Source organism: Taudactylus pleione, unplaced genomic scaffold, assembly GCF_031769625.1.
Source record: "Taudactylus pleione unplaced genomic scaffold, aTauple2 ptg000532l, whole genome shotgun sequence".
NCBI classification, from domain to species: Eukaryota; Metazoa; Chordata; class Amphibia; order Anura; family Myobatrachidae; genus Taudactylus; species Taudactylus pleione.
This window is the reverse complement of record NW_028284934.1, coordinates 1,526,302-1,591,452: the sequence shown is the minus strand read 5'-3', so window position 1 is coordinate 1,591,452 and position 65,151 is coordinate 1,526,302. Positions and strand designations below refer to the sequence as shown.

General features: G+C 46.0%; 1 protein-coding gene across 1 annotated transcript; it reads right to left on the bottom strand.

Annotated features, from left to right (window-relative positions):
* Positions 1-4,533: 4,533 nt before the first annotated feature.
* On the bottom strand, positions 4,534-54,911 carry LOC148501155 (mpv17-like protein 2). Its single transcript, XM_088450865.1, has 6 exons — positions 54,805-54,911; positions 53,879-54,135; positions 43,833-43,994; positions 43,178-43,254; positions 41,746-41,874; positions 4,534-8,684 (listed from the first exon to the last, which is right to left on the bottom strand). The coding sequence occupies exons 2-6, from the start codon at positions 54,063-54,065 to the stop codon at positions 8,574-8,576; spliced, it is 666 nt and encodes a 221-aa protein (XP_088306991.1). The 5' UTR covers positions 54,066-54,135; positions 54,805-54,911; the 3' UTR covers positions 4,534-8,573.
* Positions 54,912-65,151: the final 10,240 nt, after the last annotated feature.

Here is a 65,151-nt window from a genome sequence, read left to right as displayed (position 1 = left end):
AGACTATGAAGTCATATTATGCTAGCAGGTGGGCAAAATACGTGGGCAGCGTCTTACATCTTTGTTATGGTGCGGATCAAATGGTAGGTGGCAATCAGCTAATTAACTGAAGATATTACTTCGAGTCCTTTGAAAAGAGCAAGAGCTGTATGAAGATTAAAGTAACAGGTAAATGAACAAGATGGTAGAGTGCTTGGGACCTCTAGTGGCGACTCACAGGATAGTAATAACAGGACACTCAGATGAAAGTCACTGGTAATAAGATTAATATAGTTATTAGGTTTAACTTCCTGAGGTATTCATGTAGAATCATATGTCAGAAAAAAACCTGTTAGGAGATTCTTTAAATAAATCTTAAATTACTGTAATAAACTAGTCCGGCAGCTCGAGTATCAGCCCAGTGCTGGGAAATGATTTGTACTACAGGGGAGGAAAACTGCAACAGAACAGAGGACACTACAAACAGCTTGAAAGTGAGCAACGCAGGCAATATAGGAGCCTCTGCACTGTAGGGGCCATGGAAATGCACCACATGAACCATGCAGCCCATCTCAGGAGAGTGAGCAGGGTGCAGCAGGAGAGGTCTAGGGAAAGCAGCGCAGCTCCAATGGGGCCCGAATCTGCATGGTCACCACAGGGCCACTAATTATCGGGGGAGGCCTGTGCTCCGCAATGGGACCACCCACCCGGAATCCAGATCAGGGACCTCAGCGGTGACAGCGGACGGACATAGCAGGGAGGGATGAAGCAGCCTCTAAGCTCCAGCGCAGGGCGTCCCGCGGAGATCGCCAGCAGACACTGTACGTGCTGCCGGAAGGGGTGAGACAGCAGCACTGACAATAAGGAGGTGTGGTTGAAATGGATGGCTGGCGGTGTAAGGATCTCCGGGGTTCAGGCACGGAGAAGCTGCTCACTTACCGGAAGATGCCAGGCAGGGCTAAGAGAGGCCACTTCAGATATGTATCGCGTCTGGAGGGCTGGCTCCATGGTGTGGTGGGCACAAATCAGAGTGTCGGTCAGACAGGTGGTACAACGGGCCGAGAGAAGTTGCAGGATAGACTGGGAGTGATATAGTAGCTGGGGGAATGGTACTGCTCCAAAAGTCGTGCTCGGGGATGTTTTAAAGAGCTTATAAAAGCCACTGAAGCTGGAGCTCCACAGAAGCATGTCTCACGCCAAGACACGTCCCCCGAAACACTTTTTATATACTTTAAATCACCACAACAAATACCTGCCTCAGCAAGTGTATTAGATCCACACGCATCTCCTTCCGATAACCTCTATTACATGTGGAATCATCCTCCAATTGTTTGGCCTCCAGCATCTGCACCACTCCGGTAAACAAGGTGATGCCCAATCCTTGATGGGTTCTCCCAGGCTGCAGTGAAAAGGCCACATTAATCCAGTTACTTCCACTGTGCCACTTCACATCATTTCAGAATGAACCTTGAATCAGACTTTGTGATTCCAACGACTTGGAGACACTCACTCCGCTCTGGAGTTCATATACAGTATAATCCAGGTGCTCCCTTAGTCTTTAATTACACTATATATTTTTTTACCTATAGTTTTATTTTTATACATGACTATCTTACAGGTAATCTGTGTATATTTTTTATGTACTCTTACATGGAACTCAAACAGGTTTTTCTTAATGACGTAGCAATAGATAATTGTTAATATTTTACTACAGAATCTTCTGTAGTCAATATATATCATTGTTCAATGCGGTTTTGGTTACTGCCACAAGATTCATTAGTTCACTACACCGTGCCGTTTCTTGCCGCCATTGGTCTACTTACTTAGACAGGTGATTGGTCATCCACTGAATCGGTCCAATTTACCAAATAAAAAATGTCAACACTCTTCGTTGTTGGAATAAATTTAGGAACTCCCCTTTGCGCTTCATTACCTACTCCACTGGTAGGTAACCCGGATTTTCCCCCAGGTCTTACGGCCTCTAATTTATCTGGTTGGTCCACAGCGGGTATTACACGTCTATCCCACTTAGTTTCAACTGGTGGAATGCGATCCTTTACAGATCTCCAACAACTGTATCAACTCCCATCCCTTTCATTTTGGGTTTATCGCTAATTAAGACACTATATTACTTCTCTTAATACTAGTGGTTCTCGCTGGATCCCGACTAAGTATGAAGCTCTATGTATGACAGAAGATCCGCCAAGGCATCATATTTCTTTAATATATCAATTATGTCTTGAATGTTCCAATCCATCTATACCTCCCTATGTTTCTGCTTGGCATGATGAATTGGGAAGGGAACTAACGGAAGACCAGTGGTCACGAATATTTAGTTTTACTTTCGCTAGTTCCTCCTCACTCCAAGTTTTGGAAACTCAATACAAGATTTTGGCTAGGTTGTATAGGTGCCCTGTTCACATTCACCGGATGTTCCCAAATCTATCTAGTTTATGCTGGCGTTGTAGTCGAGCAGTAGGCACTCCTTTCCATATTTGGTGGCAATGCCCAATAATAGCTGACTTTTGGAGGAAGGTTCGACAGATATTGGAGTGTATCACTGGTCTTCCTTTGTCTGATAAACCGGAGTTTTGGTTACTAACTTTATCAGACCTTCCTGTCTCCATATACAAAAAATCCTTGTTACGTCATCTGGTGAATGCTGCAAGGGCTACTGTACCGTGTAATTGGAGATCTTCGATTTGTGCCCCTATCTCTCGATGGTTTCAGAGAATAGATCAATACATGTTTATGGAAGATCTCTCCTCTTTGAAATCATCCCCCTCAGATTTTACTACTTAGCATGATTGGCTGAACTTTAAAGAGTCTTCTGAATACAAAATATATATCTCAACGCCTCTTAGGACATAGCGACCTTCTTCTCTTTTCTTCTTCTCTTTTTTTTTTATATATAATTTTTCCTTCACAATTTTTATATATTTTACTTTATCAATTATGTTTCTTTTTATTTTATTTAGTAATGTTCGAAAATACGATTAAATACTAGTCGATCTGGGACTTTTTTCTTTCTCTTTTTTACTCCATATTTTGTGACTATATTGGTCCATTGAATTTGTATTGCTATTTGTACTTATTTGGTGTTTATGCAGGCCGTTGTAGGCCATATCTGTGCTATGCTATTTTTTTATTTCAATAAAAACAGATTATACTTGACATATTTTTTTTTTTGTATAATGAGAAATGTGGTCTCCTTTTACAAGGTTTTTAAGGGTATGCAGTCAGCATGTCAACAATTACAATGTCGATAGTCAAAAGATTGACACAAATGTTGAATGTCATGAAGTTGACATGGTTAAAATGTCGACAATAGAAAGGTTAGTGTTAGAATTGGGTGTCAACTTTTTGAACATGTCAACTTTTTGTCAGTGTCGACCCAGTGCAAGGCAACGTTATGACCAGGTCATGTAATCTGTCATCATAATGTACATACGTGCGTCTCAACCTATTCTCACCATTTCTTTTCCCTACCCCCTCATATCTCTGGTCGGGATGCCGGAGCTCGGGATCCCTGTGGTCAGAATCCCGATGCCGGCATCCCGACATGGTTAGGATACCGACACCTGTCGGTAAGTATCCTAACCCTCCCTCCCTGGTGCCTGAACCTAACCTCCTCCTCCCCACACCCTAACCCTCCCCCTTAGTGCCTAACCCTAATCCTCCCGCTACTTACCTTCAGGATTCCGGAAGTCGGGATGCCGGCATTGGGATTCTGACAGGTAATGGGATTCCAGCGCTGGGATTATGAGCGTGTGAATCCCTGCGGACAGGATATTGACCACATCCCCTCTGGTCCTAGTACTTATTTGAATCTTTCCAGTTCACGACTTATTTTATTAATTACTGAACAGAGATGATATAATCTGCCCATCCCTTCCTTCAATTTCTGCAAGATATATAGATGCATTTGACAAAGATTCTAGCAACTAGCAGCCTATGTTAGTTTCACTATATACGTTTCCCTATTTCTTTCTCAAATTACTCTGTATAATGGTCAATGTGCATCTGGTGTCCTCATTAAGAAGTATCATACACGCAAAGAGCAGTTAGCATAACAGTAACATAAGTTTGCTTTGGCTTTCTAAACTGCAGGAAAAATTAATTAATGGAGTGAAAAGGTGAGGTAGAGTTCTCAAATATCAACAAGAGATTTGTTTGCACTATCTCGCTACTTTGAGTTTTAATACTACAATTTTCAAGTTCAAGTCACTCATCATCTATTTTGAACAGTGGTTTTCATATATGAACTCCAAACACTCTAATGGCAGGCCAAGAAAGCTTGTCAGCTGTAATGTGAACAAGGTTCCTATAATTTTTAAACAAAAATCTGGGGCACCCATGAACCAAGAAATCTGCACACCTGTCTGAATATAAACACCCTTTCATCCTTATATTTAACTATAAAATCTTAGCAGTGCCTCCAATGTAACACACCTTCACTAAGTTCTACTAGTTTGAGGGCGAGATTCAGGGGGCACCCTGCCTAAGCAATGTCAACCCCCCCCACACACACACGTAGTAAATAAATGACACCAATTGGATGCAAAAGACACACTGGTATGTTTATTGTTCAGAGAAAAATTGTTTAGTAGAGAATTACATATGCCAATAATGCAAGAGCATTAAGACACTGGAGGTGAGTTATAGTGTAAACAAGCATGTCTTATATCTCAAGATAAATACGAGCATTCATAGTATAATATGACAATTCACGTATAAAATGACATAACATCCAGATATTACTATAAATGTAGCAAAATATGATAAGTATGTAATGCTGATGTTCTTGACTTGTCAACAGTGCTACAGTATACAGTCTTTGTGCCTGATTCAGAGATGGACGCAATGCCAATGTTTATGCAGTTTAATCAATCATCTGTAATCTGCGCCTGCGTTTTAGGTAATCTTAATTTTCACTGTGAGGATTTATTCAAAAGAGATTGACAGGCAGGGACCATTTGCGGACAGCGATGGGGAGGTGGCTACTCACACTCAGATGAGTCATCACCATTTTTGGGGCGTGTCTCTGCCTTCAGCTGCGATCCCATATGCAGTAAAAATGGGGCTACAGTGTCTCCATTCCCTCGTCCATTCTGAGTGACCATAAGGTGACTCAGATGTCAGATAATCGACTGGTCTGCAACCAAGCTGCATCTTTGTCACTTGGATATGCGAAGCCGCTGGTGGGTGCTTCAATACAAATCCTGGCGGCAGCAACGCTTGCATATATTTGCACGCCCACTGCATACACCTTGGTAGCTACAGCGGCATGGGTGTACATCACTGAATCAGGCCCGCAGGAAATAATGTAGTACAGTGTACTAAACATCTCTGTAAATACTCCACTTCTGCGGTCAGAATCACACACATCTGTGGAGGCAGATCATGCAGATGCGAGTTGAGTTCTGTGAGCCGCTTTCACGGCCAACTCGCACTGCGAATTACATTTGCAATCCAAATCTAAACTTGCATGTATTTTTCCAGGGGAAATTCAAGTTTTGTGCACACCCCCTGAGCAGGTAAAAAGGTCGGGACACAAAGCAGAATCTCTAGTACACCACTGCCAAAGAATAATCATACACTTGGAGGGATTTAATTGGCATAATTTGGCCAATAAAGACAAGTCAGTTCTCAGGTTCATTTCTGTCCAGTACTTTCCTTACGGCCACTAACAGCCTATATGGTCCTACTATCTCAGTTGTTACTGTAAGGCATTCCAGGGGATTGGTTCCTCACGTTTTCATGCACTTCTCCCAGGTCACATTTTTGAAGAAAAGTTGCGTAACCTCACTGCAAGTAGCGTGAATTGGCATTTCTAACTGAAGCTCGCATTTCTCGGATTCAAACGAAGTATGGAAGTATAATGATCCAAACTAGCTTTCATAAACTGGCTCCTAATTGAATTGAGCCCTATAGATTTACAGTTCCCCAGAGTAATTATGCATGTTGGAGCGCATTTGTCCTGGCAGGTGATCAGGGATGAACACGTGATGAACTGTACTGAATTGATTTCACTGTACTCAGTGACTACCTGTATGTAACTCCAGCAAATTTCTATGCTCCTGTTGGTAATAGCAGGCAGCACACCCTTTATATCAGAGGTTCCCAAACTCAGTCCTAAAAGGTACTCTAACATTGCAGGTTTTAAGAGTATCCATGCTTCACCACAAGCGACTTAATTAGTACCTCACTCAATTTGATTTAACAACCTGTGTTCAACCTTGGATATCTCTAAAACCTGTACTGTTGGGGTGCCCTGAAGACCGCATTTGGGGACCTATGCTTTATACAATTTCCAGTAACAAAAGTATCTGTAGATGTGTCTCAGCAGAGTTGTCAATCCAGATACATGCACACAGAGGATAGGTGAAAACACAATGCTAAGATAGTCCTCTTATAATGCCAGCTACAACAGTGCTATGAGGATTCACAAAAAATTGCTCCACAACAAGTAACACTGGTTATACCGATCATCCAGTAGCTTAAAACAGAAGTTCCCAAACTCAGCACCAGTCCAGGTTTTAAGGATATCCATGCTTGAGCAGAAGTGACTTAAATAATACCTCAGTCAATTTGATTTAACTGTCTGGGTTTAAAATATTACCACTTGCAAACAAGTACAAGGTTTGGTAAAACTTCTCTCAGACTCAGGTAAAGTCAGAAAGCAGAAGATGTGACCTAACTACCATGTAGGAAAGGCCTCTTAGAGTAGGGCTCGAAAAACCCGGGGGCCAGGTCGCCATGGCGACTAAGATTTCCAAGGGTCAAGTACTAATAAAGCTAGTTGAAAAGGAGGGGGAAAAAAAAACAAAAAAAAAACCTGTCCTCCAGAGGTGATTACAGTCTTGAATGGGTGGGACGTCCGACGTTTTATGTCTGTCACGAGGACGGAGGAGTGCATGGCCGCCACATTCAGTGTGGCTCCGCCTCATCCGTTCTGCGCGAAAAATGACGCGAAGTGGGTGACTTTTTGGGGTCCGGATCTTCTCGCTACAGCACTGCTAGCACAATGAAGGAGGAGAATGATCCCCAGGGGACCTGGATGTTGCAGGTGCAGGAGCAGCTTCTTGATCGGATCCCGCTGAGGGTCATCATAAAGTCATGGTGCACGGTAATAAAGTTTATCTGTTGAAATTGATATTGCAAGCTTCTCACATAGTGCTTGTTGAGTTCTCTAACAAGCTCAGAGTCTGGCTGTCTGCACCCGGTTGCTTCATTTTTTTCGTGTTGTAGGAAGCTGTACTGTGTGACGTAATATGTCCTACTATGAGGTATAATATGTATTTGGTCCTACTGTTTGGCATAATATGTATTTAGTCCAACTATGTGGCATAATATGTATTTAGTGCCTACTGTGTGGCATAATATGTATTTGGTCCCTACTCTGTGGCATAATATGTATTTGGTCCCTACTCTGTGGCATAATATGTATTTGCTCCCTGTGTGGCATAATATGTATTTGCTCCCTACTGTGTGGCATAATATGTATTTGGTCCCTACTGGTGGCATAAAATGTATTTGATCCCTACTGTGTGGCATAATGTGAATATGGGCCCTAGTGTGTATACCAATTTCAATGGGGGCCCTATTGTGTGGCATATGCTGAATTGGGGGCTGCTATGGGCATGTTGCAGAATCTGGTGACCATTAAAGAGGCATGTGTGGTGGTCTATACAAGCTTTCATATATCTTGGTAACGGACGATGGTCTTGCTCCTAAACTTTTAAGATGGCTCCTAGATTTAAAAAAATTTGTCGAGCCTTGTTTTAGAGAGAACATTACCATGACCCAAATATCTTTGTTATGCTGTCCTTGTAAATGTATACAGTATATCCTATATGAATAATTGTGTTCCATACGAGATAATGAAGGCATGTCAAACAGCAACAGTTCCATGTTCCGTCTACATTAAAAGGTGAATGGTACGAATCAACTAGCATCCCTGGGGCAAGCTAAATGGAATTTAAATGTTATTTGACCGAGCTATGTGTGTTTCCCCCAGAAGCAGAGACGTCCTCCTATGGTCCAAATATATACAGAAATGGATTATTCTACAGCTGCTAGAATAATCCCTTTGGACTACTGGTGCCTCCTACTAAAAGGACACTCGAAGGCTGCAGTAGTGCAGCTTGGAGAAAATCATTATCAGGGGGCCATATGGCAAAATAGGTAGATAGCTGGAAGTAAACAAACATGTTTGATAATGCAGATTAGCACATTACACGCCACACTGCAGTAATTTATACAGCTTTTCCACTGGAAAAATATTACATTGCAAGCTCTGGGTAGCAGCATCTATGTGCACAGACTTTTCAGCTTCTGTGTACATAAAATATATTTAATTGTATACAAAATTTACAGCAAGAATTTAAACTCTTTAAATAATTCTAAACTGAGGCACTGGCCATAATTGCACAAGTCTCTATCCTTTACCACTACCAGATCTGCTTATCATATATTCTATTATAATCATAATACCACACCATAAAAACAGTTGCTTTCCACTTATTAACAACTTGGCAATTTACTGCAGAACAGTGTAAGTAAGGCACAGATTCTTGGTCTCTTGTTTTTCGTTAAACATTTTTATCCAGTGATTTTGGTAGATGTGAGGAATTACCGGTTAGCTGGTCAGATGCACAAACCTTTCTACTATCTCTGTCTATGCCTGGAGCAGGGTCATCAGTCTGCAAGTCACAAACGGAAAATTATCAAAATTACCATTTTACAGATCTAATGTTGTTAAAACAAATTCAAATTTAAGGAACCCTGAACATCCATATCAAAGTTATTATTCTATAAAAATTGAACTCCCCAGTCCAAGCTATGTAATGTGGGTAGCTTAGGATATACATTGGGTATTACCATAAAGTTCAAAGTTTTAATGCCAACATGGTTAAAATGCTGTAACCTTTGAGAATAATTTTGACAATTGCAGTCCTGGCTTCTACTCCTGAACATAAGCAGTCTTCGAACGTTTTACTAAACCTCGATGTTGAGAAGGCTTTTGACAAGACCCTTTGGGAATATTAAATTTCATTCTTGGATTCAAGAGTTTTGTTCACCTTTATTAATATGATCAAATATCTTTACTTGAATGCCTGTACCAGGCTGCTTGTCAATGGCCTTTTTGGCAATTCCCTACAAATGTTTAGAGATACTAGGCAAGGGTTTCACCTTTGCTATTCAATCTAGCGCTGGATATGCAACTACGTACACTCCAAAACTGGTCATTATTACGTGGCGCTCTTATAGGTGTACATGAATTAAAGCTTAGCTTTTGCAGACAATCTAGTGCTTTTTATTTCAAACCCAGATATCAGTTTAGGTTCTCTATTGGCTAAATTAATTTGGTCATATTTCTGGATTCACAATACAGTTTTCTAAATCTGAGGCGTTAGCCCTAGGTAACAGGCCTTTTACACTTTGAGGACATGGTTGCAGTGGTCAAAGTCCAGTACTCCTTATTTGGGAATACAATTACTTAAAAATATTCATAACTTAGATTCCTTAAACATTACCTTTACTATAAATAAAATTCTTGCAGAAGGAGTTAACAACACTTTCAACTTTCATACCTGGGTAGGTAGGGCCAATCTAATAAAAATGGTAATCTTTCCTAAATTTTTGTACCCATTGCAGTTCCTCCTACTTCTTGCCATGACAGATGAAAAATAAAAAAAAGTTAGAGCTGCATTCCAAAAGTTAATTTAGAATAAAAAAATTAAAATAAATTAAGCTTGAAAATTCTTCAGCATACTAGAGATGAAGGGTATATTAACTTCCCGAACATTTTTCTTTATAACCATCTGCAGATACATCATAGAATGGATTCTGTGTAGAAACTTTTATGCCAATTGTACCTTGGAAAAACAATTTTTTTCTGCTTTGGATTTAGATACTTTCTTACACATGCCCAAGTGTGATATTGCCTCACCCCTGCTTGAAAACCCACTCCTGATGTCAGCATGGTCGACATGGCACTAACTGCAACACACTTCTTACTCCTTACATCTCCCTCTGCTGGGTAACAAGTTTCAACGGATCTCCTGCATACCCATTTGGAATGGGAGACTTTCAAGGTTTACACACAGTCAGAAACTATTGCTCACAAGCCCAGACGTTCGCACAGGCACAAACCCATTAGGACTTTGTCCAGACTTGTAACCTTTGCCTTCCTACAGCCACATTATACTAGTAAAGTTATATCTTTCCTGTCTCCCCTGGATTGGGACAACCAGTTGGATGATGCTTTACTGTCTGCTAGGTATTCTAGTAAAGCTATAGCAAATTTTTTTATCGTATATTGAGAATTCCTGATTTTACGGTAACATTCAATACAGGAATCACCAATTGGCAGACACATTTTCCAAATCTGATGGAGGCCGACATCACGCGCACTCAATATTCTCTCTGTACACTCCCTGTTATTATTTACAGAGATGTTTTGTAGAGGCTCTCTCTCCCCTAATCATTGTAACCTTATTGGCATAACCAACTTCTCAACATGTCCAAAATGTGCTCATCCAAGAGCATCCTTATACCATTGCCAGTGGGGTTGTTGTGTTATTAAGAAAATATGGATGACTATCAAACAATTTGCGTTAGATGTTTTATTCAATTACCTCGAATTGGGAACAATTAAATTCACCACGATGTGGAATAGCCCCAGGAAGGAGTACCCGGAGCTATTCAATTGACCACGTTAAGTCGGACTAGAGGATTTCTGCTTGCACCCTCCTGAAGTGCAAGCAGGAATCCAACTTAAGTGCCAGCCACAATGCTGTGTTCCAACTTAACACGGCGCTACCAGCCGCCACTTTAGTTAGAGAATGCCGGTTACTGTGACTAAACACCCATCTTAAGGTGCAGTAACCGGCATTCTCCGACCTAAGTGGTCCTAGTCGGACTTAATGTGGTCAATTGAACTCCTTCCTGGGACGATTCAACAAAGCGCTGAATTGAAACACCCCTATTGATCCGAAAATGGGTGATATTGGGACATCTCCCAGTAACTACTGGAGTATCTTTGGGCTGTAAAAAGTTGCTATTAATGCTTTCGGCTGCAGCTAAAAATTTATTCTTCAGCAGTGGATTCAACCGACTCCTCCTCCTCTCTCTATGTTTAAAGATAAATAATTTTAAGTCTTTAAAATGGACTGGGTTCAATCCTCCCATCATAAGACAGAAACAAAGATTCTCAATTTGAGAAAGTATTATTTACACTTTACAGGATGATCTTAAAAGACAAAATACAACGCCGCTTTTTATGAAATTTGAATACATTTACAGGACCCCCCAATCACCTACAACTGACGGATGGTGGCAGCGCAGGGCCTAGGCGTTCATGACTCAATCCTTGTCTCTCCCCTTACTCCCCCCCCTCCCTTTTTAGTCTCTCTCACTTCTCCATTTTTTCTCTTCTTTCTACATATATTGTTTTTGTTTCCAATATAAAGACTTTAAAATAAATTAACGATTTCAAAGGAAATGATATAAAAGCTAATTTTTTGTATCTGTACACATTTACTGACAGCAATTTCTGAGCGGTTTTTAGAAGAAAAAGTTTTTTTTTTTTTTATGAGTGAATTAGGTGAAGATCATCTATTTCAACTTATCCAAAATTTCATTGAAAAAAAAAAAAGTTATTTTTTTTTTAAATATTTGTAAAAAATAAAATAAAAATAGTTTTATCAAATATTGGATCACCACCATCGGAACATCGGAAACATTGCGACTTTCCATTTCATGGCGGCTTCAGGCACCAGGTAGACTTTAGGGGGTGAGGGGGGGTTAATTTACCTTTTCCCAGCGGCTGCTAATCTCTACAGCCACTTGGTGAGGGATTCTGGTGTGCTGACCGATCAGCAGTGATCGGCAGCATGGTGGACACTGGGGGAGGGTGCAGGCAAGCAGAGGGACCGGTAGGTCCCTCTGGGACCAGCAGCTGTGGGAAAATTCTATTCCTGCAGCCGCCCACACTGTTTATCTGAGTGGTCGAAATATTGAGTCCAGATCAGATAACGTATTGCCTGGTGTGGTCGGGAAAATGCGACCATGCCAGGAAAGTGGTTAAAAATGCTACATATTAAATTTGATGTAATAAAGTTAGACCTGTGTGCCTGTACATTTGATGCCATATAACACTCTGAAGGCTGACAAAGCATGGTCTGGTTTTATTTTCCTTCTACAACACATTATAATGCAAGTCTGTTCCTTTGTATGTGTGGTATTATACCGTATCCAAATTGTTTTTATTGACCAAATGTATGGCATATTTACTGTGAATTGTAATGTTTTTTTAATTTCAATAAAAACACTTTTGAAAAAAAAAAAATGCTTTAACCTGGAGGACGGCCATCATTTGAAAGAGCTTCGTCCCCTTTTTTAAACGACCAGCACAACAGAAAAAAAAAAGAAGTTTTCCAATGCTGGGGGAACAGTGCATTTCTGCCTTTTCTCCCCCATACTGGTCCGCACAAACACAAGGTGTCACCCTGCTTTGAAAAAAAAAAAAAAAAGTCCACAATTTTTTACACCCCACAGATGGGGGATCTAAAGCCCAGATCTCCCGCATCTTATGTCAAATAATAAATAACTAGGACCCCTCATTTAAATGCGGTAGGTTGTCCATTAAGAAAAAAAATAAAAAGTTAGGCCTTGGTGCGCTGCCATATTATTCCTGCACATGGTAAGAGTTTAAATTGAGACCGGAAACATTCCAGTAAAAAAAAAAAAATGTAGATTTTTCATGTTTGCTTTTGTTCACTTTGGTTAAATTTAATTTGATGTGTTGGAATAAGCAAAAAGACTAGTGGTGTTATCCGAAAATGCAAAGTTTCCTGAAATAAAACAGGTATAATGTGTGGGTAATGCGTATAACCCCTGGTCATCTTACTCAGTTGACATTATGACAGTCGGCAGAGCATTCCAAACCCGTACATTGTCCTGTGTACAGTTTTATTACCACTTTGTTACATTTTCTGCTGTCAATCTACATGTTCAATGAGATATAATTTGTGTAACTTTTTTTTTATGTTTCTGGATTTAAAAATGAGTTATGGGAAGAACCTACCTTTGTTAACTCTCTTTCTTTGAAGTCCATAGGGACCACAGGGAGACCTTGGGGTGTACGTGATGGGAACCAATCTGGGCACCACACCGTTAAAGCTTTCAGCTCCCAGGATGCACTGGGTCCACTCTCCCTATACCCCGCCCCCGACCCTGAGGTACCTCAGTTGGTAAAAAGCCAAAGGCCGGAAGAGGATAAGAGAGAAGGAAGACTGAAACACTCGAATCACACTCACAGAGAAGGAGACGGGAAACCGATGACCAGCATGATAGCCCATATGAAGCCAGGTGCGGCAGGGCGGGATGCACTTGGGTCTCCCTCCATACCCTGCCCCCAGATCAGAGGCACCTCAGTTGCGTAGCAAGCCAAAGGAGGATAAGAGAGAGAAGAAAGACCGGAACACTCAAGAATCACATTCTCACACAGAAGGAGATGGAAAACTGGCGACCAGAGCGAAGCCCAACTGAAGCACAGGTGCGTCAGGGTGGGAGGACTTCGAAGAAAGAGTTAACAAAGGTAAGTTCTTACCATAACTCATTTTCTTCAGGGTCCATTGGCTCCACAGGGAGACCTTGGGTATGTCCCAAAGCAGTCCTCCTGCGCTGAGAGGAGAATCCGGTGCCCAAAGGAAGCTTCCTGAGAGGCGAATGTATCAAATGCATAGAACCTTAGAAAGGTCTGGACACATGGCCGCCTTACAAAGCTGAACAGCCCTAGAGAGACACACAGACCAAGTAGAATGAGCCTTAAAAGAAGTCGGAACAGGCAGGCCTGTCTGCGTGTAATCTTCTGAGATAGCCAAAGCCATCTAGCCAGACGCATATGCTCCCTGACTCTGACCACTGAAGCTCTTGCAGGAGTCTACTAATCCTACGTTTGGTCACTGGGACTACTGACTGCATTATCTTACTGTGAGGGGATATCGACATCTTCGCTGCTACGTTGCAGGGACTGTGATTGCCCACCACAAAAGGAAGAGAGCCAGTGGAAAGTACCCAAAAAAATACTGTGCCACTCTGCCGGATAACAGATATATTCCTTCTGCAGGCCAACTTATATGTGTTTTTCCTTTCTTCCAGTATGTCTCCCTTCATTCCTATGAGTGGATATTGATATTATAACATATTTGGGCTTGGAGCTCCCCCGTGTGGCCACGCTTGTAACTTCACACTTCCCTATTTATAAAAGTCCCTCTACTTGATCTCACAGCAGGTGTCTATAACATCTTATATTGCCTAATATAACTATTATATTTCCTATATATCGCTGTGGAGATAGACGTTGATTTCTATGGGCTGACACGTACGCTGCGAGATGTCCATGACCCCCTGATTCCCCCGTATACTATGGGGAGGGGTACGTGGTGACCACATCCCGGGAATGTACCTCCTGAGGCTATACATGTATTAATATTTTTGTCCTACATATCTGCTGTGCTTGCTCTTTTCCCTTTCTCTATGTGTGTGTTTTCATTTTTGTCTCTCCTGTCTTTATCTCTCTGATGGGAAAAACTAAGAGGACAGTGCAGACACCTAGTGCTAAGAAGACTGCGGATACATCGTTTCAACCCAATCTATTCCGCTACCTTACCCCTGACGGTGGTGCATTTGAAGATAACGCACGGTCTGATTCTAACTCATCTACGTCGTCTGATAATACTGGACTTATGGCGTCACCAATTCATACTGGTTCCGGAGATATGTCAGATACCACTATGGCTGAGGTTCTAGCGCACTTGCGCTCTCTCCCCATGAAACAAGACTTTCTAGACCTTGATAAGAAAATTGAAGCCACAGTCAAAGCGGAAATTGCTACTCTTCAAAAATAAATTTCTCATGTTGCCCACCGGGTGTCTGACATGGAGACACACATAGAGGAAGTTAGTTCTTTTCAACAAAAAGTTCGGGACATTGTCTCTACGCATGCACAAGAGATGAGAATGATGCAGCGGAGATTAGACGATCTCGATAATAGAGGTCGTCGCAATAATTTACGTATCCGGGGAATCCCGGAGGATGTCCAAGGTCCTGGTATCATTGATGCGCTTACCAAAATGTTCAATGAACTTACGGATGCAGAACCAGATAATACAATTCTTTTTGATAGTGCTCAACGGGCCCTACGCCCAAAGGGTCTCCAATCTGAGGCTCCCAGAGACATTATTGGTCGACTCCACTACCATCATCTTAAGGAAGAGATTCTCAGCAAACACGCAAACTGGATGGTATTGAATTTAATGGCAATAAAGTTCAAATTTTCCCTGATCTCTCCTGGAATACACTCCATCAAAGACGCCTTCTTAAGCCTCTTACTGACATTCTTAAACAAAAAGGTGTCCGTTTTCATTGGGGATTTCCTCTGAGTATCAAAGTCATGCATGATGGTCGCCAACTCATCTTACAGACACCGGAAGACCTGGATAATTTTTGTGACACACTCTCTATTTCAATACTTCTCCAATAATAATAATAATTCTCCAAGATTGGATCCACTTGTTCGCACGTCTAGATCCACCCATCCCACCTGCTGCAAAAGCTCCTTGGATAACAGTGAGGGGGCAGAGACATAATTCGACTTCTCCACGAGTTGAACGGACAGCCTCTGGCACCTTATCACCTGCGATATTTAAATGTGATTTTTTGCTTTTATGTTGAGCTTAGACAGGATACATGTCCGGAATTGTATCCTTTTGATATTGTTGGGGGTCAGTTCGCTCACTGATCATTTGATGATTATAGATTCTTATAATTGTCTTTGTTCTTGCATAACAGTTTAATGCTTTATACTAGTCATTTATACGAAAGGAAATAATTTATGTTTTTTGTTCTCAACACACAGCAGATTTTGTAAGGTTGTGTATGTTTTAGTAAGTTTCTTTTTTCCGAAATTCTTCTAGAATTGTTTTATAGATACGCCTCATACATTTACGATACTGATGTAGATGGTACTATTATTCTAATTATGTAGATGATTTTTTGATATTGCCATTTACAGGATAGGTTAGTTCTTTATTCCCGGGGGGTGGTTATAGCTGCCTTAATCCAGTTGGGTCGTTCCGCATTTTTGACCTTGGAGCATGGGCCGACTATCGTCTCCTGCCTGCTCCAACAGCGGAAATCTTTTCTCATGGATATATTTTTCTGTTTATTCTAACAAGACTAATTTTTTTTTTTTTACTATTTTATTTCTTTTTTTTATTATTCTTGTTTTTATTTTAATTTTTTGTTTTTATTTTTTCCCTTTCTAGTCACTATGTCTGTACACCTTTATAAAAGAGTCATATAATGCCTTACTCTCTATATATGATTAACCTTTCCCATAGCCACTTCCATGGCCCCCCTTAAGCCAGAAAATATAAAATTATGTTCCTTTAATGTTAAAGGTCTTAATATTCCTGAGAAACGTTCCACCTTACTAAGAGAACTTCATCTAGAGAGAGTAGATGTAGCTTTTGTGCAAGAAACACACTTTAAGCAACTAGTTGCTCCTAAGCTTGGGAATTATCATTATCCTCATGTGTTTTGCAGTAATAACTCTCAGAGTAAGTCCCTGGGAGTGGCTATACTCCTTTCTCATAGGCTTGCCGTTACAGATATCTCATCATATTCTAGTGGAAGGCAGATGTCAGATATTGAAATGTAAGTTATATAATCAAGTATATACTATTGTAAATGTTTACTCTCCTAATCAGAAACAGAGGCAATTTTTTAACAAGGTCTTAAAACTTTTGGAGCCATTGAGGGAGGGGTGTGTAATAATAGGTGGGGACTTTAATTGGTCCTTAGACCCTGTGTTAGACTGTTCTTTGGGATCGCCCCGAGTCTCCTTGCGGGACCATCGTAGAGTACGCCAACTCCTTTCTGAATACCAATTGATAGATGTATGGAGGACTCAACACCCAACGGTTAGAGATTATACGTTTTACTCTAACCCGCACTCTGTATACTCATGTATTGATTACTTTCTTGTAGATCATAGAAACCTTCAATATTTTTCCCACAGTCAAATAGGTCATATTACTTGGTCTGACCATGCCCCAATCTTCGCAAATATATGTTTTCCTAACTCGACACCCAGACCATGGACATGGCGCTTTAATGAGATCTTACTTAGTGACCCTCGTACTAAAAATGACCTTCTCAAAGCCATTACTGAATATATCGATATTAATGACGCTCCAGATGTGTCTAAGATAATGGTGTGGGAGGCACACAAATGTGTGATTAGAGGACACTGTATCCAGTTAGGTTCCAGACTAAAGGGAGAGGTTGGCTCAACGGCAACAACTTCTAGCCTGTATTAAGTCCCTGGAAACATTCCATAAATCTTCTTTAGATGAAACTACATTGCGAGAACTTACTGAAGCAAGACAGGCTCTTAATAAGCTTCTGCAAGATAAAACTAAATTGGATTTACAGAAATGCAGGCATAAATTTTATCAATGGGGAAACGAGCCTGGCAAAATGCTTGCTAGAGCTCTAAAAACTCAGAGGCTAAAATCTTATGTCTCCAATGTTCGGGATTCTGGGGGGAATATTGTCCACAACTTTCCCCAGATTGCCTTTCAAAATTATTATATGAAACTTTATAATTTACGCAAGGAACAATCACCTACACATTCCTTAACGCATCGGGAAGCGATTAGAAATTCTCTCTCGGTTGATTTCCCACAACCTGATGAGAGTGATCTGACTTCTCTCGATCGCCCCTTTACTTACGAGGAACTAGATCTTGCTCTGTCAAATACCCCACTTGGGAAAAGCCCTGGTCCCAATGGTTTTCCTGTAAGTTACTATAAGACGTTTCGATCTATGCTGTTGCCACTTTTTTTGAAGGCCTGTAATGAAGTGTCCGCTAGGGTAGGTTTTTCCCCTCAGACACTTGAAGCCCATATTTCAATAATCCCTAAAGAGGGGAAAGACCCTGCCCAATGTGCAAGCTATAGGCCTATTTCTTTATTAAATAATGTCTTAAAATTATATGCTAAAATGCTGGCAAATAGGTTGAGTTCTCTTCTCCCTGGCTTGATACACGAAGACCAAGTGGGATTTGTTCGAGGTAGAGAGGCTAAGGACAATACCTCTAAGATTATTGATATAATCCATTTTGTTAAAGGTACTGAGTCCCCTGTTATCCTTCTCTCAACAGATGCAGAGAAGGCCTTTGACAGGATTGATTGGCAGTTCATGGAAGGCCTTCTTCGATATATGGGGTTAGGCTCTCACTGTCTTCATCGTATTTTAGCACTTTATAAATTTCCCACGGCCAGAGTGCGGGTCAATGGGGCCCTTTCAGAGCCTTTACCGATCAATAATGGCACATGTCAAGGATGCCCACTGTCTCCTCTTATATTTGTACTTTGCATGGAGGCATTGGCGAGGGCTATCCGGTGTTACGGGGATATTAAAGGTGTGCAGACTGGAGACCATGAGTACAAATTGGCACTATTTGCTGACGATCTCCTTGCTACCATCTCTTTGCCGGTGACCTCTCTCCCTGCCCTCATGCATGAGTTTGATAGATTCAGTGGGATCTCTAATTTTAAAATCAATTATTCCAAATCTGTTGCCATGAATATATCAGCCCCTGACAGCACTGTGACAAGTCTTAGAGGTGCTTTTCCCTTTGTTTGGACTTCTAGTCTTAAATATTTGGGTGTTCTTCTATCCCCTTCAAATAGTAATTTGTACCAACTAAATTTTCCCCCTCTTATTTAACAATTTAAGACAGATTTTCAGAGATGGTCTCTACTGAAGCCATCCTGGTTGGGTAAAATTAATACGGTTAAGATGTCTATTTTACCTAAGGTCTTATATCTGATGCAAGTGTTGCCTATTACCATACCAGTTTCCTTTTTTAGGGAATTACAAAGCTTGGTGGGTCATTTTGTTTGGGGCTCAGGTACATCCAGACTGTCACAAGCTGTATTAACACAGTCGTTTGAAAGGTGGTTTGCAACTACCCCACTTCCTTACTTATTACTATGCAGTCCACTTGTCTAGGATTGTTGAAATGTCTAGACTATCTGTAATTAAACAATGGACACGTGTAGTAAGTCACACAGTGGGTAAACCACCCCATGTTCTTCCTTGGATTGTTAAATGTCCGTCTATCTCAACCGACACTAGGTCCGACTCTCCGTTGGTGGAACAAATTTAAGAACTCCCCCTCGTTTAGCCCATGCGCTGCATTGCCTACTCCGCTGGTAGATAATCCAGATTTACCCCCAGGTCTTATGGCGTCTAATTTATCTGGTTGGTCCACAAAGGGTATTACACATATATCCCATCTAGTTACACCTAGTGGAATACGATCCTTTACAGATCTCCAGCAATTATATAATCTCCCACCCCGTTCATTTTGGGTATATCTCCAATTAAGACACTATGTTAATTCTCTAAAGGCTAGTTAGTGATCCTCGCTGGACTCCAACTAAGGGCCTGATTCAGAGCTGAACGCTCTGACCAGAGCGCTCGCTCTGAATCAGTGCCCTCCTACCTTTTTTTGGAGCGTCCTCATGGATGCTCGCATAGCTGTGGGTTACCACCTACAGCTATAGCGAGCGTCCATGATGATGGTCGCGATGGTCTCGACCATCGGGCTTGCGACGGAGACCCTGCGGTAGGGTCTCGCTGCCGCAAGCCCTGGAGTGATTTTGGCTGTATCAGAGCCAAAATCACTCCCACTGACATCACTAGTGATGTCAGTGGGGCCGGCTTGAGACGGTAGGCATTCCCATGGGAACGCCTCCGTCTGGCAGGCACACCCACCAAAGGGGGCGTGCTGTCAATCAACATCGACAGCACGCCCCCTTTGGTGTGAGACCCGGAGCGATGGTGAGCCCGTCGCTCGCCAGGTCTCGCGCATGCGCAGTGGGGAACATCGACCCGCTTGCGAGCGTCCTGCTGCTCGCGAGCGGGTCTCAATGACCCCTAAGTTTGAAGTTTTATGTATGGCAGTAGACCCACCAAGACACCTTATTTCTTCCATATATCGAATATGTCTTGAGTGCTCTAACCCATCTCTGCCTTTTTATGTCTCTGCTTGGCATAGTGAACTAGAAAGGGAACTAACTGAAGATCAGTGGTCACAAATATTTGATTTTACTTTTGCTAGTTCCTTTTCACTCCAAGTTCTAGAAACCCAATATAAGATCTTGGCTAGGTGGTATAGGTGCCCTGTTCACATTCACCGGATGTTTCCAAATTTATCTGATCTATGCTGGCGTTGTCAACAGGCGGTGGGCACTCCTTTCCATATTTGGTGCAATGCCCAATAATAGCTGACTTCTGGAGGAAGGTTCGACAATTATCGGAACTGATCACTGGTCTTCCTTTATCTGATAAACCTGAATTTTGGTTACTAAATTTATCTGACCTTCCGATATCCATATATAAAAAATCCTTGTTGCGTCATCTGGTGAATGCTGTGAGGGCTACTGTACCATGTTATTGGAGGTCTTCGACTTGTCCTCCCATCTCTCGATGGTTCCAGAGAATAGATCAGTATATGTGTATGGCCTCTCATTGTCTAAATCACCTTCCCTAGATTTTACAGACATTTGGCATTGCTGGCTGAATTTTAACGAGACTACAGAGTACAAAATAAATACTTAAATGCCTCTTAGGATATAGCGACATCCTCTCTTACTTTTCCCCATTATTTTTCTTTATTAATTTTTGTGTATCTTATTTTATTAGTTATTTTGGTTTTGCTCTTGTATTTTCTTTTATTTTATTTTAACTAGCAATGTTTGAAAGCACGTTCAAAACTAAGCGACCTAGGACTTATTTTTTCTTGCTCTTTTATTTCATGTTTTGTGATTATATTTGTCCATTGAATTTGTATTATTTGATGTTTATGTAGGCCGTTGTAGGCCATATCTGTACTGTGCTGTTTTCGTTTTCAATAAAAACAGATTACAAAAAAAAAAAAAAAAAAAAGCCATCTAGCCAATGTTTGCTTATTGGCTTGGCCATCCCTTCTTGTGAAATCCATAGAGCCAAACAAGGAGTCTGATATCTGAAGAGAACTGGTACGGTACACATAAATCCTGAGGGTGCGGACCACATCCAATGAGGCCTCATCTGCCGACACGTCTGGTAATAGAAAGGCCGGTACTTTAATTTCTTGATTAATATGGGAACTAGAAACAACTTTAGGAAGGAACTCAGGGCGAGTACAAAGCATCGCCCTGTCCTGGTGAAATATCAGGAGGACAGGAGAGCGCTCCCAATTCAGACACCCTCCTGGCAGATGCAAGATTCAATAGCCAGAAGAAAAAAAAAGTCTTAGCTGTTAGCCACTTAAAATCCACTGAATCTAGTGGTTCAAATGGAGGACCCTGGAGGGCCCGAAGAACTACTGCCAAATACCAAGGAGCCACTGGGGAGACAAAGGGAGGTTGAATCCGGAGGACACCCTGGAAGAAGGTGTGGATATCCGGAAGTGAAGTAATTCCACATTGGAACCACACTGACAGTGCAGAGACATGCACTTTCAACGAGGTCAGGCGTAGGCAGAAGTCCAATCCAGCTTGAAGGAATGCCAGGATTCTGGAAATTCGAAACACCTGAGGGTAGTACTCTAGTACGACACCACCGGAAATATGTATGCCACACTCTGTGGTAGATCCTGGAGGAGGCAGGCTTGCTCGCTCTAAGCATCGTGTTGACGACCGAGCTAGAGAATCCTTTGGACCTTAGGAGGGATGTCTCAAGAGCCACGCCGTCAAAGACAGATGATCCAGGAACGGAGTAAAGGCAAGGACCCCGAGACAACAGGTCCGGAAGTTGAGGCAGGAACCTAGTGTTGATGGAGAGACTCCGAAGATCTGAGTACCAATTAAGTCTGGGCCAAGCTGGAGCCACCAGCAGGACAGTGCCTCAGTCTTGCTTGAACTTCCCAAGAATCCGAGGAAGCAGGGAGACTGGAGGAAATAGGTACACAAACCGGAAGGTCCATTCACTGACAGAGCATCCACCAGGCTTGCTTCGGCATCTCTTGTTCTGGACCCGTACACTGATAACTTGCGTTTGTGTCGGGAGACAATGAGGGCCACTCAGGGAGACCCCATTTGTCTACTAGGAGTTGAAACACCTCTTGGTGAAAAGACCATTCCCCTGGACGCACATCGTGACTGCTGAGGAAGTGCGCTTCCCAATTGAGAACTCCCGGAATGAACACTGCCGAAATGGCAGGGAGATGAGATTCTGCCCATGTCAGAATGCGTGACACCATGTAATCCCCAGGTTCCATTGCCAGTATGATGGATCGTAAGATTTCCATCCTGAAGCTGGGCAGCCTGACAAACGTGTTCAGAGATTTGAGGTTGAAGATAGGCCGATGAGACCCATTCGTTGAGATAGTGGAACTGGTACAATTACCCCTACTTGCAGCAAGGACTGTATGGCTTTCTGGATCTGCAAGGCCTTGGTCTTATCTGAAAGAGGGCCTGTGCAGAAAAACTGGTGGGGAGGCCTTCAAAGTAATGAGTGGGCATACCCCTGAGAGACCACTTTTCTTACCCAAGCATCCTCGGTGGTAAGCACTGGGCAAACTGAAGAAGTCGGCCTTCCTCTCTGGGGTCCGTCAGGCTGCGGGTTTATTCTCCAGTTTGGAGGGTGGGCGTCTTGTGCTCCAGGCCTGTTTCTTAGGCTTGGTAATCTTCTTGGCAGTGGACTGCCTAGGAAAGGACTGTCCTTTAGGTAATTTCGTCCCCAAGGAAAATCTAAAGGATGAGCTACGAGACTTTGCAGGAGCAGATGCTGAGGGCAGAAATGCAGATTTGGATTTGGCCAATGTGTCAACAATATTGTCCAGGTCTGGACCAAATAAAATCTCCCCATTATAGGGTAAGGCCTCCAGGCTTTTCTTAGAATTGGCATCTGCGCTCCAATAGCGTAACCACAGGGAACGGCCTCAATGATATATGCAGCCGCATCCCTAATATGGCCGACCAACGACACCCGATTCTCTGGAACTTACAAAGAGTTCTCAAGTGTATCGGCCCAACTCTCTATAGCCTTAACTACCCAGGAGATAGCCATGGATGGGCGGGCAACAGCTCCTGAAAGAGTATATAGACTTTAGGCAAGTTTCCACCTTCCTATCCATAGGGTCTTTCAAGGAAGAAATGGAAGGCATAGGTAACGTTGCACTTTTAATTAACTGTGTAACATGTGAATCCACTGCAGGGGTTGATTCCCACTTCTTACAATGAAGCCTCAGGAAATGGGTAACAGGAGGTCAAACGTTTTTGAGGTTGATACCACTTACGAGGCGATTGCCAGGCATCAGCCATGTGATCCACCAGCTGATCTGACAGAGAGAACACTGCCGAGGTCACCTTCAACTGTTTAAACAGGGGGTGTTTGGATTTAGGGGCTGGTTCGTCATCCTCTATAACCAATACGGATCTGACCGCACGCACCAAGGCGGGAATATTAATCCTTGATTTAGGCTCTGCCTCTTGCCGAGGGGAGTCGGGGTTAGAGGCATCAGCCACCTCTCCGTCATCAGATGACATCTCAGATTCTGACAGCTGTGTGGATTGAGATGACAACACAGGACACTTAGCTGGTGTACAGGTTTCTCACTCTGCAATATGGTCTGTATGGCCGTAGAGGTCGCAGCCAGACTCTGTACTGAGGTAGAGAAAACATCCACTCATGGTGGAGGTCCACCCTGTAGTAATCCCACTGTGGGAATGACCGCCTGCTGTGGTACAGGAGGTGTCTGCATAATCAGTGGTAGTCCCTGTGAGGGAGGGATGGGCTGCTGTGGTACCCACACAGGAGGAAAAACAGCCGGGACCGCCAGGCGGTCCACAATGCAGGCCAGCATCTGAGAAAACAACGCCCAAGGGGGCTTCTGTACTGATGTCGGGGGGGTTCGAGGTACATGGTGGGTTATATAACCTCACACAATACCCATCCTGAACCACATCCTCCTCACTGAAAACTGCAGTACATAATCTGCAATATTGCGGCATGGGTACAGGAATGTGTTCATTACCCTTGTCCGACAAGTCTGCAGGGTGAATGACGCACAATATGGCACCGGGTACAAAGCAACCACAAATATGTATAAATATTAATAGGGAGCAATATACTGGTCCGGTCTTATGCTTAGGTAAGCTGCAGGAACCTGTTGCCTAAATATGGCACAGTGCAGCACACAACAGTATGTGACAGACCTCACAAATATTGTATTGTTCAGGTACAACACCTGTATTAGGGCAAAAAGGAAAGGGTATAGCCATAAGCTGACAGATAGAAAAAAAAAAAAAAGAGAGACAGACAGGCAGCGCTAGCACAAGTCACATACAATGCAGGAAAGACGCTGCAAAGACACAGTGTCTGGTAGGCAATAGTGCTACATACGCTGACCCTGGGGAGAGGTATGCAGGGGGACCGCAACACGCATTGTCCTGGGAGAACTGCGACTGCACCATTGAGAAAATGGCCGCCAGAGGCCTCAGAGGGGGCGTGTACAGAGGAGGAGAGAAGCTCAGGGAAGCCAGACCGCAGTGGAAAGGCGCGCTAAGCTGAGGGGAGGAGCCGCTTAAACAGGGAACCTGTCTCTCCTGGCCGATTACTAACCCCTGGGATGCTGGTTTCCAGCACCAAATTGTCCCAGGTGGTCCAGTGGAGCGCGATGGCCGGAGCTTGCATCCACACCGGAGTTATTTACTGCCATAATGCGTGGGTCACTGCGAGCGGCGACCTGCCATACCTGTATCCTGATGTCCGGGTGCAGTCTGGGTCGTCTCCGGGGGCCCTGGCCCCCCTGGAACGTCCGCAGAGATCAGTACTGGCGTCGCGGCACCAGAGGGGTGATGGAGCAGCAGCGCAGACGTCCCACAGACAGTATGCTGCTGCGCGCTCTATTCTTGTAAAGTTTTAATAAATAAAATAAGCTTATGGGGCTGCTTAAACAGCCCCCCTGCAAAATGGGCCGGGCACCAACGAAACAGATGCCTCTGGCTCGGGGGCTGAAAGCTTTAACTGCGTGGTGCCCGGATTGGTTCCCATCACCTACACCCCAAGGTCTCCCAGTGGAGCCTATGGACCCTGAAGAAGAAATAGGATTTTGGTATTTACCAATAAATCCCTTTCTGCAATTCCACAGGGGACCCTGGAGCATAGACAATGGGGTACAGAGTAGAGCCTAGCACTTTAAATAATTTAGAAGTGTGACTGGCTACTCTCCCTTTATGCCCCATAAGCCCCAGTTAAGAAACTGAGCCCAAGAGGAGACAGAGGACAACAGGAAGAGGAGAAGGAGAAGTCCACAGAACGGAACAAGACCGACTGAAGGAGAACAGAGTAAGCCACTGCAGGGACACACGTAGTCACACCACAACATAATACAGACAATAGAATTAGAATATAACTATAAACAATAAAGCAGCTAAGCTGCGCTGGGTGGGCGTCCAGTATTCCTTGTGGAATCGGAGAAAGGGATTTATCGGTAAATACCAAAATCCTATTTTCTCCTTCATCCACTAGGGGACACTTGAGCATAGACAATATGGACGTCCCAAAGCTAACCTCACAGGTGGGAAGCGCTGAGAAAACCTGCTGACTTAGAGGCCAACGGAAACAGGAACCACCATACAAACAAAATTTAAAACAAGCGCTGAAGACCAAGCACCGTATAACACAGCAGAAAACCAGAACTCCTTTCCTAGTAAACTAAGAGCACCCAGCGTGACTTGAAAGGAACTAAGTGAAGAGCCAATCCTAGTCAACCAAAGCAGACAGTTTCATCATGGCTGACCCTTGATGAAGGAGGCAACACCGAAACAGCTGTCGGGGCTACTAATATGCCTGAAACTGTACTACTATGATAAGTATTAAGATACAATTGAACACTATTGAATGCAGCTAGATGGCATTTTTTCTGTCTTGAAATCAATGTATTAACTTGTTTGTTACATGGCGGGTGTGCTGGTTTACTTATACTGTTCCTGTGGATGCAGTTAAGCAGTTTTTCTTGTATGATTAATTTTTAACCCTGCACTAATATATATATATATGTCCAGGAATGATGATGTTCTTTCTGAGTTCCGTTTTTTTGGAGGTAAAAATCCGAACTCAACGTGCAAACTCGAACCTATCCGAGCCTGCACATCCCATATATATATATATATATATATATATATATATATATAATTTTTTTTTTTTCCCTACAAGAAAGTGTTACTGGTACAAGCGCTGAGTTCTTTTCAGATATTTCTTTATATGTAAAATTGTTCCACTATAATCCTAGTATCACAGTGGCAGCTCAATGTTCTCCAAACGGACCATTGTTGTGCAGTCCCAGATGTTTATGTAATATGCCATATAGTGCGATACAGTTTGTAGTGAAACGACACACTGCACAATGAATTTACGTGTACCGAATAGACTTAATAAATAGGCATGTAGGGTTAGGTCTTGGATCCACACAATTCGCCCCCTCACTGTATACACGGCACTTTGCTCCAGGCACAATTGTCCAACTTGATCTGATGGAGGCCTGCGACAGAGGATCGCATCTACGTCAGTCTTCCCTGCAATCGGCGGGGCGCAGGTGTCCTAAGGGTGAGAGAGGCGGAAACACCGCGCTGTCACTAAGCCTAGCTATGTTATCCACCTCTCCTGTTACTCTGGAGCGGTGGTCATACTTACTGAACTGGCCGGGATGCTGGGCTAGGGGGGAAAGCGAGGAACCAGGACACAAGTCGGTGTCAGCTGTGGTGGATCCTCGATGAGTCTGATGACTCAATGTGTGGGCCTACCCCCTCAGGATCACCGGACACAGGCTGCAGTAGCCGCGGTGGTGCGGCTCCCATGTAGAGGCAGACTGCCACAGTAAAGTCTGTCCTCATTTGAAACAATAAAGAATGAATAGGTGGAATAGCACTAGTATCACATATAAAACATTGTGCAAATGCATAAAACGTTTATTGTAAATATAGCAGCACTGCGTATCAGCAAAAGTATCAACATATAAAAATACAATGAGCTACTATAAACACACTCTGCACCAGATAGTGCGTGTTGCCAATCGATGTAAGATGTTATAGCAACTACAGTCAGGTGCATAAATATTGGGACATTGACAGAATTTTCATATTTTGGCCTCTATTCACCACCACAATGGCTTTGAAATGAAACAAACAAGATGTGCTTTAACTGCAGACTTTCACATTTAATTTGAGGGTAATTACATCCAAACCAGGTGAACGGTGTAGGAATTACAACGGTTTCTATATGTGCCTCCCACTTTTTAAGGGGCCAAAAATAATGGGACAAACTAAACAATCCTAAATCTAACTTTCACTTTTTAATACTTTGTTGCAAATCCTTTGCAGGTAATTACAGCCTGAAGTCTGGAATGCATAGACATCACCAGATGCTGGGTTTCATCCCTGGTGATGCTCTGCCAGGCCTCTACTGCAAATGTCTTCAGTTCCTGCTTGTTCTTGGGGCATGTTTTATATGTGATACTAGCACCATTCCACCTATTCATTCTTTACATTTTCTGAGCACCCCGTGCTCATTGGGAGTGGTGGCATACTCCCAGGTGGTAGGCATCTGTGTCCATTTTTAGTATATGTACACACTAGTTCATGTACAATCTGTCTTGTAGCTAGTTGGCTCACAACCCCTCTTGGCGCTTGATTATTTTTCTACATTTTGCTCATTTGAAACAATGTAAAAATAAAATTAAAGATAAAAATTAACAAAAGGCTGGAGACAGCCTAATATGCACTGGCTCTCTTGGGAACATTTCTAAAATTGGGGCAGATGGGGCATAAAGGAGGGGAGGAGCCAGTTACACTTCTAAATTATTTGAAGTGTCAGGCTCTTTTCTACCACCGTCTATATGAAGAAGACATTTCCTTTACTTTCATAGATAAATCTGCAGAAATGCACAGTTCAGATGCCCAGTCCTAGTGAGAGAGCTCACATCACAACTAAGACCCCATAGGGCCCTAGGCAACATATTGGTTTTGGCCTTTCCCTCCAGGTGTTAGAAAATAATAATAAAAAAAACAAAACATTGCATAAAAATAGGTTAGGCAGTTGGAGAGTTTTACTGGAGTGATTGAAGAAGTGTAGTCTGTGCCCCAGACGTGACACTGGGTTGCAAAATGCATGGTCTGCTAGAACTACAACACAAGATAGTAAAGAACCTGCAATAACAGCAGGACCAGTTAATATGGAAGGACAGAACTGGGTTCTTACTCCACAAGGACACAGATGAAAACCAATAAAGGAACATATTCAGCTCTTCGCAGGCCTCCTATGCCAGTAGAAAAACTTGCATTGATGCATGCATATAGGCTATTCAAGGACACCAACTGCTACTATTATATTTTTGGATGTTTTGACATTGACCAGATTTCTCCACTTGATTGGCTCCTGACCTACGTTACATTATATTGTCATTCCTCATGACACATCCTATCTTGTTTTGATTCTGGCTTCATCCTCTATTCCATTTGACTGTTCCCTTACAGACTAATCAACCTAAGGCTGCATCTCAGCTCAACTCATACTCTGCAGGGGTGGTGTGATTTTATTGGAACGGGTATGAAATACCGCCGGCCGACATGAGCAGAGTTCGAAGCAGCGGAAGCCCGACAGCGCTGGAAATCCCGATCGTGGATAGGTGAGTATCTACTAACCTAACCATCCTTAAGGGTGCCTAACCCTAACTTACCCCCCAAGTGCCTAACCCTAACCACCCCCTTCCCCGCTGCCTAAACCTAAGTCCCCCGGGGGGGTGCCTAACCCTAAGTCCCCCCCCGGGGGTGCCTAACCCTAACCCTCCCTCCCCCTAGCCTAACCTTAACCTTCCCAGGGGGGGGTGCCTAACCCTAAGTCCCCCCCGGGAGCCCTAAACCTAACCCTCCCCCCCCGCGGCTGTCCGCTCGCGGCGCCCGGCATCACTACAATCGGGATGCCGGGCGCCGGTCTCCCGTCGTCGGGGAAATGCGGGCGTCTACATCTAGACGCCCGGCATTTCCCCCTTGCCGGGATATGACAGTCGGAAACCGGCTGCCGGTATTTAGGCAGTCGGCTTCCCGATTGCATACCGATTTTTTTTACCTTTTCTGCAACTTTAAAAAGGCCCAGTGTAACTAGCATTATTGTTCTAGGAATTTAAATATAGACTTCTACCCTTTACTCAGAAAAATCTTAAATAAAATGAAGGAATATATTTTGCATGAGTGAGATAGTGACACCTTTGCTTTTTGATGGTTCAATGTACACAAACTGTTTAAGGCACAAAATTATTACAGATATTGTATAAAATTACCCTCAGGCTTTGTACATAAACACGGCAAACAGCCGAAACACGTTGGAGATCCACCACACAGGAACCTCAAGAAGAATCCAAACATCCAGCATCCACTGCTTTTAACTGCTGTATTCAGGACATTAGTCACGCGACCACACCCGGAAGTGTTCCTGCCGCAGAAGGAGACTGGTCGAAGATGCAAGCAGCCGGCAAGGGGAAGGAGCGGTGAGCTGATCAAGCAGCAAGGAGGCAAGTCTCATACACAGGAGGGGGGTGAACGGTGTACGGTTCCTGGCGGAGTTGCGGCTGTATCAACCCCTTCCCAAACAGCAGCTGTCCCCTCTGGTGTGCCGTGTAGGTTGGCGCCTGTACACCAGACGCCACGGCGACATCTGCACCCTGTAAGGACGCTCAATCATGAGCACATCCTAGGCTGACAACGTACCACACCGTACTCCCTCCCCGGGGAGCAATTATTTAAAGTGGATTGCATCTGTACTGTTTGTACTTCACGTAATCTGCTCACGCAGAGGATTACCAATATAAACTTGCATTTAAAGGAATTACTATCAGAGACACCCTGATATATGCGTGGTGTCTGGTTTGCCTTCCTTAGTATATTTCCTATTGTATTTTACTTTTTCTGACACACAGATACGAGCCCCAGCATCCATTAAAGAGCAGGCTGTGTGTATAAGGTGCATATAAAACAAATTCATTCTGTGTTTAGATTTGGGTCCCATTACCAAGATCTCATTATAGTATGCAGATAATCCAAAATACTGAATATTCCGCTATCCATAATACCCCTGTTCTCAAGCATTTTGGATATGGGAGACAACCTGTATACACACACACACACACACACACACACACACACACACACACACACACAGTCTCTTGTCTAGCACTCAAACCCAACCCTGCACCAGCTGCATCGGGTGCCAGTCCTGAAGTGATTATACAAAAGCAGCGATGGACGGCACTCCGAAGTAAAACGTCATATAAAAGGGTCAGACTCTGCTGTACTAGGCAACGTTTCAGAGGGGGAACCTCTTTTATCAAGACTAATATATATATTACGAGGTCCATAGGGTGACCTTTGGGTAGAGGTGATGCATAGTCATCCGGGCACCTTACACAGTAAATTCTTCTCCCAGGATGCAAAGGGTCTCCCTCTATATCCCGGCCCGGAGGGCTCCTCCGTTACAAAGCAAGCCAAAGGTCGGAGGAGGATAAGAGAGAGAAGAAAGTCTGGAACACACTAGAATCACATTCTCACACAGGAGATGGAAAACCGGTGACCAGAGCGAAGCCCAACTGAAGCACAGGTGTATCAGGGCGGGTGCCCTGTGGACCTCGTAGAAAAAGAGATAACAAGGGTAAGTTCTTACAATATCTCTACTTTTCTACTTCAGGATCCATAGAAGGTCCACAGGGTTGACCTTGGGTATTCCCAAAGCAGTACCCTCAAGGACGGGGACGCTCCTGTGCAGACTGGAGAATCCGCTGCCCAAAGGAAGCATTCTGAGTGGCAAAAGGTATCAAAAGAGTAATACCTCAAAAAGGTCTGGATAGAAGACCACGTGGCCGCCTTGCAAAGCTGTACATCCGAGGTACATGACGAGCTGCCCACGAAGGGCCCACAGACCCGAGTAGAATGAGCAGTAACAGAGGACAGGACTGGAAGGCCCTCATGAATGCAAGCCTCAGAGATCGTCATATGAAGCCATCTAGCCAAAGTTTGTTTATTGGCTGGCCATCCTCTCTTGTTGAAACCATAAAGTACAAACAAAGTCTGATTTTCATGAGAACTGGTACGATCCACATAAATCCTGAGGGCACGTACCACATCCAATGAGGCCTCCCCTGCCGAGAGGTCTGGGGAGTTAAAGGCCGGCACAATAATTTCCTCATTAAATGTGGAAACTAGAGACCACCTTAGGAAGGAACCCAGGGCGAGTTCGAAGCACTGCCCTGTCCCTGTGAAATACTAGAAATGGGGAACTCTTCTGGCAGAAGCAATAGCCAGAAGAAAAACAGTCTTGGCAGTAAGCCATTTGAGGTCCACTGAGCCCGGTGGTTCAAAGGGAGGGCCCTAAGGACAACAGCCAAATCCCAAGGCGTTACAGGAAGGATAAGGAGGCTGCATAAGAAGAAGGACCCCCTGCAAAAAAGTACGGATTTCAGGAAGAGGAGCAATCCTTCGCTGGAACCACACTGAAAGGGCAGAGATATGGACCTTCAGTGTAGCAAGGTGGAGACCAAGGTCCAAACCCACCTGCAGGAAAGCCAACATTCTGGATATCCTAAACACCTGGGGGTCATAACTTTTTGGATGACACCATTCAAAATAGGTAATTCTAGCAGAAGCAGGTTTACGTGCTCTGGACGGAAAAACCCTTGGACTTTAAGAGGTATGTCTCAAGAGCCACGCCGTCAAAGACAGATGACCCAGATCTGGGTAGAGGCAAAGACCCTGAGACAACAGGTCCGGATGTTAAGGCAACAGCCACGGAGTGTCGATGGAAAGACTCAAAAGATCTGAGTGTCATGGGCGTCAGGGCCTTGCTGGAGCCACCAGCAGGACCCCGTCTCCCTCTTGTATGAACTTCCGAATTACTCGAGGAAGGACTAAGATCGGAGGAAACAGATACACAAACTGGAAGGTCCCCTTGACAGTCCACAAAGAGCTCTGGCGTCTCTTGTCCTGGACCCGTACTGAGGCAGCTTGTGATTTAGTCGAGAGGTCATGAGGTCCACGTCTGGAAGACCCCACTTGTTCACCAGGAGCTGAAACACTTCTTTGTGAAGAGACCATTCCCCGGTACGCACGTCATGACGGCTGAGGAAGTCCGCTTCCCAATTCAGCACTCCTGGAATGAACACCGCCGATATGGCTGGTAGATGGCCTTTCGCTCAAGTCATAATGCGTGACACCTCTGTCATTGCCGCCTGACTTAGAGTTCCTCCTTCATGGTTTAGGTAAGCCACTGTCGTGGAGTTGTCTGACTGTACTTGCACAGGCCTTCTGTGAAGCAGCAGCCTGGCTTGTTGTAGGGCCCTGAAAACTGGCCGAAGTTCTAATATGTTGATTGGTAGCGCAGATTCCTCTACGGTCCACCTTTGCTGAAAGGAGTGTGTACCTGTCACTGTGCCCCAACCCCGAAGACTGGAGTCCGTCGTCAGAAGGACCCAGACAGTGATCCAAAAGGAACACCCCCTGGTGAGGTGGATTGTCTATAGCCACCATGTCGAACATCGACACCATAGATCCCAGTAACTGCACTGCTGAGTGCACTGACACTCGGCGATTGTGAAGGCATCTGCGTATACGCGTCTGCAAAGTGGAGATCTTTTCTGCTGTCAGAAAAATCCTTTGCTGTTATGAATCAAACAGGGCTCCAAGATGGAGCATCTTTTGAGATGGAATCAGTGAGTTAGTCTTCCAATTTATCAACTATCCATGTACCTGCAGCACAAATATCGTTAGCTGCAGGTGGTGGTGAAGCACCTCTGGGGACCCTGCTAGTAGCAAGAGGTTGTCCAGGTAAGGTAACAGGCGGATCACCTGCAGCCGCAGATGGGCTGCCATTACCGCCATGACCTTTGTAAACACCCGAGGTGCAGTGGCAAGGCCAAATGGCAGAGCCTGGAACTGCTGTTGTGACACAGCAAACCTGAGAAAACATTGGTGAGATGAAACAATTGCAATATGCAGGTATGCATCCTAAATATCCAGGGATACCATAAAATCCCCAGGTTCCATAGCCAGTATAAGTAAGCATAAGGTTTCCATTCTGAACCTGGGTACCCTGAGGAATTTGTTCAGGGGCCTGAGATTGAGTATAGGACAGTAAGAACAGTTTGGTTCCTGGACTAGAAAAAGGCTGAAATAATAACCCGTTCCCCTTTTGGGACAACGGGACCGGTACAATGACCCCTGTCTGCAGCATGGATTGTACCACCTCTTGAATAGCCAAAATATTGTCCGAGTTTTTCGGAAGTCCTGTGCAAAAGAAAAGATGGATATGAACAGCGCTATAATACCTAAATTATAAACCAATGGTATACTGTAATAAATATATTGTCATATAGGTCATGGGTGTTTGTTATGTGTAGATACTAAATACACACGTAAAGATAATATTGTACAGGTGATACATACAACATGCGCAAATCAGTAAATTCTCTACGGCTTGATTGAATAATATCAATTTATTACTATGCATAAAAAATATGAGATATGGTAAGAACTTACCTTTGTTATCTCTATTTCTGCGAAGTCCATAGGGTTCCACAGGATACCTTGGGGTATAGGTGATGAAGTCAGGCATCGGGCACCATAGAGTTAAGTTTTCAGCCTCCAAGGATGCACTAGGGTCCCCCTCCTATACCCCGCCCCCGAGCCAAGGCATCTCAGTTACGTACCAAGCCATAGGCCGGAGGAGGAGAAGGAAGAGAGAGAAGAAAGATCTGGACACACACAAGAATCACATTCTCACCAGAGGGAGACGGAAAAACCGGTGACCAGAGCAAAGCCCATCTTCAGCACAGGTGCGACAGGGCGGGAGTCCTGTGGAACCCTATGGACTTCGTAGAAATAGAGATAACAAAGGTAAGTTCTTACCATATCTCATATTTTCTACATCAGGGTCCATACGGTATCCACAGGATACCTTGTGGATGTCCCAAAGCAGTATCCTTTAAGGGTGGGGACGCTCCTGTGATGAAAGGAGAATCCGCCGCCCGAAGGAAGCATCCTGAGAGGCAAAGGTGTGAAACGCATAATACCTCACAAAGGTATGGACAGAGGACCACGTGGCAGCCTTGCAGATCTGGACTGCAGAGGCACCACGTCGAGCAGCCCACGAAGGACCCACAGACCTAGTGGAATGAGCCCTCACAGAGGATGGAACCGGAAGGCCTTCATGAAGATAAGCTTCTGAAATTGAAATACGAATCCAACCTGCCAAAGTTTGCTTTGAAGCTAGGCGTCCGACTTCCTAAACGAAGAAGTGCGGTCAACATAAATATTTAAGGCCCGCACAACGTCCAAAGTGGCCTCACCCACTGAAAGATCAGGTGAGTTAAAAGCCGGCACAACGATTTCCTCGTTGATATGGAAACGTGAAACAACTTTGGGAAGAAAATCAGGACGAGTACGCAGCACTGCCCTGTTCCCATGAAAAATCAGGAAAGGGGGTCTACAGGAGAGAGCCCCTAAGTCAGAAACACGTCTGGCCGAAGTGATGGCCAGAAGGAAAATTGTTTTAGCTGTCAGCCATTTAAGGTCCACTAAGCCCAGTGGTTCAAACGGCGGTCCCTGGAGAGCCCTCAGGACCACAGCTAAATCCCAAGGCGCCACCGATGGAACAAAGGGCGGCTGAATTCGAAGAACACCTTGCATAAAAGGTGCACACGTCAGGGATTGAAGCAATCCTACGATGGAACCAGACGGACAGGGCAGACATCTGCACCTTCAAAGAAGCAAGGCGTAGCCCATGGTCTAGTCCTGCCTGTAGGAAAGCTAACACTCTAGACAAACGGAACTCCCGAGGAGCATAACCTCTCGGTCGACACCACTGGAAGAACGTATGCCACACACGATGGTATATCCTTGCAGAAGATGGTTTCCGAGCTCTTAGCATAGTTCGTACTACAGAGCTGGAAAACACCCTGGACCTTAACATGGCCGTCTCAACAGCCACGCCGTCAAAAACAGTAGAGTCAGGTCCGGGTGAAGACAAGGACCCTTTAGGTCCAGTCGCAGCGGCAACCACAGAGGAATGTCCACGAGAACCAGTGCCGCCTGGGCCACGCGGGAGCTATCAATAGGAGCGTCCCTCCTTCCTGTTTGAATTTCCGGATTACCCGTGGAAGAAGGGAAAACGGAGGAAAGAGATAAGCAAACCGGAACGTCCACTGGACGGACAGAGCATCCACCAGAGACGCCTTTTCGTCTCTCGTTCGAGACCCGTACTTGTTGTTGTGCCGTAACGCCATGAGGTAGATTTCTGGAAGACCCCACCTGTCCACCGGAAGTTGAAAGAGACCACTCCCCCGGATGAACATCCTGGCGACTGAGAAAGTCCGCCTCCCAGTTGAGGACTCCCAGGATGAATACGGCTGATATGGCCGGGAGATTGCGCTCTGCTCAGACCAGGATGCAGGACACCTCTACGAGTGCAGCCCGACTTCGGGTTCCTCCTTGCAGATTTATGTAGGCCACGGTGGTGGCGTTGTCCGACTGGACCTGCACGGGGTGACCTTGGAGAACCCGATGTACCTGCTGGAAAGCATTGAAAACGGCGCGGAGTTCCAAGATGTTTACTGGAAGCTCCTTTTCCACCTGAGTCCATCTGCCCTGGAACAAGTGTGGACCCGTGACTGCTCCCCAGCCCCGAAGGCTGGCGTCCGTTGTCAACAGGACCCAGTTCTCCACCCAAAATGGACGACCCTTGTTGAGATGGGTCGTCTGCAACCACCAGGCTAGGGACAGGCGAACCTCCGGAGTGAGCACCATCGTCTGGGATTTGAGACTCTGAGGCAGTCCATTCCATTTGGACAGGATCAATTGCTGCAGAGGTCTGGAGTGAAACTGGGCATATTCCACCATGTCGAATACTGACACCATGGAGCCCAGTAACCTCATCGCCGAGTGCAGGGACACACGGCGACTCTGCAAACAACTGCGCACCCTCAACTGTAAGGCAGAGATCTTTTCCCCCGTCACAAAGATCCTCTGCTGTCTGGAGTCCAATAAGGCTCCGAGGTGCAGAATCCTCTGAGACGGGATCAGTGAGGACTTTTGCCAAATTATTAACCAGCCATGCCGTTGCAGTACCGCAATCGTCAGATCCAAGTGGCGTAGAAGGAGCTCTGGAGATCCTGCTACCAACAGAAGGTCGTCCAGGTATGGCAACATGCGGACTCCCTGCAGCCGCAGGAAAGCCGCCATGAGGTTGAGAATCGGACGGTACAACCCATTGGGTTTCTGCACCAAAAATAGATTGGAATAGAAACCCTGGCCCCTCTGGGAGAATGGAACAGGCACTATAACTCCAGCCTGGAGCATAGTGTGCAAAACTTTCCACAGTTCCATGGCTTTGTTCCGGTCTAAGGGAAGACCCGTGTTAAAGAATCGGGATGGGGGCCTGTGCCGAAAGGAGAGGGCATACCTGTGAGAAACCACCTCGTGAACCCAATTGTCTGTCGTGGTTACCGACCAACACTGGGCGAACTGCAGCAGGCGGCCTCCCACTTTGGGATCCCCCAAAGGGAGGCCCGGACCGTCAGGCCGCAGGTTTGTCATCAGACTTAGGGGCCGGACGTCTGGTACTCCAGGCCTGTTTCCTGGGCTTGGCCGATTTCTTGGGGCCAGCCTGTCGGGGAAAAGACTGTGCTTTAGGCCTACCCTGGGCCCTGTAAGGCCGAAAGGACGACGTACCCGAACTGGAAAGGACCGCAGCAGAAGGGAGACATGCAGACTTGGCTGCCGCCAGTGTGGCCACAATTTTGTCCAGATCCGGACCAAATAGGACTTCTCCATGAAAGGGTAAAGCTTCCAAGCCCTTTTTGGAATCAGCGTCCGCCTTCCAGGATCGCAACCATAAGGTGCGACGAGCAGCAACAGCTGCCGAAGAAATCCGAGATGTGAGGGTACTGATATCCAAGGCCGCTTCGTTGATGCAAGTGGCTGAATCCCGGAGACTGCCTACCAACTCGGCCTGTTCAGCTGAACAGTCGGAATCCAAAGACGCCTCCAAACTATCAGCCCAGCGCTCCATAGCTCTGGCTACCCAACATATGGCCATAGCCGGTCTGGATGCCCCACCCCACCCCCCGCAAACGGCTAAGCCACCGCTAAGCGTCTTTGAGGCTGATACCGTTTACCAGGGTGTTTCCACGCCTCCTCTAAATGGTCTACTAACTGACCCGAAAGAGGAAACACTGTGGCGTCACCCTTAATATCCTTAAAAAAGGCATATTTGGACTTAATAATTAAAGCTGTGCGGACTGCCCGAATAAGGCCAGGAATATAAACCTTGGACTCAGCGTCCGACTCTTTAGTACGGAGAGGTTCTTGGTCAGAAAGATCCAGAATCTCCCCATCATCGGTCGTCACGTCGTCATCCTCATAAGGAGCGGACAGACGCCACCGGCCGCTTATGTGGCCGCAACACAGACTCCTTGTAACACGTCCGACAAATGCTGTACAGAACTTGCCAGTGAATTAACCCACGCAGGTTCCTGAGAGACCTGGGGAGGGGAAATAGGGAGACTGTGGGGTACCATCAGTTGTCTCGGGAAACCCTGCATGGGTAACGACATCACTGACTGCTGGGACAATCCCATCTGTGAAAACGCAGGTGGCGGAGATAACTGGCCCACTAGGGTTGTAAGTGCTTTGGCGAAACAAGCCCAGGGCGGTTCCTGTACCGAAGCCGTGACAGTAATTGGCCGCGCCAATAAATAACACTGCCGACATAGCCCCTCCGCGTTACCCTCCCCCTCCGCTATTGGTACTTTGCACGTAGTACACAGAAGCTGGAGAGGAAATTCACTCTCAGACATGATGGTAAGTATGTGACCCCTCTCACTAATACTCGTTAGTATAGTGGGAGAACCACCCTGCAATCACCGCACTGCAAGGGCTTTAGCAGAAGAAGAGCAGGGACAGTGAAATGGCTGACAGTAGAAAGTGAAAGTACAGGCGGCAGACGCTAGCAGAAGTCACATACTATGCAAAGAAATTAATCCCTGCACTATCAGCGCTGTTCCTCAACTACGCAGACACAGAGCCTGGTGTGACACAGCGCTGCTTACACAGACCTGTTTCAACGGAGGAGAGGTATGCCGGGGGACCCAGACCGTGATGCCACCGATCAACAGCTTCCAGCAGCGTTCACCAGGCTTCTTGAAAGATGGCCACCAAGGAGCAGAGAGGAGGCCGGCCTGGTGGAGGAGCGCTGCCACAGGGCCAATCGGCAGGTGCAGAGAAGACTGTGTGCAGCAGGGGAGGCGCCGGCTGTGTACAGGGAAGGCGTGCTCCCCTGGCATGCAATTAACCCCTGGGACGCTGCAGCGCTACCGCTCAGCTGCGGTCCGCTGTCCCAGGGGGGTAGTGGAAGCGCAGGTTGGTTACCTGGCTCCACGCTGCAGCCAGTCCCCAGGGAGCCCCCGGCCTGGGGACTCTGGACCATATATCAGCAGAGACCCACCGCGGGACCCCGCTGCCCCCTTGAATCCCAGCCATGGTCCAAAACATCTGGGGTCACCGCTAGCTGTGACCCCAGATGCTTACTAGCATCCCTGGATCAGTACCAGCGTTCTGGTACCGGCGGGGTGTAGGGAAGACAGCGTGGACGTCAGTAGTGACTGTCCATGCTGTACTTCCAGATGTGCAGCCACAGCTGCCACAAAGAAAACTTCAGGGGCTATCCTTAGCCCCCCTCTAAACAGGTGCTCCGACTCCGAGCCGGGCACCAACGAAACTGGGATGCCTTGGCTCGGGGGCGGGGTATAGGAGGTGGACCCTAGTGCATCCTGGGAGGCTGAAGACTTAACTCTATGGTGCCCGATGCTTGACGTCATCACCTATACCCCACGGTATCCTGTGGATACCCTATGGACACTGATGTAGAAAAAAAAAAAGTGTATGGTGAAGCAAAAAAAAATGTCATCTGTGGAAGACCACTTCCCTCACCCAGGAATCCGTGGTAGCCTGATACCAGTACTGAGCGAACTGAAGAAGAAGTTGGCCTCCCACCCTGGGGTCACCCTGGAGGAGGCCCGTCCCATCAAGCGGAGGGCTTATAATCAGGCTTGGCAGCCAAACATCTGGTACTCCAGGGCTGCTTCTTAGGCCTGGCAGATTACTTGGTGGCGGATGGCCTGGGAAGGGACTGAGTTCTAGTCTTACCAGGGGCCCAATAGGTCCGAAACGACGGCGTCCAAGCCCCCGAAGAGGCTGGAGCAGAAGGCAGACAAGCCGACTTAGCTGCTAAAAGGTATTCACAATTTTGTCTAAATCAGGGCCAAACAACACTTTACTGTCATAAGGCAAACACTACAACCCCTTCTTTATTCCGCATCACCTCAAAGAAAGGAGCCACAGAAAGCGGCAAGCCGCAATGGCCGCCAAAGAAATTCTGGCGGCCAGAGGTTTCCCACAAGATTCAGCTGTTCTCTGGTAGCATTTGGGGCTAAGGATGTTTCCAGGCTGTTAGCCCAACATTCCATGGCCCAAGCCACCCAGCAAATGGCCATAGCTGGTCTGCACACTGCCCCCGAAAGGGAATAAACAGATTTAAGGCAGACCTCTACCTTCCTATCTGTAGAATTCTTCAGGGATGACATGGAAGGCATAGGTAGCGTTGCGCTTTTTACCAAGCTCGTGACATGGGAATCCACCACCGGTGGAGTCTCCCACTTGGTAAAATAATTCTCAGCAAAAGGATAAGCCGAGACTAAACGCTTCTGCAGCTGATGATGCTTCCCCAGCGTTTTCCATGCTACCTCCAAGTGATTCACCAGTTGGTCAGACAATGGGAACATAACCTCAGTCACCATTTCTTCCATGAAATATGCATGCCTAGACTTAGGCGCAGGAGGCTCATCCTCCTCAATGATCAGGGCTGCCTTCACAGCCTATATCAGACCTGGAATATATATTTTTGACTTGACCCCTGTCTCTTGATGAGGGGGCTCAGAGTCAGACTGATCCAGGAGCAGTCCATCATCAGATGATACATCATCTTCATCCCACAAAGTAGATTGGGACGACAGCAAGACCCTTTTAGCCAGTCTGCTGAAGGGTGCGTCACTCTGCCGTACCTCAATCGCACCTTGCAATTCAGCGGGAATTGTATTAACCCACTTGGGGGAGGAAACACCTGTGTGGGTGCAGATGGTTGTAGCAAAATTTGAGCTGGCAAAAGGTGCTGCTATCGAAAACCGAACTGTGGAAGCACAGGAGGGCCTACCAAACGCCCTGCAATGGTTGTCAGTGCTTTTGCAAAGCACTCCCATGGCGGCTCCTGCTGAGCGGCAGAAGTCGCAGAGGGACCTGGAGGGGTATAACACCGCAAACACAACTCCTCCCCTGCCCCTAACACCACTGTACATTTCTTACAGAGCAGTTCAGTAGGAGCCAAATTAGGCCTATCACTCTCACTGCCAGCCATAGTGAAGAGGATACCACTGTATAGATGTGACTGTATAATAATGTCACAAACTGCAACTTTTAGCCACACCCGCACAGGGATAGCAAAAAAAATGGCTGACAGTTATAGAAAAATAAACTCAGACAGACAACGCTAGCATACAGTCGCAGCCAAATGCAGAACAATACCTGCACTTAATGGCACTTACTGGTCAACTACAGAGACTTAGCATCTAGTAGGACAAAGTGCTACATACACTGATCACTATCAGGAGGAGAGGTATGTAGGGGGACCCGTACTCTGCACTGCCGGCCGAGTTCTGCGACACGCAGCCAGGAGAGATTGCCATCGAAGAACTCATGGGGGGTGGAGCTGGAAGAAGGAAGCTGTCACAGTTCAGCCAGACCGCGGTGGAAAGGCGCGCTGTGCAGCGGGGAAGAGCCGGCTGTAAAACAGGGAAGGCTGCCTCCCCTGGCCAGCAATTAACCCCTAGGACACTGGAGCGTTCCCACCAACTCCAGCCCACTGTCCCATGCGGCTTTGTGGAAGCGCAGGACTGTGCCTGTTTCCACACACCGTCAACCCCAGGGAGTCCCCAGCCCTGTAGGAAAAAGACTGATTCGGCACACACCACCGCGGCGTGTGTCGCTTACCTGCTACCCCGTAGCATCCGGTCGCAGTCTAGGGATCCTCCGGGGTCTCTGCTAGCCAAGACCCCGGAGGCCCGCAGAGATCCCTGGACCAGTACCGGCGTCTCGGCGCCAGCGGGGTGATGATGCAGCAGTGCTTACTTCCACTGGACTGTCCGCGCTGCCGCACTAGAAGAATCATCAAACTTCAGGGGCTGTTTAGCAACAGCCCCACTGCGTGTTCATTTACCAGACTCTGGCCGGGCACCCAACGAAACAGAGGAGCCTCCGGCCCGGGGGTGGGGTATAGACCAGCTACATCCTGGGAGAATAATTTACTGCGTAAGGTGCCCGGATGACTCTGCATCACCTATACCCCAAGGTCACCCTGTGGACCTCCTATGGATCCTGAAGTAGAAATATACACACACACACATTTTATAAAATTTTTAGACAACTGCTTCTCAATACATCATGACCCTACCTATGAGTAGAAAGCCACAGCGCCACACTCTGGTTAAACAGAATAAAATAACTTTTTTGTTGTTTAAAATGCATAGTGACATTAAGTAAGTCTCACCCTATGTTTGAGATAGGAAAGGTAGGTGTCCCATCCTACTGTGATTACATTGATGTAAATGACACGGTACTTTGGTGACAGGAAGTAGAAGTTTATCATTTGTGCAGCTGGCCACACAGTCCAGTCAGCCTGAAAAAGAGAAAAGTTGTTACAGTACAATGTAATGTAATATAAGGCACAGCCCATCAATCTCACTTTAGATCTATACACATAAATGAAATTGTAACTTTGTAGAAGAGAAGAGTCGTAATCATTCAATCGAAGATGAGAAAAATGAGTGATTGAACAAAAACTACATCGTTATCGTTCAATCGCTCATTAATAGTGCAGAAAAATGTCGGCAACAACCAGCGATGCGCATTCCTGCTGGTCGTTGTCTGCATTTGTCATCGCCTGAACCATGCAGGCCAACCTGCCGATATCGACAGGTTGTGCATGTTTGGGGATAAGGGAGAGTGCCTGCACTGAACGACATATCGTTCCGTGTGGGCACATTATTCACTGCACAGGATGATGAACGATTGCACGATTCCAATGTTCTCGTGTAGTGGATAGGCACCTTAAGGTTATTCTCAGACGTATCAATACAGAACTTTTTTTTGTGTCAACATAAAAGCATTGCATCACAGAACTTTTAAAAATATTGACATGGAAACAATCTGACTTTGTTCAATCCTGTTTTGTTTTGGATTGTGTCGATTTAGAGAGGATTCATAGGATTAACATGGATATTTTAGGCAAAGTCAGGATTGAACAAAGTCAGATTATTTACATGTTGATATTTATGATGCAATGGTTTTATGTTGGCACAAAAAGAAGTTCTGAGAAGATCAGTAGAACATGCAATCCATCAGATGAAACATACATGTAAAAACGCAAGGAAGTGATCAGTATAGCACCAGTCATGATCGGCACCACTATACATAAATAAGGCGCCCAAGTGTGTGGCAGTGTATGAACGGACAGTGGCACTGACGTTTCTGATCGATTTCTACAGCTGCAGCTGTCAGAATATGCAGCCAGGGACTGTGCTTACAAAAAACCTAAAGTGTGTGGGTGCTGCCGGGGATTTCTGACTGATGCATGCGTAGATTCACTGCAAGCGCTGGTCAAATGACAAAAGAGGGAGAGTGTGATTCGCAGGAAAGGTAAGCCAACAATCTTCCTCTTTGGCAAAAGTTTTTTTTTTTAATACGTGCTGTCGGTAATTGGCCCTGCTGCACCTCGCTAATGTGCAAAGAAGGGCCTTGCAGTTACCAATCGAAAATCCACCACCCCACCCCTAAATTTGAATAACTGTTTGCTGACATCTATATGCAAATTACTTGTTAACTTACTATCTAAAGACTTCTATCCCATTGGCTATTAGAAATATAATGTCAAAATAAAATGCAATAACATTACAATCTCTCAATCGTTATTGTGCGCTCACCTTGTAGAACTCCCAAAACTTGTCTTTAAATTCTCCCCAACTCCCATCCAGGCTCTGTCCCTCCATGGTGCCCATACCTGTCAATAGAAAGGAGATTTCTAATGTACACTGGCCGTTTCTGCAAGTTTGCATCTATTTACAGCACGTAATAATGCAACTACTTAATAAATGGTCTGCCTGGAAGTGTTAGCTTCCCCCAGTTACCAGGAGACTGCATCTCTAAGTAGTTGCGTAATGATCAGCTACCCACACTTGCCATGCAATCTAGCAGAGGCACCCGGATTGTCACTTTGAATTCTGGATAGCTCTTCTGATTAAACCAGCAGGGAAGGAGTAGATCTTATGTGATCAGTCCCATTCTGGAGGGACAAATGGATTTTCTATTATTAAGTAATGAAAAGAACGGAGAAGTTGCCCATAGCAACCAATGAGCTTCTATCATTTCGTAGAATGCATTTCAGAAAGGCCAATTGGTTGCTATGGGCCACTTCTCACTACTTAATACATCATCCCTTAGACAGCCAAATTCAACCTATTTTGCTGTAAAAAGAAAAGTGGTAATTGAAAGAGCAAATTTTACTAGTGAGTGGGATTACATTTTTATTTATATATTTAATGGTATTGCTGCCCCTGTAATTACAACAATTGTACTTACCCAAGAAGTACCATACTCCTAGAAAAGGTGAGGCCACCAACTGGTCAATTAGCACCTTTTGCAAAACAATTTTGGCCAAGCGACCAGGGAAGGCCCTATCCAGCCACGAATACCAGAAGTGCATCATGGGACCCATTGAGCAGCCTATAGCAAACATCCGACCTGCAAGGAAAGCACAGATGGCAGAGTGAACAAGTAGCTATACAAAGCCATGGTATTTCTAGACTCCGGAACTTTAAATCACTTTATTTCTTCAATGCATCATAACGGTACAACACTAGATAGGTTATTGGCACTCACTGTTTATCAACAATATCGTACAGAACTAGAAAAATTAAAAGTGAACATTCATTCCATTAATTACAGCTTACCTTCAAGTAGATTGGTAGGATACCAAAAAAGGTGTATGGAAACACGAAATGAAAAATAGCACCTACTGGTGTACAGAGTGCTAGGTGCGTATTAAGTGCAAAGTACTGAATAGCAAAAAAATGCAAAACTGTCATCTTTAATTGTGTTTTGCACGAATTTGATATACAGTATTTTGGGAGCATCGCAGAGACTACCACTACCATCCTTGGGGGTACACACTATAGCCCTGATTCAGAGCCGGACGCTCTGACAGAGGGCTCGCTCTGAATCAGGGCCGTCCCTGCTCCTTTTTGGAGCGGTCTCCTGGCCGCTCGCATAGCTGTGGGTGACCACCCACAGCTATAGCGAGCGGCCAAAATGATAGTCGCGATGGTCAAGACCATCGCGACCATCGGGCTTGCGACGAGACTCTGCGGTAGGGTCTCGCTGCCGCAAGCCCACTCGTGATATCATTGGGGCCGGCCCCAGACGGTAGGCGTTCCCATGGGAACGCCTCCGCCTGGGCAGCCATGCCCCCGGCACGCCCACCAAAGGTGGTGTGCTGACAATCACCATCGACAGCACGCCCCCTTTGGTGCGAGACCCATAACGACGGCTTGGCCGTCGTTATTAGGGTCTCGCGCATGCGCACGACGGAGCCGCCTCCGTCGTGCGCATGCGCACTTGGCCAACATCGACCCGCTTGCGAGCGCTCAGCGCTCGCGAGCGGGTCTGAATCAGGCCCTATATACGATCTATGCATCTATTGGAGAAACAGTCCAACAAAGATTTACAGATAAGCTGACTTAGTAATACTCCTTGGTAAGCACATTCATTGACTATTTTATGAAAGACAGATTCTGTACACCTGTAGGTGCCATTTTTCATGTCGTGTTTCCATACGAGAATCATAATTGTAATTCAACTTTTATATAATACAAAGTCTCCGTCAAGACTGCTTAATATATGCTTTGAAGGTTAGGTTAGGACAATTCAACAGCAAATATAGTATTTTAAAAAATATATATTTTAAAAATATATGCCTTTCACTGTATTGTGTTCCAGCATCCACTTTATAAAATACAACCATTTTTTTACCATCAATGATTGCCTCCATGTCAATCCAGAACTATTTACTGAAAAGTAATGTTGACTCAATTACCTAAAAAAATAAAATTGTGTGGAAGTTTTTCGCCAAAGTATGCAAAATACGAATTTTTTTTTTTTTCTAGGTAATTTATCATTATCATTGTCTAATGCGTTCTGAAAGAAATCCCCACATTTTTAGCCAAAAATAGGCCCTTAGTCTGAAACAATCCAATTGACCATTTGTGGGGCAAATAGCATACCTACAGAGCACTTTGCAGTCTTCAAGCAGATTGCATATAGAGTGGTTTGTTAAGAAACTTTACAATTGAGTCAACATTACTTTTCAATAAATCGTTCTGTATTTAGATGGAGGCAATCATGGATAGTAAAAAAGGTTGTACTTTATAAAGTGGATGCTTTGGCAAAAAACGATTTTTGCCAAAAGGTATTTGGTTTTAACGTATTGGTACTGATTTTTCGGGGGTGGGGGATGTTATGCATGCATCAAGTGTTTTAAACATCGCACGTGGTCGCAGCAGGCGTTTTTTTTTTAACATAAAATTGCGTTTTTACGACACGTATACTTGCACCCATTTCAACGTACCCCCAATTTGCGCGGAACAGTAATTTCCTAAATAAAAAAATAGCCATCATTTTCAACGATTTTTTTTCACCCGAAATTTGTGCGACCATTTTTTTGTAAGCTGACGCGTTTCGCTGCATCCAGGCGCAGGCTTTCCTTAGGATCATCAACTTCCATCCACTTCAATTGGTCATATCTATTTGGATTATCATCACCTTGCCCAAAGCAGCCTTAGAAAATCTGGGAACCAGCGATTTAAGAAACGCCAGTCATTGGCCACAGCCAAATATCCGCTATCCGTGGACACCGCATATTGTGAGGACCCAATTACCTAACGGATCCATTCATTTGGAAGGGACATTCCTCTAGCAGATACGGGGACCTATTTCCAGCGGACAGGCTTATATACCATTGTGAGACCTATATGGACTTGAGGTTGTGGGTGAGATCCTACATGTTTATATATCTACAATGTTTTCATTTTAATATGTACCAGTACAATTTATATTGGCAATGAATTAATTCTACTCAATTTTTTTATATAATAAATGTGGATAGTACCTTTATATTTAATTAATTGCTATATGTTTATTAAAAAGCGCTACTTTTTTCTTTTTTATATCAGATTCTATCAATTAGCTAAAATTAGATTGGTTGCTATGAGCAACACCTCAACTTTTCATTTTAGAAACTTTACTAAATCTACCCTTAAATATCCATTATTGGCCACATGATACTTGAGGGAATCGGTATGTAATGCCGCTGTATCATATACCGACACCAGAAGACCGAAGGAGAGAAATTCCGACAGGGGGTAGCAAGTACCCTAACCCTCCCTTAGTGGTGCCTAACCCTAACCTCCAACCCCTAGTGCCTAACCTCCTCCAGTTAGTGTCCAACCCTAACACCCCTCTCATCGCACCCTAAACCTAACCCTCCCGGGAGGTGCCTAATGCTGCCCATCCACTAGGCTGACCACATGCACATTTAACATTGTCCCCAGTGACCACTCCCCTGAGCCTGAGACTACCTGGTGTTCTGGTCGCCACCCAGGAGTCGGCTCGTCTAGGGTTGGGGAAGGTTTCCCTCCAAAAACCTTCTTCCAGGAATCTGCTAAGGGACCAAGCCTGCCACCACTGCCTGAATCTGAGCTCCAGAGGTGGGCAAGCAGGGTTCCCGGACACGGTTTCCTGGCCATGGAGTGGAAGCTTTTTTGGAGCTCCCTAAAACTGTTAGCTGGCTGCCTTAGCCAGCTCCCTATGCACCTCCTCAACCACTTCCAGGCATGAGGCTGCATAGGTGGACATCTTATTCCTTATGGAAGGGGCTGGGGGGATCGAGCAGCCCACTGAGGACTCTGGATCCCCTGGCCGTCCAGAGCATCAAAGGTAAGTGCATTCTCTTTAAATTATACACTTAAAATACATTTAAACAATTTAAATACATTCCTCTTTTGTTCCTGTGCACAGCATCAGGCTTTGAAACACTGGCAGCACTGCAGCCCAGGACCTCCTATCCTGGCTCAGTGCTGCACATACATTTTACACTGCCCAGCGCTGGGCTCCCCTAGCCCTGCACTGCTGGGGCTCTCACCTGGGGTTAATCCTCCTGAGCGCCGCAGCACAGAACTCTGGCTGCGAGCGTTCCCTACTGCCCCCTCTCAGTGCTAGGGATTCGGAGAGCCAATGCTCCCCGTCCCCCCAGCCAGCGGCCACGCTACCCTAGACAGCCTCGCTGCTGCGCTGCACTGGGAGCCGGCTTCTCCGGTCTCCCAGTGGGTGGCCTCTCCTCCATGCTGGGGTATCGGGAGCCAGAGCTCCCGATCCCCAGCGTGCAGCCATCACAGTTCTCCCCTCGGCGCAGCGTACCGAGGGTTAACTGCTGGCTACGTTGTGCTGTGGAGCTGGGGGCACCGGGAGCAATGCTCCCAATCCCCAGTGGTCAGTACACAGTTCCCCCGGTGCCGCGCACCGGGGGTTAACTAGCGCCACACAGGGAGCCGGCTAGCACGGTCCCCCCTTTATGTGGCGCATAGCCCTGTTGTCCCCGACACTTGTCCCAGCGGCTTCCTGCTGGCCTGAAGCACTTTGGCGCCAGGAGCGCTGCTCCCAGTCCCCAGCACCTAGCTCTGCCGCTTCCGGAGGCTGCCCGGAGGCTGCAGCACAATACACAGCCCCCGGCCCTCTGATGCAGAGCACCTCGCCGGGTAGCTGGGGCGCAGAGTTCCCAGCCCCCAGCGGTTGGCATCCCACCCTGCCCTCCGCTGCCTGACCGCAGTAAGCAGCCAGCACGGAGGGACAAGCGGCGTCCCTGTGGAGCTGGGAGTCACACTCCCGGGTTCCAGCGTGGAGCGCAGAGCGGCTCCCTGTACACCGTTCTCCCCCGGTGTGGCACGCCAGGGGTTACCTCATCCCTGCCGCGGCCGCCAGAGCGGGGCCGGACCACGGCAGAGAAATCTATATTTAAAACATTTAATTAAAACACTCGGCGCCTAGCGCCACTAGTACATTTTAAATATGGCGCCTAGCGCCCAATGTCTTTGGAAAATGGCGCCGCAGCACAGGGGTTAACCCCTTCAGTGCCACGACAGCCATTAACCCCGCCGTGTGGCTAGCCTCCGGCCACATGTTGTTTCTGCCATGGTCATCTTTTTTAAGCAGTTTATGAAGTGTGAATAATTTTCCCTCCATCTGAAGACAGTAGCATTACATTATTTTCATTCTCTGCGCATTTTTCCCCTGAGCATTTTCAGAAAACAATGGTGTCACTGTCCGCACCTCTTCCTCAAATGATCAATTATGGGTGCTGGCTGCATATTTAAAAGGCACATATTTTGTGTGAACACCACATATTAAGGCTGTGCAATATAGATAAACAAGGTTTAATTTTCTGTACTTTCAACCTGATTACTCCTCATCACTACACTTTGGACCCAATTCAGAGGTGGATGCAGTGTACACAGCAGTTTAGTCTTTGGATGCATCTGCGGTGTATAATTATGCTAATGTTGCAGGAGGTGTCTTGTATAAATAGACACCCAGTGCTGGCTTCTGTGATCCACTGCTGCTTCTGAGGATGCAGCATTGGATCATCTGCGTTAACATCGCCCATCTGAGTAATCCTCAGGTTATGCAGGATGGGCGGTGTTTTCACTCTGCTGGAGCCAGGAAATATGCGCCTACAAAACAAGAACGAAATGCCCCCATTTTATAAAACACTCACAATTGCAGTACCCATCCTGTCCCCAAACAGCCGCACCATGATTGACATGCTGCGGCTTGGGGGCACTGCAAACGATCTCGCAGAAGGAGACCTACACATGCGAAGTACAGATCCTGTGCATCCTCAGATCAGTGTTGCACATAAACCATCGGGTTTGCATACAACACTGAATCAAGGCCCTTTATTTCTTACTTTTGGCTAGTCCTTTGTTCCCATCCTGTCCATTATTTGTATTATGTAGCCTCCTAGTTAGACTCCCTGATCTGTGTTTCCTTTACATAAATGTCCAAGTCCCCTACAGGGAACACCAATAAGTTGTACCACTCGAAAGGATGCACCACTGGTTGACACATTTAGATGGTTGCCTTCCATTATACTGAACTTCACATACCTAATTTGATACCGGCCTGTTCAGAAACCAGCAAATTCTGTACTCCTCATGATGTCACTGATTGAGCAATCGATTACACAAGCTTTGTTATAGATGTCATGATAATGCATGTTTTTACTCCCATATGAGTTGTGGCCATTACACTCAGCATGTCTAATGTTAAGGAGCCTGTGCAGATAATGTGACATATAAGCTTAGCCTTCTAAGGTAATTCAGAATTTTCACACACCCATTTTGGTCACTTGACCTTGCATTAAGGTACTACAAGTTTATAATCTCACCCTTACGGGTAGCGCTCAGGGATTGATCCTATATCTTAAATTATTACACAAGCATGACAAGCCATAGTGTACTGAAGTATTCTCCAGTCTACTAAAGTTCATCTGATCCAGGTGTAAAACACAGTATTATGTAAATTACATGCGCAATGCCCATATCAGCCTGTACAAATTTATCCAAAAAGTTAGGAACCATTCATTTTGAGCAATTGACAAGTATTTTATTTTTCTTTTAAAAGGTGTGTGGTATTGTACATGGATAGGTAACGAATGAGACAGGGTGGGGGCGTATCGTGATCCAGACACCATGTTCTGCCAAACCCGGTCCCAGTATCATGGTTGCCTGATCCCGGCTGTCACTGAAGAGGCTGGGAGAGTAAGAGATCATGTTGCCTGGTCTGACCGACCACGCTGCAGGGCATTCACAGTCAGTTTGTGAGCTGCCAGGAGATGCACACTGCACAGCATATGTAGTTAGGTAAATAACCTGTGTTGGGAAAGGCAGAGCTGTGGGTCCTGGCCTGATCTAGACAGTCCATCTGGGTAACCAAATTTTCTGTACACCAGTCTAGCGTCACCCTGGACACGACAGGTGGCATTGTCGTCCTGATAAAAATATTTGTTGTTTCCGTAGAACTGCCACAATGTAGAGAGCACAGAGTTATCGAGAACATCTCTATACTTTGAGTTAATGTAACCATGCATTACAAGTAGTGGACACATGCCAAACCAGCTGGACCAGGGGGTGTCCAATCACTTTTGTCTACATAGTGCACTACCAGAGAGGTCCTGGGATGGAATTCAATAGTGGTGTTCCCAGTCTGTTTGGTGTAGCACCAGTAAGCAATCTGTGGACTTGTTGTGGTGGAGAGGTGGTTTAAGGTCTCACTGTGGATGCCTTGGTAGTTGGAGCAGTCAGGGGATTGTACAAGGAGTTGTTGAGCTCAATTGAAAGACAAAATAGAAAGCCCACAGGGTTGGGAACCTGATGGTATTAGTTCTATGCAAAGATTTTACGTTTAGCCAACAATTATTATTATTATCCTTTATTTATATAGCGCCACAAGGGTTCCGCAGCGCCTTACAAAGTACATAAACAGTTGAACAGAACAAGAAAACAGTGACTTACAGTACAAGACATTGCAGGACAAGGACATAGTATATAAACATTACTGCAACAGTATCAGGATAGCAAACGTCAAGGGTTAGGTGCTGTTGCAAAGAGTATAGAGTAGATATCAATATATGTAAAGAAAAGAAAAGCACATGAGGGAAGAGGGCCCTGCTCGTGAGAGCAATGTGTATACATTATACACAGTGTGGAAGGGAGCTCTGTAATATTACATTCATCACATTTAGCAACCAAGTCATGCGCCTCCTGTCTTCAATTTAACATCTTCCTCCTATAATATCATTGATTGGAGGCACCACTGTGTGTCAGAACTGAATTAAGGGCACAACTGTGTGGCATATTATGAAAAGGGGGCATTACCATTTAGCATACTATGAATTGAGGGCCAGGGAGGGGCATGTGGCAGGGTCTGATAATCTTTGAAATGGGATGTGGGGGATGTCTAAGGGTCATTGAAGGGGAATGTGTAGTGTTCAATACAAATTTTCATATATTTTGGTTGAAGATGTTTGGATCCTAAACTTTTAAGTTGGCTCCTAGATTTTCCAAAAATGTACTGACCCCTATGTAAATATACATTGCTCTCTTGTGCTTCATAATAGTAGGAAATGTGTGAATTCAGAGCTTTTAAAACACCAATTTAGAAGGGGTAATTTTTTTTTTTTTGCCAATTTTCAAATTGCCACACATTGGATTTGAGGTTTCAGTCCCAAACTATAGGATTTACTATCCTGCAGTTTGCATGATTCAAAGTCAAACCACATGCAATGTGTTGCAGTTTGAAACCCCCCTAATCACATACAGTTTAGGATAAAATGTTTGGTAGAACAGGACAGAGAACATCCTACGTTAGCACCCATTAGCATCCTACTGCCACTCAGCATCGGGCCTAGTCATCAAAGGGGAAACACAACCTAGGTCAGTGGTTCTCAAACCCGCTCCTCAGGACCCCAAACATTTCACGATTTCCGAGCAGGTGCACAAGTGTATTCATTACTCACTGACATCAAAGATCCACAGTTGGAGCTAATTATTTCCCTTGTGATCCTGTTGGGAGTCCTGTAAAACAAACCGTTTGGGGTCCTGAGGACAGAGATTGGAAACCTATGACCTAGAGTAGGCCTGGCCAACCTGTGGCTCTCCATTTGTCGGGAAACTGCAAGTCCCAGCAAGCTTTACATGCTGATTGGTGGAAGAGTATGCTGGGACAAGTTGGCCAAGCCTGACCTAGTAAAATGCTTGTCAAATCTAGTCATTGGGGCATACTTGTGTTTACCCCATCTCCTTGCTGCAGAACAGGTGTATTCATTACTGATTGACATTTTAAAAGATCCACAGGTGGTTTTAATTATTTCACTTGTGATTCTGTGAGGAGACCTGGAAAACATGTACTGTTAGCATGTCCCGAGGTCTGGATTTGAGAAGCCCTGACCTAGAGAGGACAAGCCAAATGCTAAGTAGTACTGGGCCACTCCTTGCATCATCCTTGTAAAAAACTTTTGGGTACCAGAAAAAGTGAAGGTAACAAAAATAAAGTCCAAGCACTTGTGGAACTACATGATAAAGCACGTGGGTGCCAGGGCATACAGACACTTGTAATGTCACTATAAGTGTACTCACTGAGTAAAATCAATGAAGCTCACTCGCTGATGAGACCCCACTTCCGACTGGCTGCTCCACTATTAAGTAGGTGGGCTTACTAGACATTGACTCACTTGGCAACAGGAGTTCCTTGTTAGTAGCTCATTTCATCTATGTGTTTTGGGTTGTGTTTATGTCCACAAGGACGACGTAGGGTCAAGAAAAGTAGGTTCAAGGTAAGTTTTTATCAGGGACACCACACAAAAAATGATGGGTGCAATAATATTGCAAATTTGCAGAAATATAAATATATGATAAAAGGGCACAGTTTACTGAATTGACACAAAGAGCCATATTCAATATGGGGCAAAAAGTCAGTTTATCGCAGATGACGTCATTTTCGCCTGTTTCAATTATCCCCATATTCAATTTCAAAGATTTTTTGCAGGTGCGAAAAGTCTTTGTTAAAAAAACAGGGGTGAGTTTTCACCATGTTATACATGGCGAAAAAAATAAATAATAAAAAGTAGCCTGCATTCCTTGTAATGTCCACCTAAGGTATTGTGTGTCAATTTCTTTAAAAAAAAAAAAAAAACCTCTGGTCACCCCAAAAAAGTACTTTCATTTTGGGGGCAAAAGAATAATATATTGGAGGATAAAGTTCTAAACTAGCGAAATTGACTCCTGTGGGGTTCCCACATATGCGGCAGGTATTTTCTAGAATGCGGGTGGTAGCGGCAGGTGGATTTTTGAAGAATTTTAAAGAATGACTTTAGGGACTTAAAAATATGCTTGCACCCATTTTCGTGTAACCCAAATTTGATGGGATAAGTTTTTGTTTTCCCCCCAAAAAACCTAAGTGCTATTCTTCACCACATCTTCTAAAGCCGCATTTATGGACCTGCCGCGACTATTTAAAAACCCCAACTACCTTCAGCAGGCCAAATCGGGGGTACCCATAGTGATCCCCCATGTCAGGACATCTTTTGGGGGGGTGACAGCATGATTTCCCCAAAAACTGACAGGACTTTTCGCTACTTAGCTTTCCGCAGGGTCCCGTTTTCGCGGGATCCTAATTGAATACAGGGATAAGCAGGCACGCGCCCGATACTTTATCCCCTCCTAAAACGGCGATGATTGCGAAAAGTCCAACCACTGACTTTTCGCCTCAAATTGAATATGGCCCTAAGGGTTACAACTATTTGAATTCTATACTAATGGGGACCATCAAATCTCCAACTAGTGTGCACTTATGCGAAAGCTCTCTTTAGTAAATCCCCTCATATATTCAAGTGTCCCAATTCACCACTTATACTCTCAAATTTGACCATCAAAACAGTTTATCTTCTAGATGTGATCGACAATTTCAACATTAAACTCCAGAAAAACTTAACATAAGCCTCTACACAAAGTTGTTACCTGTCCGCAGCCAGTCACGCTGTTCTTTGGCATCTCTTCGCAGCTCCCGAGTCTGCTGGATGGTATCACCAATGCCAAGAAGCGCTCCACAACTGACTGTGTTAGTGACCAACAGAAATCGGCCTCTGAACAGTGGCTTCCAATAGCCCGAGACCTGCGCCAGCAGTAATCTACCCTGGGGAAACATCCTGCCGAAACGTTACCAACCACTGGCAACAGCCCCACATGGAACTAGGACAGCAATTCCAGAAGTCCACCTACAGCACAAAAATCCAATAAAGCATATAGTTAAAAATAAAGAACATCCACTAATGATATGTCCGGAGTTTACAGCTACTACACATTTTCATTATATCCCGGCTGTGTATCTTCCTATCCACAGTCTGGCTCCTGCATCTTAGTCTCAGCGGGATGCAATCGGGAAACCGGCTGACATGATCCCGACAGCCGGCTTCCCGACTGCTTTATCCCGACGTGGGTTAAATGACAGGTGTCTATATCTGGACACCTGTCATTTTCCCGGCGCCGGGAGACAGGCGCCCGGCATCCCGATCGAAGGGGGGGGGGGATTAGGCACTTACAGGGGAGGTTAGGGGTGTTAGGTTAGGTTAGTGAATCCTTACCTTAGGACGATCTGGATTTCCAGCGCTGTCAGGCCGGGCATACCGATTCCGTTTCAGCTAGTAATGCTAATAGGAGTATTAGTATCCATTCATTATAGCGTGTAATACCATTATTCTAAGCATGGAAACAACCACTTATTTAAAAAATTCCAGCCATGGAATGTGAGAACTAACAAAGGGAAACTAGTAACCTAGCCTGGTACATACAATGTGCCCCAACCTGTCATCACGTGGTATGCTCCAAGGAGGTATCGGACCTAAAGGACGCTGCACCCACCTACACACAGTGTGACACTGACTGACCTGCTGGCAAGAAGTCCCCGTGTTGTACCTTAAGACAGACACCGCTTCAATAGAATAGGATTCGGGTGAGTGACCGCCGAGCTGAGCACACTCAGTGCTGCTGCTGTCATACGACAGGAAGTGACACAATCACCGGCCGCTCCAGAAGTTATTACTTTTAGCAACACCGTCGCGGCCATCTTTACTGAGGGCAGTGCAATGTCATGTTTTTATTACAAAAATGCGCTACCTGTCTCATGCTTGCTTTAGTTTCTCACTTTCTTAGCCTACCTGCTTTTTAGGTTATATATATGAATCATGCAAGAGGCTGAAAGAGGCAATGTGCTTCGGGGACGGCCCTCCAAGGAGAAGGGAGGTCAAAGTGTCAGGGCTGGGGGCGTGGTGACGGGAACTCATTACCGCCGTAGCCCCGCCCGAACACCTCTGCTCCATTTATCATATCGCGGTCTCACAGTCTTTGTTAAAAAGAAAAATGCATGTAAGGATGAACAGAAAATTAGCTATCCGTCACCTGTCTTATGGTTGCTATAGTTTCTCACTTTGGGAGAGATCTAGTAAGAGAGATGAAATGTAGAGTGCTAAAGTACCAACCAATCAGCTCCTAACTAGTGCTTAAAGTGATCCTAGAGACATGGTGGAACCCCCACCCTCTCCTGTCTTTGGTGCCCCCCTGCAGACTATAAATATATAAATATGCGCCCTTTCACCTTTTTTTCAATAAAGGTGCGTGCGATGCAAAAAGGGGTGTGGTCACACAGTAGTACCCTCAATTCAAAGTACGCCACACAGTAGCACAATCTTACATTACACCGCATATAGCAGTGGGCGTCACTGAGTCCCGAGAAAAAAACCCAAAACTCAGCGCCGGTACCCCCCCTACTAGCGGCCGCAGGGAGGCTCCATTTGCCGGGCGCCCGCTGAGATTTGTTACCAGCGGGCACCCAGCTCCCTCCCTGCAGCAGCAGACGAAAGCTGGAGCTCACTCCTGAGAGGGACGTCATGACATCTCTCCCATAGATCCGTAGAGCCGCGGTTGGACCGGATGGCAGCGGGCGCAGGAGCGGGACTTAAGGTAAGTATTGTGTTTGTATTTTAATTGTATGTTTTTTTCAGATTCACCAGCTCTGGGGGCAGGACTACATAGGGGGCATTACTACTGGGGGGATTACTATAGGGGCATTACAACTGTGGGCACTACTAATTGGGGCATTACTAATGGGGGCACTATTATAAGGGGCATTACTACTGTGGGCTCTACAATTGGGGGCATTACCAATGGGGGCACTACTATAGGTGACATTACCAATGGGGGCACTACTACTGTGGGCACTACTAATGAGGGCACTGCATGGGGGGCACCACTACCGGGGCCATTGTGTAAGGGGCACCACTGCTGTGGTCATTGTATAAGGGGCACTACTACTGTGGGCCTTGTGTATAAGGGGCACTAATTTGGGCATTGTGTGTCATAACATGAATAAGGGACTGCTGTGTGGCGTAATTTGAATTGGGGATAATGTATTATAAAGGGAATTACTGTTGGCACAATGTATTATACAGGGCATTACTGCATGTGGCATGTGTTATACAGGTTATTACTGTGTGTAGCATAATGTGTTATACAGGGCATTACTGTGTGTGGCATAATGTGTTATACAGGGCATTACTGCATGTGGCATAATGTGTTATAAAGGCCATTACTGTGTGTGGCATAACGTGTTATAAAGGGCATTACTGCGTGTGGCATAATGTGTTATAAAGGGCATTACTGCCTGTGGCATAATGTGTTATACAGGGCATAACTGTGTAAGACATACTGTGTTAGGCGCATTACTGCAGATGGCAATTATTCTCCACGAGGGGAGAGCTTGGGGGAAGCCCAGCACCTTCGTAAGTGCTGGGCACGCCCCACAGTGTGATGAATTGGAGGTGTTCTGCAAGGACACGCCCCCTTTTCGGAAGCCCCCTCTACACCGGCGGCATTAACCTGTTCCTGGCCGTGCACCCACCTGCCTGTACAGTCCAGGGGCCAAGCTACTCCAATTTCCCCTCTGTGTGGGGGTAGTATATGAACTGCACAAGCCAATTGTGTTGATATATCAATTAACATTTTTTAAAACTTTAAACAGTGTAAATATATGAATTGGCAAATAAAACAATATACAGACATATCAGGGAATCCCAACATGGCGTAATACACTTACATATACAAAAGTACCCAGCATAAGGTACTCACAGGTTCTGGGCTACCACATTAGTAGTGCCCCTTATACAAAGCCCACAGCAGTAGTGCCCATTATGCAATGCCACTGTAGTGGTGCCCCTTATGCAATGCCCCCAGTAGTGGTGCTCTTTATGCAGTGCCCCCATTAGTAGTGTCCCTTTTACAGTGCCCTTTATGCAGTGCCCCCAGGAGTGGTGCCCTTTATGCAATACCCCCATTAGTAGTACCCAAAGTGGTAATGCCCACAGTAGTAGTGCCCTTTACGCAAAAAGAAACACAAAAAAACCCCACAATAATTACCTCAAGCCCTGTGTCCACTGCCGTCTGACTGCAGTGCTCCTTGGAAATATGGGGGAGACGTCATGACCACTGCGGGAGCCGGACGGAGGAGCTCAGGAGTGAACTCTAGCTGCCGCTGTATGGAGGGAGTCGGACTGTCCATAGGACGTCCAAGCTGCCGCTACGTCACCCTACCGGTGCTGAGACGCCAATACAGATTTGGGGATCTCAGTGGGACCCCAGAGTCTGTACTAACCGGACTCTGCGGGCGCCCAGGACTGCTGCCGGATCGACGGGGAGCAGGTAAGTCACGGAGCGCTACATTGCGGCGCCCGCGGGTAATATGCAGTCTGAGGCCTCCAGTCTCTGGGGACAGACCAGAGGCGCTGGCAGTGGAGCGGGCTCCCCCTCCATGGAGGCATACCCCGCGTGTCCACTAGTCCACCAGGGACTTAACGATCGGGACTGGGAGCCGGCGTCCCGGGGGTTAATAGCCAGCCAGGGGAGGAAGCCTTCCCTGTTGTAGCGGTTCCTCCCCTCAGCTCAGCGCGCCTTTCAGTATTATAGTCTGGCGTCGCTGACCTGCTTCCTCCGCGGGCCACGCTTCCTCTGAGGTCTCCAGGCGGACATTTTCTCTGTGGTGCAGCAGCAGATCTCCGGAGATGGCAGTTGGTCCAGTCCCCCTGCGTACCTCACCATCAGGTCAGTGTACACAGCGCTATAGCCTTCCCAGACACTGAATCTGGGCAGTTGAATGTAGCGACATTTTGCAGTATATTATATGTCATGCTTATGTATGTATATATATTTCTGCATTGTATGTGACTTATGCTAATGCTGACTGTCAGTGCTTTTTCTCTCACCTGTCAGAATATATCTATCCCTTTTCTTTACTATCTGCCCTAATACAGCTAAAGTACTTAGGGTGGTTCTGAGACCTCACATATATATACTTGTCAATATTTGTGAGGTTTGTCACATACTGTTGCTTGCTGCACGTTGCCATATTTTAGGTGGAACTGTGTGTTGCATACGCTGATAATGGGTCCCTGCAGCTATTCTTAGCGTCAGTCAAGCGCTGCTTAATATTTCCGCGATAGTCAGATATGTCTGACCAGGAGATAGAACGTGATGCTGCACCCATTTTTGCTATCCTGCAAGTCTTGGACTGCAGGTATTAGTGCCGAGGATTTGACTCAGAAAGGGTTATGTATGCGGCGCCATCTGGTGTCAGGCCCCTTACACGATCCCGGGGCGGGAGTCTGGCTGTCGCCAGATACAAGGTGTCACAAAAGCGATTTGGCCTCCTGTTTCCCATTCCGTGAGGGTCATCACAAGTAATAGAAACCACCTCCTGGGGTGGATTTGCATGTTACTCGTCTGATTACAGGCGTTACTACGCCTCCCATTCCTGCCTGGACGGATTCTATTGATCCGTAGGTGGTAACTTTGCCTGAAATCAATATACTCGCTTTCAGGGGCGTTTGCCTGTCCTACCATGGCTATCGCATTGTTGATTAATACTATTGCATACTGGGCTGATGCATTTGTAAAGTTTTTTCCCCTCCAACACGTCTGGGGTTCACATGTCTTTTGTCGCTCACATAAGATACGCAGTTGTCATATATGGCAATACCTACATTGCATACCAGTTTCCTAACCTTCAGGGTTTTGGCTGTGACTGTATCCGCCGCTATACCCTAGGGATGCTCTCTGGGAAAGCAGAGTTGCAGATACCATCTATGGGGAAGATCTTGTTTGGTCCTGACCTTGACAAGTTTGTAGCAACATTGGCAGTATCCCTAATACATGATTACCGCCTTCAGCTACTCCCACTACAATCGGACTGAGGGCCTGATTCAGAGCCGGACGCTATTTGCGGACGCTCGTTCAGAAAAAGGGGCCGCCTATTTAAATTGAGCGCTCGCTCTTTGCGGTCAGTTGATGCCTCTATGTCTGAGCGAGCGAACGAAACATGCTCTCACTATTTTGTAAAGACGCCCCTTTGCCGTTCGCATCACACGTCATCTCCGGTATTTATTAGATTAATCGGGAACATCGAAAGGCATCTGAACTGCTCGCTGTGCTTGTGGTAGGATTTTCTTCCCGCTATCACTGAGAGAAGTTCAGGCTAAAAGACAACCAAGTGACGTGGTCGATGACGCTCCTTTACTAATTATGCACTACCATTAAACGCCCTTTTGACCATTAGGCACGCCTGCGTTCGGATCTCCACTCCTCCGTTTTCAAGCACCTTCCCCTGTTACCACCCACAAACGGTACATTCTGTCAATCAAATTAGCAGCCCCTCGCTGTTTTACGAGCGCACGATTTCCGACCGCAATGACTGTTTTGCGCAGTACGACCCATACGCATGCACAGTTGTGCGAACATCGCTCAGTGCGAACGAGCGGCCGCTTACGAGCGGCTCTGAATCAGGCCCTAAATCTGTTAAGTCTTTTTGTCCTCAGGGTCAGCCTAAGGGCCTGTTTTTTCCTAGGTTGTCGGCCTCCACAAGGGCCACCATACCTGGTACCGAGTAGACCTGGACTTCCAGATGACCCTGCTTCTAAACCTAAGGATAAACCTTCCGCCTGATGGGACAGGTCTACATCTGGGGGATTCCAGAATGAGATATCGACTTTCTCAGTTCACCCAGTGCTGGTGTCAAGTCACCACGGAGCTTGGGTAGGAGTTGTAGTCTCTCACGGGTGCGGCCTCTCATTGCTCAGGCGGCCTCCTCACATGTATTGTTACACGGGCCCTTCTTCAGACCCGATCAGGGCCTTACAAATCCAGAAAGCTATACAGTCTTTGCGGTAAGCAGAGCTATTTAGACCAGCCTCACTATCTCAGCGAGGGACTGGTTGTTCTACTTTCTTTCTGGGGCAGTGGCCGACTGGTCCTCATTTGCCTATCCTCTGTCTCAAATCCCTGAACCAGTTTCTAAAGGTGCCTGGACTCAGGAGAAGTCCCCTATGCTCCATCATCCGATGTTTGGAACCTGGGGACTTTATGGTATCTCTGAATATTCAGGACACGTATCTACGGGTACATATAGAGCCCTCTCATCAGCATTGGCTCAGGTTTGCTGTGCCACAGCAACACTTACAATTTTTGGACTCTGCTCTTTGGACTGTCCACAGCCCCACCTGGGTTTACCAGATTTATGGATTTTCTGACAGTTCACCTGTTCAGTGTATCCGACTGCTCCAGTATCTGGATGTCCTCCTGCTCTTAGCAGGATCACGAGGTACTTTGCAGCCATGTTAGGTTAACCGTTGCTTCTTCACAGGCACAAATGGTTAATCAACGGGGCAAAAGTCCTCCCTGCATTCCTCACAGGGTATACTTCATCTGGGAGCCCTGTGGGATTCTCAGAATCGGAGAATTCTTCTGGCGTAAGACAATATCTGCACTCTTCAACTAGGAGTGCGCGGATGTCTATGCAGTCCACATATGTCATTACACTCTGTAATGCGCGTTCTAAAATCCTGGAAGGGTGGAATATTCTCAGTTCCATTCCAGGCCTTTCCATAATCGGCTCCTCTCCAGATGGAACGAGTTTTTCCATCGGATCACTGTTCAGACGATGATGCTCTCTCCAGAGGCGAGTCGGTCTCTGTCTGGGTGGCTATGGCCATCTCATCCAGGGTATTCTTTGCTATGGACGCCAGTCTCTGGGGGGCAGTGCCTGGTCCGCAGTTAGAAGTCTGTCGATTCTGCCCTGCCAATTAACTTGTTGAAACTTTAGGCTTTCTTGGGCCTTCACTCTGGCCTAACACATACTTCACAGTATACCTGAAAAGGTTCAGTCCGACAGTGTCACAACAGTGGCTTCCATCTAGGAGACACTGGTTGTTAGGTAGCAATGACAGGAATGTCACACATTCTGACATAGCCCGAGGGTCTCCTCCCGGCCATCTCTGCAGTGTTCATTCCGGGAGTTCTCCATTGGGAAGCGGACCTCCTCAGCCGTCACGACGTGCTTCCCGGGGACTGGTCTCTTTTCCAAGAGAGGTTTCAACTCCTAGTGAGCAGAGGGGGCCTCCCAGAGGTGGTCCTCATGGCCTTCTGACTCTAACACACACTGTTGGTGTTAGAGTCCAGCAATAGAGGTACTGAAGCTACCTTCGGTGACGCATTGTCAGTGAAGTGGACCTTCCACTTTGTGTACCGGTTTCCTCCAGTCTCCCTTCTTCCTCGAGGTTTTCGGAAGTCTTCAATCAAGACGGAGGTGCTTTCCTGCTGGTGGCTCCAGATTGCCCCAGACGTCACTGGTACTTAGTTTTTCGGAGTCTTCCCATCGATTCTCCGTTCCTGCTGTTTCACTATCAGGACCTGTTGTCTCAGGGTCCTTTTTCCCTGGACCTGGATTGTTTGTCTTTCACTACGTTCCTACTGTGGTCCTAAGGCTTCTCTGGCTCTGTCATTATTGAAATGTTTAGAGCGCATAGACCAGCTTTTGCTGGGTTCTACCACAGACTGTGGTTATACATAATTGTTATGGTATCGTCCCTGTCGCTACGATCCTCTGTTGTTTAGGATTTCCAGAAGTTCTGGCATTCCTTCCAGCTGGCTTTGGTCTCGCCTTCTGCCTGTCCTTTCTGAGAGTGCGGATCTCTGCACTGTCAGTAGGGTTCGGCTGTGGAATTGCTCCACTCTCTAGTATCCGATCCATCCTTCAGGGTGTTTTCTGGATTATGCCTCCCTTTGTCTCCCCTAGGGGCTCCTTGGGATTTGGTAGTGGTTCTTCATGCCCTCCTGGACCTTCATTTGAACCACTAGCTTTGATTACCATTACATGGTCTATAGCTTAGTCTCTCTCTCTTATGGCATTTGCTTCTGCCAGGAGAGTGTCGGAATTGGGAGCGTTCTCATGTGGCTCCCTCTTCTGATTAGCCCACCATGTCAGGGTTGTGAGTTGCACTCGCCCTGTGTCTCTTCCTAAAGTGGTTTTTAAGTTCCATATTATTCTGGAACTTATGGTACTGTCATTTCAGTCACCAGTCCTCTCGGCTTGGTGTGGCCTCATTGACTGTGGTCCGGCCTCTCCGGATTTATGTGATCCGTTCAAGTTCCTTCAGGAAATCAGACTCCTTATTTGTGGTCTTTGGATTTCACAGGAAAGGATGGCCGGCCAATAGATGACTTCGTATCACTATCTCAGGGCCTACACATAGGATAGGCCTTTCTGTTTCTGTGGATGCTTATTCTACTCGAGCTGTGGGTCCCTCGTGGGTGGCTCGCTGTGGCACCTTGGCTGTTCTGCCTTGCAAGGTGGCCACGTGGTCTTCTGTCCACACCTTTTTAAGGTTCTATGCATTGGTTTCCTTTGCCTCTCAGGATGCTTCCTTTGGGCAACGAATTCTCTCAGCACAGGAGCTTCCCCACCCTTATAAGGACTGCTTTGGGACATCCCCAAGGTCAACCCTGTGGACCCCCTATGGACCCTGAAGTAGAAAACAAGAGATACATGTCCCAGTACATCATTGCGCAAACCGGAAACAACAGGGAGCAGCAGAAGCGCACCATCATTGCCGACAAGAAGATCGTCGGGATCGGCAGCTTGGCATCCGGGTGAGTATCCGGCAACTTGGCATCCGGGTGAGTATCCTACGATCCCAGCTCACGCAAGCTAGGATCGTAGGTACCCCTCTCCCCTGTCTGGTGCGGCCTGTTGCACGTGCACGGACCTGCCCCTGGCAACAGGGACAGTTTCCGTGTTCTCGTCAATCAGGACGCCTGCGACGCAGTGTGACCCTCGTCGCTCGCCACAGGTAGCCATCCCCACACTGTAAGGAGGACTAACCCGGGCAACGTACGGACGTCCACAGGACTTACAGTATACCACCAAAGGCCACCAGCTGTCCCAGTACATCATTGCGCAAACCGGAAACAACAGTGAGCAGCAGAAGCGCGCCATCATTGCCGACAAGAAGATCGTCGGGATCGGCAGCTTGGCATCTGGGTGAGTATCCTCTGTTGTGGAAGCGTCCGCGGCCCCCAGCTCACGCAAGCTAGGACCATAGGTACCCCTGTCCGGTGCGGCCTGTTGCACGTGCACGGACCTGCCCCTGGTAACAGGGACAGTGTCCATGTTCTCGGCAATCAGGACGCCTGCGACGCAGAGTGACCCCCGGCGCTCGCCACAGCTAGCCATCCCCACACTGTAAGGAGGACTAACCCGGGCAACGTACGGACGTCCACAGGACTTACGATATACCACCAAAGGTACCCCATTTGGAGTTAGTGGGACGCCGCTATATCTCCTTAACAACTATTAACTATATCATCTCTGGACCATTCAGTTAGCGGCATCACAGGTTGAGACCAGCACTAGTGCTCATCTGCACCTGGATTGGCACATATGCTATTTATTTCCTTTCCTTCCTTTTTCATTTATTATCATTTAATATCATCAACATTATTTATTTATTCATTTATTATTTTTTGCATCCTTTCATATAATTTATCGAACATTCAACTATTTGTTTATTTATTTTCTGTGACCAGCAGTGTAAAGGTATACTGGTTGTAGTGATGTATTAATGTGACAATTTTTATCAGTAAAAGGACCATTTATTTGCTTGGTACTTTATCATTATTTGGGGCTAACAGCAATAGATCATATATTGTCTACGCATATAATTCATGTATTAAGATTAGTTGAGTGAAGCCACTTATAAGGTAGATTTAAGGTAGAAGAAAGGTTGTGCGCAGCATGTGGGTGCAGCAGCATTCTCCAGTGCAGCAGCATACCTGTGGTAAGCAGTACCATTTACACCACTTGCGCAGGACCTACAATCCCTCATTAAAGATCCTGTTTCTACGAAGTCCATAGGGTCCACAGGGCACCCGCCCTGACGTACCTGGCTTCATATGGGCTGTGTTACTGGTCACCGGTTTCCTGTATCCTTCTCTGTGAGTATGGCTCTTGAGTGTTCCAGTCTTCTCTCTCTTTCTTTCCTCCTCTGGCTTTTGGCTACTTACAAACTGAGGTGCCTCTGGCTTGGGGGCGGGGCTATAGGGAGAGTGGACTCGTGCATCCTGGGTGCTAAAGCTTTAACTGAGTGGTGCCCGGATTTGGTTCCCAACCTATACCCCAAGGTCAACCCTGTGGACCCTATGGACTTCATAGAAACAGAGATAACAAAGGTAAGTTCTTATCATATCTCTTGTTTTTTCAGCCAAAACACAGTAGAACACCATTCCTAAAGGTCTTTTCAAAAATTACATAGTTAGGAATGGCGTTCCAGAGCGTTTGCAGGAAAAGAAAAGTTGTTTTCTTTTAAGCAATTATAGAAGCCATGCCGCCGTGCGAATGCCACAAGGGCAGGTGCCGGGTAGGGATGGACATCGGAAGCCCAGCATCGAATGGAAGGTACCACCGTGTAAGACCCCTAGAGTCGACTGGCGGTCTTCTGCCACTAACAGCCACTCGCTGTTCCCTTAGAGCTGGATATGCTCACCGGTACTTAGGTGGCCGTCTGGTCCTTAAACTCAGAACAATGGGGGCTTACACTGCAATCCTGCTGATCAGAGGATGTATGCGGCTACTGGTGGTTAATGGAGCTGAGATGCGACTTGGAAACACGGTGCGGCCTAGAGGGCCGAGGTGCGGCCTTGATGGCTGTGGTGTGGCCTTGAGGGCCGAAGTACGGCACTGGTGCCAAGGTGCGGCCTTAAGGACTGAGGTGCGACTTTGTTGGCAGTGGTGTGACTTTGAGGGCCGAGGTGCAGCACTGGTGCCGAGGTGCGGTCTTGAGGACCGAGGTGCAGCCTTGATGACCGTGGTACAGCACTGGCACTGGGTTGCGCCCTTGGTAAAGAAGGTAGCTAGA

What these genes read in the sequence shown, in the direction of transcription:
- LOC148501155 (XM_088450865.1), bottom strand. Translation starts at nt 54,065, where the DNA reads ATGTTTCCCCAGGGTAGATTACTGCTGGCGCAGGTCTCGGGCTATTGG. An exon ending in AGGAGTATGGTACTTCTTGG is followed by an intron (nt 43,255 to 43,832) that starts GTAAGTACAATT and finishes TTCTATTGACAG; the next exon opens with GTATGGGCACCATGGAGGGA. An exon ending in AGTTTTGGGAGTTCTACAAG is followed by an intron (nt 41,875 to 43,177) that starts GTGAGCGCACAA and finishes TCTCTTTTTCAG; the next exon opens with GCTGACTGGACTGTGTGGCC.